Source organism: Catharus ustulatus, chromosome 4, assembly GCF_009819885.2.
Source record: "Catharus ustulatus isolate bCatUst1 chromosome 4, bCatUst1.pri.v2, whole genome shotgun sequence".
Classification (NCBI taxonomy): Eukaryota; Metazoa; Chordata; class Aves; order Passeriformes; family Turdidae; genus Catharus; species Catharus ustulatus.
Window position 1 is genome coordinate 60,810,848 of NC_046224.1, and position 70,876 is coordinate 60,881,723.

At 46.4% G+C, this 70,876-nt stretch overlaps 2 protein-coding genes and 1 long non-coding RNA gene across 6 annotated transcripts; 2 read left to right on the forward strand and 1 right to left on the reverse strand.

Moving 5' to 3' along the window:
• Positions 1–19,621: 19,621 nt before the first annotated feature.
• LOC116995614 (potassium voltage-gated channel subfamily A member 6-like) lies at positions 19,622–25,190 on the forward strand. The gene has a single exon (XM_033058467.2). It carries the CDS (start codon positions 19,622–19,624, stop codon positions 21,176–21,178), a length of 1,557 nt encoding a protein of 518 aa, XP_032914358.2. The 3' UTR covers positions 21,179–25,190.
• Positions 25,191–25,537: 347 nt separating this feature from the next.
• On the forward strand, positions 25,538–43,192 carry LOC116995375. 4 transcript variants are annotated; one of them, XR_004417710.1, is made up of 4 exons: positions 25,538–25,683; positions 25,989–26,075; positions 27,573–27,763; positions 40,808–43,192. It is a non-coding gene; the product is annotated as an uncharacterized LOC116995375 (long non-coding RNA). The 4 variants fall into 4 exon arrangements; XR_004417711.1 differs by lacking the exon at positions 40,808–43,192 and adding an exon at positions 31,927–32,012; XR_004417712.1 differs by lacking the exon at positions 40,808–43,192 and adding an exon at positions 31,887–31,962.
• Positions 43,193–54,669: 11,477 nt separating this feature from the next.
• Positions 54,670–64,103, reverse strand: LOC116995615 (pre-mRNA-splicing factor SLU7-like). The gene is given in 3 exon segments (XM_033058470.1): positions 54,670–54,705; positions 62,896–62,964; positions 62,967–64,103. Coding segments are annotated over 3 exon segments (1,242 nt in total).
• Positions 64,104–70,876: the final 6,773 nt, after the last annotated feature.

Consider the following 70,876-nt stretch of genomic DNA (forward strand, 5'->3'; position numbering starts at 1 on the left):
CCAGGAACATGCAGTGAGATAGGCAGGCAGGGATTTAGCCCCAAATGTGTTTCCCTCGCTTTCCAAAATGTTGACAGAGCACTTAACACAAGTCTCAGCAGGTTTAAAGTGTGGCCACCCTGTAGGAAGAGCCTTTGCTGAATTTCCCAGCCATGGATCAAGATGCAGGCTCTGTGCTGCTCCCTCTCTCAGCAGCCCTTGTGTAACCACTGCAAACCTGGCATTATCCTGAGGAATGAGTGTGCAAACACCCAGGGCAGGCACCAGGAGACACCTGAGCACTGGAGCTGATCACATCTTATTTCCCACACAGGCATTCAGGGATGGATGGCATAAGGATTCTTCTCTGTTAACAACTGTTGAGGCTTTTATTTTTTCCTCTGGAAGCAGAATTTCTAAGCTTTCTCTCCTCTGTGGCAATATGTTATATCAGAGATTTATGTCTTTCTGTTGCATTTAGTTGAAATCAGGCAGTGGTGGCACTGCTGGAGAGACAAGGGCAGCTGCTTGGGCAGAGAGAAATCAGGTGGCACTTGAGTAAAGAGCATTTCTTGGACACTTTTAGTGCAGGTCCTGCTCTGAGGCAATGTTTTATGGTTTAGAAGATGTGCTGGCATGTGAGCTGCCAGGGAATGAGCTAGTGAGGATTTCTAAGGCTGATTTGGTTCAGGTGCTGCTGATGGTGGCTTAGAGGAACCCTTGTGTCCTCTGGGGGAGCATCAGTGCTCCTGGGAAGTCGTTTTCATCTCTCAGACAGGAAAAGTTGTGGGAGCTGTCTGTGGTGGGTGCCTCCAGATTCTTTGACAAGGGGTAACTTCTCACACACTCCTATTCAGTTTGGGAAACTGGTATAAAATTGTTACTATAAACAGGCTCAATTATTGTAAAATACAACTTATACTGAAATAAACCAAGCCTGCCATGGGCAGGGACACCTTCCACTGTCCCAGGTTGCTCTGATCCCCATCCAGCCTGGCCTAGGACATATCCAGTGATGGGACAGCCACAGCTTCTCTGGGAAACCTGTGCCAGGGCCTCCACCATTTCTTCCTGATGTCCCATCTAAATTTCCTTTCAGTGTGAAGACACTCCCTTTTATCCTGTCACTGCATGCTCTTCTAAATAGTCTCTCTCTCCTCAGCAGATTATTATCAAAATAGTGGAAAGTTGAGGAATAGGTACTTGGATAAGAGATAATATATCTGAAGTGAATTATTATTCCCCCACTCCCAGTAATAAATCCATCTCCCTGGATTTAGCTCTTGATGAGGGTATGAGGCTACAACAGTCACTTGTATAGATTTTCCAGGTGAGAAGAGCTGCAGGTCTTGGTGGACAGTAACATTTCATAATGAAGCTCTTATTATAGAATTTTGGTCTTAAAGTTCATTTAAGGTTGGCAACTGGTACAAAAATGCTGGCCTGGCCTCAGGATCAATTTTTTTTTTTTTTTTTTTTTTTTTTTATACAAATGATGGGAGCAAAACTGGTTGCGCACTTCTCATCAGCAAACAAGTTTCAAAAGAAGTGTATGACAGAGCTCAGCTGCATAGGATTTGAATGTGAATGGCTGGGGCAGGAAAAGTCTCTGGCAGAGTTTGTACAGCATAACACAGCTTGGATGCTGCCTTTGGGAAATGTTGTAATGGGGACTTGAGGTATATCTACTCATTTTATATTTGTATAGAATACTCCATCTAATATGTCCAATGATGATGGGTGACAGACTTTATCTGATTTTTCCTGTATTGAACCCAGCAAATAATTCATGTGCTCTCTCTAGTTAGATATAATCATCATATTTAAAAAAAAAATACTGAGGAAAAGTAAAGTCCTCCATATGAAGATCAGGGCATAAATGCAGATTTTTCTTTTGCAGTAAAGCTACTAAATCATGTCTTCCCAGCCTAAAAACTTGGTGTTTGCACATGAAATTGCAGAGGAGAGGATATTTACTTTACCTGATCCCTTTGGTTCCCTACTTAAAGAGTGAAGAGCTTTGATCTGAAGTTAATAAAAGTGAAGCATAATCTGTGTAAAACAGATGCACCCAAGAGACTTTTCAAATAGCTTTTCAAAAAGTTTTTTGGTTTTCATTGAAGTTGGGCCCAAAAGCTGAGATGCACAGCCATTTTTCTGACTCTGACAGAGACTACATGAGGAGGTATCAGTCCTTTGACTCCTGAGCTGATCCTTGGCCATGCAGATTTGATTCTCCACCTTCCTGCTGGAAAATTCACGTGGTAGAGAATAAGGTTTTTATTAGGAGGATCAGTGGAGTGGCTGCAGAGTTTTAAGAGGTCTATTCAGTATTGCTTTTGTATGCACTTCTGTATAACCAGGGAGTTGCTAGAGTTCTGCTGAGGAGCTCCTGAAAAATCATGGAAGTGTTGGTTGGAGGGCACCTCTGGGAATCCTGCAAGGACAAATTGCCACCAGGTCACATCAGTCATGGCTTTGTCTGTCTGGGTCTTGAAGGCTTTTAGCTGTAGAGTCTGTGACACAGGAGCCCTTGAAAATGATACCTTGTCTTCTGTGTTAACTCATCCCCTCCACAAAAGATTTACAGGAATCTGTGGCTAAAGGGGGAAAAAATGTGCCCACAGCTGCAGAAATAAAGATTAATTGGTTTGTTGCTTTTCAAATGAATTGGCGTATTATATTTTAATAGCTTAAGCTGGTTCTATATTTAGCACCTATTCTTCTAGAAAAGCAGTGCAGGGGAGCATGGCAGAAGCAGGAAGGCCGGCGGGTGGGGCTGCCTGGCAGCGGGGGAAGCCCAGCATAATCGGGGCCAGCAGCGTGGGGGAGCCCGGCGGTGCGGGGGCCTGCAGTGCCGGCCAGGGCGAGGAAACGCGGCGGCGGTGCAGACGGGAGGGGGCGGCCGGCGAGCGTGGTGGCGGCGGCGGCAGCCCTGCCGGCGGGGCGAGCGAAAGCGGCGCTCGCGAAAGCGCCGCTCGGCGAGCGAAAGCGCCGCCGCTCGCGAAAGCGCCGCCGCGAACCGCGAGGCCGCGAGCCGCGAACCGCGAGCCGCGAGCCGCGAACCGCGAGCCGCGAAAGCGCCACCGCGAGCCGCGAGCCGCGAACCGCGAAGCCGCGAACCGCGAGCCGCGAAAGCGCCGCCGCGAGCCGCGAGCCGCGAAAGCGCCGCCGCGAGCCGCGAACCGCGAGCCGCGAAAGCGCCGCGGGGCGGGCGCGGCGCTCGCGAGGCCGTAAAGGCTTTTGTTCCACTGATCCTTAGGACAATCAGGCTTCAAGTTGGAGATCAGGACATGCAGAATGGGTATGGGGAGTTAATTATTCAGAAACTGAGTGGCTCTGATTTTTTCCTGGTTTTCAAAAGCTCTAAAGCATAACTTTTTCCCAAAACAGGGGATTTTCATAGAATCAGAGAGTCATGGAATAGTTTGGAAAGTGGCCCAAAGGATCATGGCAGGGACACCTTCCACTATCCCAGGTTGCTCAGAGCCCCATCCAGCCTGGCCTTGGACACTTCCAGGGATGGGGCAGCCACAGCTTCTCTGGGGAACCTGTGCCAGGGTCTCACCACCCTCACAGGGAACAATTCCTTCCCAATATCCAATCTAGCCCTGCCCTCTGTCAGTGTGAAGCCATTGCCCCTTGTCCTGTCACTCCAGGCCCTTGTCAAGAGCCTTTCTTCCACTGTGGATGCATAGCTTCAAGGAACACCCTCATGGCTTTGGTCTCCATCTTCTGTCTTTCCAGGGGATGGTTTGGGGGAGCCTTGGAACACAGGGAGTCACATCCTGTTCTTTATCACTTTCTATGTGTTTGCACAAAACATAAAACAAGCCAGAGCTGCACAGACCTCTGCTACCATTTTATGGCACAACTCAGGGTAGAATGACAGAATTGTTCTAATTAATCAAATACTTCTGAATGTCCATGGTCCAGCCTGCTGCTCAAAGCAGCATTCTAGTTGAAGTGAGGTCAGGTTGTGCAGAAATGTGTCAGCTTGGGTCTTGAAAACCTTTAATGCCATAGACTGCCCATCACCCCAACATCTCTAGGCAATCTGATCCTGTGCTTTGATATTCTGCTGTGCCTTTTTTCCCCACCCTTATGTCCAGTAAGAACCCCTCTTCAGTTCAGGACCATTTCCTATTATTCTGTAGCTGGGCACGTGAGATCCCAGCTCTTTGGCCTTGGCAAAAGCCTGTCAGGGATTGGAAGGTGGCTTTAGCATGTCCCCAAAGTTTTATTCTCAGTCTAATGAAGCTCCACCGCCTCAGTTTCTCCTTACAGGAGCAACTCTCAAGGCTGGACGACTCTGGTGCCACTCCACTGAAGTCATTCCAGTTTACTTTTAAAAGATTCCCTGAAATAGCTGTTCATGCTTTGGGGGAGTGTTTCATGATTCATCCAAAGGAATGGAGAATTGTGGCTAAAACATTTTGTCTGGCTTTCCTATAGGCCTGTGCTCAAATATATGAGCACAGCATCTGTTTTGTGCTCCCTTAACTTCCTGGCTGGGTCATCTTTCTAATTTTGTGTCTCCCCCATAACACCCAGGAAGTCCTATACGCTTACCACAGAGAAAATACAGGCATTTTGCCTTGGAGTTGGATGAAGCAAAAGAAAACAAAAGGGTTCTTTAAGCTTTTGTCTTACTCCTACTGCTTGTGTCATTAATTAGGCAAAACAGCAAGGAAATGCTTCTTAGAAATGTACATCAGTGGTTTTTCAGTAGTAAAAACCCTGGATATCACTGCATGTGTCTTATTATCATGGTAAATGTTTGAAAGTGCAAGCAATATATGTTAACATTGAGTTTTCCTGGCAATTCAGATGAGCACACTATGGATAAAGCCCAGATTCCCAACCCATCATGCCACTACAAAAGAATGTTCCTTCCCTCCTCAGATTTGGTCAAGAAAATGACTTCAGGAATAGAAATGAATTATATAAGGCTGCACCCTGGCTATCTGACAAGCTCACATCTCCCCAGTAGGCACAGTCCTAACTTTATCCCAGCACAGCGCTCGGGATCATATGAGTCATCTGATAACCTCCTCATTGTGCACTGACCTCAACCTTGGACCAAAATAAACAGAAATTCAATTACCACCCTCTCCTTGGTGCTCTCACCCTCCCTCCAGTGTGTCTGAGGAGCGTGGCAGCCTCGGAGGCTTCGCTTTCCTTCCCATCCGGCCGTGCTGAAACGGGACCCGAGCCTGGGGATGGGTTTGTTTGTCCTCTGCAGAGCTCTCACCCTGTGCTCAGTGGGTCCAGCCCTTGCTCTGCTCACTGCAGGTGAGCTGCTCCTGCCTGGTGCTCAGCAGGAATGCTCTGTGATGTGGTAAAAGCCTTGTATCTTCCCCCAAAGGGAGCACCTCGTGTCTAACATCTCATTTCTTCACTTTCCCTGCTTGCATTAACAGATGGGAAAGATTTTTGGGTAGGTTTGTAATTTTATGCTCTTCTCCCTTCTTGACAGCCAGATGCAAGCTGTTGATGTTCAGGAAGAGAATAGGGCACTTGGGGTGGAGAAAGGCATTTTTAGGATAAATTTTCCTCTGAAACAAGCCCACTTTGAAGACACACACCTCTGTCTGTATCCAGGAATGACCAGCTGAGATGTGGTGTGTGACAAGAGAGGGATGGCACACTGCCACACAGGGATGTGGTCCTGTTAAAGCACTGGACTGAGCAGAGAGAACTCCAAGATAACTTCAGCCCTGCCACTGAGGGGTTTTGGTGTCCTTGGGCACCCAGCTTGTGCCTTTTCCCCATCTACAAAACGGGGCCCATCGGTAAGGTTGGCCTGTTCCAAAGCCACACCCTTTTTAGGGAAAGATTTAGGGTTTGTAGTTTGTCTGGAGCAGACTCCATGGGGCTAATTAATGGAGGGTGCTGAGCATCCCTGCACCAAAAATAAAGCTGCTCATTTTCTAAAGCCCTGATTTAAATCTCACCGAGCTGTTCTCAGCTGTGAGTAAATTATAGAACAAGTTTACCTTGGTCTCTGGAGCGATCCAGTCCTGATTTCTCTTGAAATAAATATTTGAAACTTCACAGTGAAAAGCAGCTGTTAAATTCACGTTACTCTGTGGTGCCTCTGAGCTGTTTGTTTGAAGGCAATCCCCCTTTCCTGTCCTTGCTGTGCAATGGTTGTCTTTTCTCCAATATCTGAAACCAGTAAAGCAGGAAAGTTATCCACAGGACAAAAAAAAAAAATTAAAAAGGTAATGCAACAGTTTTTAAGGTGCATTTTCAGATGCATCATGCAAAAACTCCCAAAAAGATTGAATAACATTGTTATGTACGAATTTACAAGGGCACATGTATTTCTACAGCCAGGGGATAGTTCTCTAATTAAGCATAACCCTGCAACCAAACATGCATGCAAACATTCCCAAATATTCCTAAAGACTTGTACAAATTATTTGGCCTTTAAAACTACCCACGTATCTGAGCAGAGTAAAGGTGAATCTGGCAAAAATTCTAAAGGTGACTCAAGAAGTTTGGGTGGAAGGTGCTACTGAAACATGGGATCATTCTGTTTAAGAAGATCCTTAAAAAGTTGGAAATGCAGACACCAAACTTTTCAGCACTGGATGTGACAGGGAAAGAAAAGGTGGTTCTGTTCTGAGAAAGAACCTACTCACTTAATTTGTACCCAAACTACCCTGGAATGAAAGGATTCTTTCATCTGAACCGTTCAGGCTCAATGCACCTTTTGTTTTACATGAATCCTGAGGCATTCACCTCCTGTCACTTTGCTGGTGAAGTGTTTTACCTCCTTCATGATGGAATCAGAAGATCTTTGTATTCCACAGAATGTTTCCTTTCCATGTCAGTTAATCGGGGAAGATCTGTGCACCTCGTTCCTTTGAAAAATGGATTAATGATTCAGAAGTGCATTAACTCTGAATGTCCACACTCAGGCACCTGAGAGAGTGTGGTCTTGACTACTTTGGAAAATTAACTTCCTCTTTCCAACGTGTACCAAACAACAAAATGTAGCAATTTCTCACGGAAATGGAATAACGAGCTCACCCATAAGCTCAAGTTTCTCTGGAAGGGTTATTCGTTGAGTCTGGGGTAAGATTTTTGAACTTAAGATCGAGTGTAGTACCTCTGTAATAAGCACAGAAGGAATAAAAGGAGGTGGAGATACTGGCTTGCTTCCTAAGAAATCAATAGGAGATGATTTGGCATCGTGTAGTGCCTGGCACTCATGATGGAATTCCTTGGTGCAAGTAATGGCAGTGACTTGGGAAAAGCAGAGAGAAATCCATTTTTTGATGATCCCTAATTTTTTGTTCCTCACCCAATTATTGGAATTGCAATGTCAGTCTGTGCCTCTGACTTCATGTGGAGTCCACCCACTGAGAAGATTCTGGAGCACACAGATTCTGTCCCTCAGAAGCATTTAGTTTTTTTTTTCTCTTATCACAAATTCTACCTGTTTTAATGCCCTTCAAAGGAGCAGCTCTGTGGCTTAAATAGCTGTCAAGTTTATATTTTAAATTTAAACCTGTATCTGTTAGAAACATCCTAGTCCTTTCATTTTCTCTTCTGATCCAGGACATGCAAAGTTCTGCATGCATTTGCCATCCTGGAAGTGAGGAGCCATCCCCAGTGTCCTGTGGGTCCCTTGGACCTCAGTTAGCCTGATTGAATCCCGATGGCTGCCAGCAAAGCCTGCATGTTTACCCAGGGATAATCAATAACACTTTGGGCTCAGAAGCAGTGATTGTTTACTAGAAGCTCTTTCAATTGTCTTCCTGTGAATTAAAAATTGGGGATCAGACAAAAACCTCCTTTCCCACAATGAGGGTGGTATTCCTTTTTCACTTGCAAAGATTTGGGAATTACATTTTAACCAAGGCTGTCTGAGAATCTTCTGTGAGGACAGTTCTCTGATGGAAAATGCATATTATTAGGCAGCAGCAGCTGAGATTTAATGCCAAGAAAGCTTTTTATTTCTCCCTCTCTAGGATGAATAGAGGGAGTGATCCTTGTTTCTCTGCTCAGAGGAAACTCAGGAGCAGCTGCCAGGTGGGGATGAACAGCAGCCTGTTCCTGTGCCTGTTCCACTCAGCAGCATCCTTGGAAGCCAGGCTCTGGGAAAGGGCAAAGCAGAAAAACACAGGAGCTGTTGCTCAGCGTTATGGTTCTTATAAACAACCACTGTTGAATCCTTTCTCCTTAGGAGCAGGCAGGGGAAATGGGAAAAGAAAGAAATGCATAGATAAGGCACCAAACCCCTTACTGACAAGCACTTAGAATTGCCACAGGTGTATTTCTGGTGCAGTGAGCCGATTAAAAGTGGAGGGCAAGCACATGGTGTTCCTTTAGGTTATCATTTCCTTGGCTGTCAGAGGTCAGGTGAAATTCATCTGACATGAGGCAGGAGTGGACATAGAATCATGGAATGGTTTGGGTTGGAAGGGACCTTAAAGATCATCCAGTTCCCCCCCTGCCATGGGCAGGGACACCTTCTCCACTATCCCAGGCTCCTCAGAACCCCATCCAACCTGGCCTTGGACACTACCAGGGATGGGGCAGCCACAGCTTCTCTGGACAACATGTGCCAGGGCCTCACACCCTCACAGGGAACAATTCCTCCCCAATATCCAATCTAACCCTGCTCTCTGTTTAAATCCATTCCCTTTAGTCCTGTCACTGCATCTCCTTGTGAAAAGTCTCTGCACACCTTTTTTATAGGCTCCCTGCAGGTGCTGGAGGGCTGAGCAGTTTGATGTTGCCCTGTTGCTACAGTGCTCTGCTCAGCTGCTGGATCCAGCTGCAATCTCCCCTTAAGTCAGAGATAAAGAGCAGATAGACATCTCCTCAGAGCAGGAACAGCACAGAAACCTCTGACTCTGTAACTGCAAGCTGGGCAGGATTACATATAATTGAAGGAATGCTGGAAGCAAATCCATTAAGTGGGTTTTCAGTAGCACTGATGTCCTTCTAATATAGGCAGAGGAATGACTCTCAGTCAGTGTTGCCTCTACAAGGAGGCTGGAGTTCCTTTTTCAGAGCATGTTCTTGCATTGCCTTGGCAGAAACATCTGCCCAAGGGGCCCTCTGGAGTGGAAAGCAGCCTGGTCCTTCCAGAGTTCCTGGGAGATGTGCTTGGGACTGAGCACTTGTTGGCTGCAGAGAAGGAAATCTGTGCAAGAGCCTTCCTCTGGAGGCTTGGCAAATGTTTTTCTTGTACAACCTCCCTCGTGCATTGTTTGGGAGCACACAGGGAGTGTTTTACTGAGCTGCAATGATCTCCACAGCCTGGGCATCAGGTGCTGCAGAGAGCTCAGCGCTTGCAGAATTATCCCAGCATTTGCAGAATTATTGGTCATTTTGGGCTTACAAAAATAGATGTGATCTTTAAGGCTCCATTCCAATAGCTAGCTCTGATGACAGCTGAAAATGTCTCACAAAATGAAGTGCAGTTAATGCTATTTCTGTCCTGAGCTGATCTATGGGGTTTTTAAATTATTATTCTTAAATATTAATAGCAATGTCTCCACAAATGATCCAAAGCTCAGAATTCCACATTTCCTGATCATGTAGTCAATCCATCCTCGAGCTAGGTGCTAGTTTTGCTAAAATGGCTGAAAGAGTACTTCTCAGCAGGGTAAAAAACTGCAGGATTGGGATCACTGTCCTTAGGTGAAATGGTTCCCTGGGGAAAAATCCTAGAGAAGCTGCTCCTGAGAACCTACTGGAAAATAAGAGGGATTTTGTTTGCTTTTTAAACGTCCAGAATACTTTATTTATTTTTAGATGTCTGGCAGTGAATCTGACTGCTTTAGGGATGCTTAAGCTCTTCTTAAATTCAAGTGAAGTTTCTTGTTTTTCCTCCAACACCCAGATGCCAGCAATAATTTTGATTCCACAGACCTGTCAGTTTGGTTATGATTGCTTAATGGACAGTTTGACAAAGCCTTGTTTGCAAATATTTTAGTTCCAGGGGTTTGACTGGCCCATCCCACACAGGCAGGGATCCATAACAGGAAAAGGTTAGGAGATGACATATGTAATAAAGAAAGCTTTTCCTAAAAATCAGGGGCTGCTGAAAGCAGAGTTCTAGAAAGGGTTAGTGTGTGTGATATGTACAAACAGGAACTGAAATTTCTGGGTTTTCAGGGCTGTGGATCTAAGTCATGCTAGTAGCTTTATGGCTCAAATTCAAAAACAGCTTTCACAATAAATTTAAGGCTCCTTTTCATCTTTTAACAAATAATCTAGGTATTTTGCCACAGAGGATTATTGACTTTCAGTGAGAGAGCGATGTCAGAAAAAAATTCCAGTCTGAACTGAAGCAACTGTAGTTTCAAATCTTGCTATGGGGAAGGCATGATGCATTTTTCATAGAAAGCAATAAAATATTAATTCCTTTTAGTGATTTAGATGAGCACTATAAAAAAAGTATTAGAACTGGGGAAAAAGATTTGCATTATTCAGCCACATCCTCTTCATTACATGTTATTAAAGAGATGTTCGATATTTTGAGAGGAAAAAGCCTTTTATAGTTCTGGTTATTAGAGTAAAAAGTTAAAATTTTGTCCATCTTGGGAGAGAGAACTGAGGCTGAGGGAGATGTTCCCACTCCTTTCTTTCTGAAGAAGTGAGCATCAACATTATAATTAAGGAGTTTTGTTTGACTCTTGTGCCAGAACAGCATTTTACAAAAGTGTTCATCAGGAAATCCCTCAGCAGTGCTGGAGCCTGGCTCCTCTGACATTCCAGGCTCCCTCCCAGTGATCCCAGAAGAGATCAGAGGGATTCCACCAGCTGAGGAAAACTGCTCCCATGCCTGTCCCTCCAACAGTACCTAAGTTACTATAAAAGGCTTCTCCTGAGTCCAGGATTGTGTAGTATTTGTTCCTTACAGTCATGGTCCATTGGGTGCTGACATCTTCACAGCAAGCCTTGACTTGGTAATGCTATAAAAAGTTAATTTTATGGATTTCTCATTAAACTCCAAAGAGTGGTTCAGGAAGGTTTGTTTTACAGGCAGCCTGTGCCTGTTCAGGGTGGGTTTAAAACAAAAATAAAAATAAAAATGAAAGTGGTGCTGCAGTTGTTCCTGCTCCCAAGAGCTGAGGGCTGGCTTGGCAGCCATTGGCAAACTGGTGGATATAAGTGGATAAGACAGATCTAATAGGAGAAATGTCATGGAAAGAGTGTGATTCACTGCTCTGGGTTGTGCACAGAGCTCAAATCCTTGGTTTAATCTGGTGTTAGGTGCCAGCTACATGTCTATGGTTTGACACCAGCACTAGGACAGAGTGCTTTTTTCCTTGGCTCTTGGTGATCCTGAAACTCTTCTTCCCCTTCTGAGGAGCCTTTCCACATGCCTCAGGCTGGTCACATCCCAGTGGGATAATCTTATATTGGTGCTGTAGGTATGCTCTGCAAGCAGCAGCTGGAGCTTGGAGAAAACCTTTCCTTGGAAGCCCTTGCTCTCAAAGAGGTTTTACAGCAGAGTTCTCCCAGATCTGCTTTCATGATTAACACAAGGCTTTAAACTGCATCCAGTGCTTAAAACTGTGGCTGACAAACCCCAAATCTTGAAAAAAAACTAAAATTGGAGGTCTCATATCAGACAAATGTGCAGTATAGCTCTCTTCCATTGCAGTTTAACACATTGCTCAGATTCCATTAAGTTGCAGCACAGGGCATAGCCAGGGAAGTCCAATGGCTTTTGTTTCCTAGATAATGGATATTAAGGATGAGGCAACACTGTATTCCTCATAAAACAAGGGAGGCAGCATTACTGGGAAAACTAAAAGAAAAAAAGAAAAAAAACCAAAAAAACCCCCACAGTAGTGAGCACCTTGTCCTTTTTCTCTACCTTCCCTACCTCACTGAGCAATGGGGTCATTTATGTATTAGCTTTCCTTTTTTTTTTTTTTCTTTTTGCCTGTTCACTTTATGGAGCCAGTTCTTCGTTCTCTGAAATCTGATTCAGACTGAAAGAATCAGAACTTGTGGCTCTCCAGTGGTTTCCAGAAAGTCCAGGAGCAGACACAAATGATCTTTGCATGGGCAATTTCTGTCAGATATTTTTCATCCTCACCTTGTCTGTGACTCTTACATTTTTTTTTATTCAGCTTCTCTGCAATGCTCTGATGCTTTCCAGCAATTTTCATGCAGGGGAGGAGATGGCTTTTGTTACAGGGCTGATCTTACATCTGTTTTTTGTTGCTGTGTATTTGAAGATTGACTTCAGGTTCCAATGGTCAAGAAGAGGGGAAGTTATTTCTGCCCTTTATAGCCAAGAAGGTGGGAATGCTGTGTGAATGGATTTAGTCTGGTCCAGGGTTTTGTTCGTCAGGTTGAGCTTTAATTTGGTGTTTATTTGCTTTATATTCAGTAATAATAATCCCAAAATACTGAGTTCAATGATCATACTACTCTTTTACTTGAGGAGTCTGGTAAAACCCTCTCTGCCCCAGCTGGAAGATTTCTTGTTGGTCTTAAGACTGCTCAAGTAAGATTTTTTTTTCATGTTGCCTGTCCTACATCTGAGCTAATTTGCTTGTTTGTTTTTATTTGGAAAGCTTCTGCTAAAACAAACCAGGGGGGAAAAAATATTTGGCTGTCTCTGAAACAAAGTTGGTGGAAAATGTTTTGCTCTGCCTGTCAGAAGTCATTATACTCATTTTCCTACAAAGCTCTCCTACTTTTTGAGCAGAGCCAGAAAATTTGGCAGGGAGGCTATTCTGACGTACTGGTGCTTTCTGCCATCCTTGAAGAAAATTTGCTCAATGCATTTCTGTTTTGGTTTGATTTTTTTTTTTAACATGTATTTCTTTAGAGGCTTGTCAAAGCTTTACTATGGAGATCCCTGAGGATTCCTTTGCTCTGGAAAGAGCTAAGATGGGATGGAAGGAGAGGCAGCTTGAGGTGAGAGATGGAACACAGGTGGGGACACAACCCTTTTTTAGCCAGCTGACCTCTGGAAGTCTCATCACTTGCAGGGGTGAACAGAAATCCCTGTGTAGGGCCATTTGGGGTTACAGGAAGGCCAAATCCTCTTTGTGGCTGAGACTGTGGGCAGGCAGAGGGGACAGGATGGATGCATGACACACAAGGGCTGGGGGCTTCCCTTGCAACAGAGAGTTCACGTCAGAGCAGTACAAATCTCACAGGATCAATCTTTATTGTTTCCTCTCAATAAAATACAGGATAGCATAAAATAAGTGAGTTTTGTTGCAATTCTGGCAACATCTAACAGCCTGTTAGAACTTGTGATGACTAACAAATTTAATGTAACAAATTTTCACAGCTGAGGTGTTCTTTTGCTGCTGTTGCTTGGTTTTCCCCTGGGTTTTGTCAGTTTTGGTTTTGTTTATCTTTTTAATGAAGTTTAAACAGGCTGCAAGTGCATGTGCCTGTAGAGATGCCCTCAGTGGAAGTTTCCTGGGTGACCCTAAGCTCTCAGGGGTGGTTGTTAAGGGATGCTGTAAGTGGCCAGCAGCTCCTAAACTCTCCCCAGGTTTTCCACAGTTCCACAGACCCTCCACTCAATTGTCACAACTTCTCCTGTTCCTCATTGCCCTCATCTTACCCACTGAAATTAGTGACTGAAAAATTTTGATGTTTGTCGTTTCTTGGGTATCCCTTGCTGTCTCTGTGTGCTTTTCTATTTTTCCCTTTATTATCACATTTCATAGAACCACAGATTCACAGAATGGTTTGGGTTGGGAGGGACCTTTAAAGATCATCCAGTTCCACCCCCTGCCATGGGCAGGGACACCTTCCACTATCCCAGGTTGCTCAGAGCCCCATCCAGCCTGGCCTGGAACACTTCCAGGGATGAAGCAGCCACAGCTTCTCTGGGAAACCTGTGCCAGGGCCTCACCACCCTCACAGGAACAATTCCTCCCCAATATCCAATCTAACCATCTCTGTCAGTGTGAAGCCATTGCCCCTTGTCCTGTCACTCCAGGCCCTTGTCAAGAGTCTCTCTTTGCATTTGGTTGCTTGAAAGAAGCAGAAGCTTTCCCCTTCCACATCCCCTCACACAGGATAGAAGGCACTGATCGTTTCCTGGGCCACTTAGCCAACATTGCACCACCAGCTAAAAACATCAGAGGTGCCACTGGCACCACGTACAACCTGCTCTTAACCAGGACTTGCAAGGGCATTCTGGACTTGGGCTAAACTAATTTTCCTCACTGTACATTTGGAAGCACTGGATGGGCACCCAGATGTAGAGGGACCAAATGCTACAGCAGAATTCTCAAGCATCTCTTGTCATTTTGGAAATCATGTCTTTGTCTTGCATGAAAGCAGGGCTTCATTGAAATAGGGGGGTTTTGGTGTGAGTCAAAGTTAAATTAAAGGATTAGGAGCAGAAGGAACTGGGAAAGAGAAAGGATAGATCCGCAAACTGAAAGGCTGGGAGAAGATAGAAGATGGGAAGGAGGATGGGACATGGACAGGAGTTGAGGCACAGGTTGGAGGGATAAACACCTGGGACCACTTCAGAGCCTCTAGGATGGAAAAAAATTAAAGAATGGAAATTGAATGTTGGAGTGAAGGAGCAAAAGGGGTTGAACAGACCACAAGAGGACAAAGTCCAGCTTAATAATGAACGGAGCTGTCAAAGCAGTTGCATCTGATGCTGCAAAACCTGACACAGTGTTTGTACACCTCATTCCTTTTAAGCTGCCTGGCAAAGAGTTGTGAAACCCTCCATGCTTCCCTGGTGAGGGGTCTGCACAATGCTGTCACTGTCTGTCACACTCATTCATTTGCTCACACACCACAGGGCTGTGTTGTGAACCTAAAAACTCTGACAGGCCAGAATATTGTTCTTCCTGTGATAAACAGAAGCATGAAGCCCCTGAAGTACATCCACAGCATCTCTCTGGGAAAGGCATCTGAAAAAATCCGACATCTTACATGGGAAATACTTAAGGGATTTAAAAAGAAAGGTTTAAAAGTTACTCATCTGTAGATAGAACTTTGGGGGAAAACCCAAGACAAACACAGTATTAAAGGTATTTTAGGTTAGCAGAAGCACTTGAAAGCTAGGAAATATTTGTGTGAAAGTTTTTGGTACAACCTGTTTCATCTTCCCCCTTCCATTTATCTCAGTATTGTGACAAAATCTTTAGTTATATCTTTTTATATTTTTGCCAGTAGGAGAACCTGTCCTCCTTCAACACACAGAAAGGACAGGGTTCCAGGGATAGTCCAGGTTGATCCAGAGAATGTGACTGTCACCTTCCCTTCATGGAAGTGCAATTCTTCCTCCATCAGTCAGCAGTGGCACCAGCACTCTTTTCAAAGGGCAGAATAGAAACTGCTCAAGGCCTGGCTGCATGGGGCTCTGAGCAGCCTGGGCTAGGGGAGGATGTCCCCCCTGCCCATGGCAGGGGTTTGGAATAGGATGGTCTTTAAGATCCCTTCCAACCCACCCTGGCCATTCTATGATTCTAGGACTGGGATGGATGGTTTCCCATCAGAGAATAAACAGGGTTATTTCTATTTTGAGATGTTTTTTATCCCTGCTGATTGTGGTGATGCATGAAATTATGATGGATGCATGAATATTGTTAGATACCCCAACCCTCCTTGTTGCTGTCTGGTGCTTTGAGATCTGCAGTTACACAAATTGAGAATTCTTTGTATATTTTCTTCCCTCTTGGAGTGTAAAACACATAGGAAAGCCAAGGTTTCCTTGCCCATATGCAGTGAAATCACTGCTTTTTCCTATCCTAAGTGAGTCTGGCATTCTGTGAGATGCAGAGCAATGTTTCAAACCCAGGCCTTCACTTGGACTCGAATAGAGAGGCTGAAAGCACTCAGGGATCTGACCATGAACATTTGATGCCGCAGCAGCTGATTCTCTAATGCCTGGAAAGATGTTTATAAACATCCTTCAGGTTTCTCCTGCTTTCTGGTGAGAGAACAAACAAGGAGAACTCCTGTTTCCGAGTGGTATGCCTAAAAGCTCCAGGGCTCAAGCTAATTCTGCTTCCCTCCCCTGTTCAGCACTCTCATTTATAGATTTATGGCTCTGAGTAAGAAGGGAAGTATGAAGCTGGCTGTAATTGGTACTGTGCATAAGTGTAAATTACCATTTCAAATAGGGATGCTCTGCCAGCTATTGCATTTTTAAATTTTTTTTCCCTGTCTATTGCTCTTTTTAGACTGTGGGGATTTTTTTGATGTGTGGAATATTTTGGCTCCTGGGAAATGAATCCTACCCCAGGGTCTCCAGCCTGTGGGAGGTTCTGTTGTGCCTCCCAGGCTGTGCATTAAGGTGTTGATGGATGATTTTAGAGGCGCATTGATCACCAAAACACACTGCATGTGTGGAAGGCGGTGTTCTTGTTTCTTCATTGGATGGGGGTCAGTGTTACAAGATGTCACATGAGCAAAGCATGTCAAGCTGAAGGCCCAGTGGTCAGCCAGCATCTCCAGCACTGACTGGGCAGCCTTCAGCCCCAAAAGGAGTTTGGGAAAAGGGATATGAAAAGTATTTTGCTACTGGGCTGCAGTAGCAAGTGAAGAAACTGTAGTAGGGTTATAGGGATGAGAAGCTCCATAACTGGGAAAAGTACCTGAATGTGGGGAGCAGAAGATGGGGTAGCACAGGAGCATTGGGAAGTTCCAGGAGATGGGAAATTCAGGAAGACAAGGAAGTGGCTAAGAAGTTTTGCATGCCCTAGCCTCAAACCTGGATTCCACTTGGGATACCTTAGTTTTGGAGTGAGGGTCTCTGGTTTTGGCTTTCCTAAGAAAATGCTACACAGACACAACTTCTTGGCAGCTGCAGTGCTGATCAGATCAAATCCTGCGAAAGGGAGCTAAAGGAAATCCAAAGGGTGGCAGTGTTACCCAAAATGCTGAGCCATGTTTGGGGGTGCATCCAAGGGAATGGTTGAAACTGAACTCTGTAGTGCAGACTGACAGTGCCTGTAGAGACCAGGCCTGCAAGGACAACGTCCCTCCAGTTTTTGGAGTAGGATGAGAGCCCAGAATTGGGTGTCCTGTGCTAGTCAGAACGATTTTCCCCATGAGTCTGAAGGGATTTTTGTGCACCTTGGCATTAATGACCAGCACAGCCTGTGGGAGGATGCGGTCATCATAAACTCTTGAACCACAGCAAGGTGCCAGACCTGAGCTTGGAGATGTGAGCACAGCCACTCAAAGAGGAGCTTAGAGGCACCTTGAGGTGGCTTCAGAGCCAGCACCCAAACCTCTCCAGGGAGCGTTATGGTGCAGCAGTGTGGCTTTTGGGAATGCTGTTCTTATCCCTCCCGACATCTCCAGCTCTTCCTTGCCTCCAGCTCTGCAAACTGCGTGCCATGGGAGCTGCTGGCCCAGCAGGATCCGCACGGAGGCTGAATTGTGGCAGCTGGCATCGCCTCTTAATATAGAAGTGAGGGGTGTGGCTGCACAGGCACGGCGGTGAGAGCGGCTCGGGAGCAGCCAGGAGCTGTGCTGCACCACCAGGGCTCCTGGCTTTAGTAATACCGAGCTTAGGGGCACTGTGAGCGCTCCAAAACAGGGACAGCAGCTCCTGGAGGGCTGGCAGGAGCAAGGCCAGGTGGTGCAGAGCAGCCCGGGTGCCTGCTTGGGGATGGGGATGGGATGGGATGGGATGGGGAGGGATGCGAGGAGTGCTTCAGCTGCCTGGAGCTGTGGCAGCTTGGAATGTCAGTGTGGGCTGGAAAATGGTCCTGCAAAACGTGCTGGAGCTCCACGCTGCCTCTGCTCTGCTGACTGAAGCTCGCTCCTTCAGAGCCAGCACAGGGTGAGCTCGGTCATGTAGACATGCCCTGTGTGTCCTCTCAGAAACCTCGGGAGCTTTCCCATCCCTCCCGAAAGCTGTTTTGAAAAGACTTCTCAATAGTTATCCCTGCGAATGAATAAATCATAATTATGATTCAAATAATCCCAGGAATGAATAATTCATTGTAATAATTGAAAAAGAAATTTCAGCAAGAAGCGTTTTACTATTACAAAGGCAAACATAGATTTTTCTTAATTTTTTTTAAGAATAGGTATATTCTCCAGGAAAGTCTTTTTCGTCTGGCTGTCATACCCCAATTATGTATAATCCAAAACAAAAATATGCTTCCTCTTGTGACAGCCATCTCCCCATAAATGAAAATATATGCTTTCTTTTGCAACAGCTGTCTTCAGTGCTAATGAGTAAGAAGGGAAAGGGGATTAAGTGACATTGAAATCATGCTCACCTTCTTCCTGAGAACAGAGCCAGAGAGAGCAGCCACAGTCAGCTGGTCAAAACGTTCAGAGCCTGAACCAGGAATTGCCAGCTAGTTAGGAGGAGGGAGGGGTAAAAAGGGGAATGTTTTCCTCTAGATCCGCGCTGCTAAGAGATGGTGTAGGCTAAGCACATGGCTTGCAGCCAGCAAAGGCATCAGATGCTGCGATGATAAAAGCCTGGTTAATAACATTTAGCACCGACAAAGGGCTTTCAAGGGAAAGGCAGACTTTTGTCCTGGGAAGGATGGATGCAGAGTCACCTGTTAGCCCCATTTTCGGGTGGTTTCAGGAGAAAGTACACGGTCGTGAGTTTCTCTCCGCTTTCAAATGCCGAGCGTGACAGGAACGGGGCAAGCCACAGGTTTCTAAAGCCAAAAGAGCTGGTGGTCTGATTGCTTGTAAAATGGAGATACTGATTTTGGGGAGACTTAGTGCTGACTGTGTGGTGGTGGACTAAAAGAAAAGGAAAAAAGGAGCAAGCTCACGAGTTTGAGATGTGGGAGAAGAGGCAAATTTGATCCACCCCAATTGAGAGAGAAACTGCATTTACCTGTGTCTTTCCCCGATTGCACTGTTTACCGTGACAGGTTGTCTCCATCTGTGCATGGTCCGGTGCCACCGCCGCGCTTGCATCACGGCAATGACATTTATAAATGGAGGTCCGCGAGCCACAGGCACGGAGTGACTGCCTCAAGGTCAACTCCAGCCTGCGGCGGGGACGGGAACAGCACCGAGGTCAGCCCGGTCCCACGGCTGGGCTCCGAGCCCTGCCCGGAGCCGGCGGGGTGGGACAGCCCCGGCAGGGCTGTGCCTGAAGGGACAAGGGCAGCATTCCAGGGGGGAGGAGAGGTGGGCGAAAGAAGGGCGGCGGCGGTGCCGCCCTTTGGACCAGCTGTTGCGAATCTCCTGCCGGAGAGCCGCTCGGGGGTCTCACCCCAAACCCCGGCGGGCTGGGGCTGCTGCGTGCTGCGGGCGGGGGGAGAGGTGGGGCGAGCATCCCCCGTCGGCGGGTGCGCGCATCCGTCTGTAGCCGAGCGTGTCGGCGCTGGCGCGGCGTGCGTGTCTGTGTGTCTGTGTCTCCGTGCGGGTGCCTGCGCGTGTCCGTGTGTGACACCGAGCGTGTGTGCTCCCGCACCTCCCTCCCGCCTGTGTGTGTGTGTGTGTGTGAGCGCAGCGCGGAGCCGGGCGCGGCAGCAGCAGCAGGAGCAGCGCGGTGCCCCGAGCCCCGCGGCCGGAGGAGGAGCCGCGCCGGGAGCCCCGCGGAGCCGCCGGGCGAGCGCGGCCGCAGCGAGGCGCAACAGGCGGATGGCGGCGGGCGAAGGGCGCTGAAGGCGAGCGGGGCGAGGCGGTGGGGCAGGAGGGGCAGCAGGGCACGGGCACAGCGGGCAGGATGCGGGCGGAGGAGCCGCTGGCGCTGGCGGCCCCGCGGGCGGGCGGCGAGGCGGAGGCGGAGGCGCCGGGCGAGGAGCGGAGCGGCGGCAGCTGCTGCAGCAGCGAGCGCCTGGTGATCAACATCTCGGGGCTGCGCTTCGAGACGCAGCTGCGGACCCTCTCCATCTTCCCCGACACGCTGCTGGGCGACCCCAGCCGCCGGGTGCGCTACTTCGACCCGCTCCGCAACGAGTACTTCTTCGACCGCAACCGGCCCAGCTTCGACGCCATCCTCTACTACTACCAGTCCGGGGGGCGGCTGCGCCGGCCCGTCCATGTGCCCCTCGACATCTTCCTGGAGGAGATCCGCTTCTATCAGCTGGGCCAGGAGGCTATCGAGACCTTCCGGGAGGACGAGGGCTTCATCCCAGAGGAGGAGAAGCCCCTGCCCCAGCATCACTTCCAGCGCCAGGTCTGGCTGCTCTTTGAGTACCCCGAGAGCTCCGGGCCGGCCCGGGCCATCGCCATCGTCTCCGTGCTGGTCATCCTCATCTCCATCGTTATCTTCTGCCTGGAGACCCTGCCCGAGTTCCGGCAGGAACCCAAGGGCCCCCAGCCCGGCTTCGGGGAGGCTGCGCCGCTCGGGGACGAGGCGCTGCTGCTGCCGCCGCTGCCGCCGCCGAGCGGGACCCCCCCGCCCCTGCGTCCCGCCGCCGGCTCCGGCCCCTTCTTCACAGACCCCTTCTTCCTCATCGAGACCCTGTGCATCATCTGGTTCTCCTTCGAGCTCCTCGTGCGCTTCTTCGCCTGCCCCAGCAAGCCCGAGTTCTCCCGCAACATCATGAACATCATCGACATCGTGGCCATCATCCCCTACTTCATCACCCTGGGCACCGAGCTGGCCCAGCAGCAGCAGCAGAAGCAGCAGCCCGGGAGCAGCAGCAACAATGGGGGCCAGCAACAAGCCATGTCCCTGGCCATCCTCAGAGTCATCCGCCTGGTCAGAGTCTTCAGGATCTTCAAGCTCTCCAGGCACTCCAAGGGGCTGCAGATCTTAGGGAAGACTCTCCAGGCCAGCATGAGGGAGCTGGGCCTCCTCATCTTCTTCCTCTTCATCGGGGTGATCCTCTTCTCCAGCGCTGTCTACTTTGCAGAGACTGATGACCCTGACTCGCTGTTCACCAGCATCCCCGATGCTTTCTGGTGGGCAGTGGTGTCCATGACCACCGTGGGCTATGGGGACATGTATCCCATGACCATTGGTGGCAAGATTGTGGGCTCCTTGTGTGCCATCGCTGGTGTGCTCACCATTGCCCTGCCTGTCCCTGTCATCGTGTCCAACTTCAACTACTTCTACCACCGAGAGACTGACCACGAAGAGCAGTGCCAGTACACCCACGTCACCTGTGGCCAGCAACAGTCACCCTTCTCTGAGCCCAAGAAGGGGGACAGCAATCAGTCCCTCAGCAAATCTGAATTCCTGGAAGCAGAAGACCTGGAGTCCATGAAATATTCCAACTTCATTCCTCCCAATAACCAGGGATATAAAGAGAAGAAAATGCTGACAGAGGTGTGATGGGTGTTGTTGTCCTGGGTCCAGACACGGAGCTGCAAGCTGCTGTTACAGTTGTCTTCCTATGAGCAGCTGGATCTATTCAGCATTTACATGCCAGACTGTGAATTGTGATACCGTAAACAGAATGATTGTGATAATGGGCTCTTCTGGCCTGATTTGCTGTTTCTCATTACTGTGTGCAGCCAGAAATGTTCTTGCTTTATTCCGTGGAGTGCTAGCTGTCATCCCCACTCTCTTGTGCATTTCTTTCTCTGCTTTTGGTGACTGCTTTAATCCAACATTTGCTCCAAAACCAAGTCTTGTTACTCCACCAGCAGAGAAGTCCTTGCCACTACTTCAGCAGAAGCGTTCAGCAGAGTAAACAGTTAAAGGGGCTACAAACATCTGGCTGGAGCCGTGCTCTCAGTCCCCGTGCCAGCGCAGTGCCCTTGGCTGGGATCAGTCACGCCTGCCATGCCATTGCCTTTGAATAATGGAAACGCTGCAGCCAGGATCACAGGGAGCTCTGCAGCTGTAGGGGAAAGCCAGCAAGCAGATGCCTGCCTTCTTTGCAACCCTTGGCATGCCAAAAGATCCTCCTGGTTTGTGTTTCAAAAAATAAAAGGTGCATAGATCTACTAAAAGCTCTTTGCTACTTGTGACCATACATCATGTATCAAAAACAGGCTTTAAGCAGTCAACAGGCTTGGTGAAGATTCTCTGTGTTTTGAGCTTGTCTCAGCCTTATTTATGCCAGTGCCCTGATGTTAATTGGCTTTTATAGTACCAACTTAATCTCCATAGTGGTAAGTGCCTTCTGATGCAAGGCGTGTTTGAGTAAATACATTTGTTATCAGCAGAGTTCATCTTCACACAATAGCGTTTAATGAGATGTACTTTGTGCTTCAGATACCCAGCTCTGTATTGGGGCATGTGAGAGCAGTTGACTCCGCTGCTTTTTTTAATTGGGCTGTGATTGTGTAGCTGAGGGAAGTTTGCATGTTGGCTTTTTCTTGACGTGGCAGAAGAATCCTGACCACAGACAGCTTTGCACCTGTGCTGTGCGAGGATCGTGCTGGTTTAGCAAGTCACAGGCATAAAGTGCCCCAGGGCAAGCGTGTCAACGTTTGAAACTGAGACTGGCACAGATACAAACTTCCCAAAGCTGTCTGCACAAAGCCAGCAGCATCCTCCAGACCCTTTGAATGAGGGGAGAAACAGCGAGCCCTGAAGAGATGCTTTTGTTCTTCCTGGTATTTCACGGATAGGAGGGACAGCAGTGTTTTTGCACTTGGTTTTATGGGAGCAATTTGTGCCAACCATGCAAAATATGCATAGCTTGGCCTGCAGCACCGGGTTTGCCAAGGGACCAGAGATTTCTATCTTCAAATGCACGTTTTGCTTCCCAGATCATTTCATTAGTTTCAGTCAGCTCTGCCTTACACCTAACTTTAAAAATGTTTCTGCCAGCAGGAGAGAAAGGGAAATGGATGCTTCAGATTTCCACTGGCAGATTTTCCTGCAAGGAAAAGTCCTTCTTGTTTTAATTCTAAGTGTTTATTCTGCATTCACACGTCTGCATGTGTATGAAAGCAAAGGCAGCCATTAATGCCTTGCACCATACTGTATGAGATGCATATTGGAATGTACTACATATTGCATGGGACATGTGTAATACATAAACCAGACACAATGCCAAGGTGCAAAAATACAGAGAATAGATTTTGTATATATATATATATAGTGCTTTTCAGCCATAAGACTCGGAATGCTAGAGGCATGTCATAGAATCATAGAATGACCTGGGTTGGAAGGGACCTTAAAGATCATCTCTTTCCTCCACTGGACCAGGTTGCTCAGAGCCCCATCTGTTAATATAGTCAAAATTGGCTGTAGAAATGATTGTGAGGTGGGATCTGTTTGTGTCTTCATTACCCTGCCTGCTTTCAATTGTCTTGAGATACGGTTCCGTACCTAGAGTGCTTTTATTGTGGCCTCTCTCCATCCTGGCCCTGCTCATGTGGTAGAATTTGTTTGTGCAAATCCTGACTACTCCATTTCTCTGGAGTCCTGTTGCCTTCTCAGATGTTTTCAGTGTGCAGGGATCTCCCTTGGGGTCAGCACACAATCATTATATTCAAACCTCTGCTCTCTTTCTCTTGCTGAAATCAGTAGGAAAATGCCACTTGTCTCAGACTGGGAGACACAAGTTTGATGTGGTGAGGGCTCATTACTCAGAGGGGTTTGCCTGAATAAAGCCCTAATTTCTCTTTGCTTCATGGGACTGAGGCAAAGGTTTGTGAAGGTCTGAGCCTTGGGAGCCATTCTGAATCCCTTGACGTATGTAATCAGCTGTAAATTGTCCTGGTGAATAAGTGGGACTGAGGGGCATGGTGGCATCTCTGTTGATTTTGTGTAAAAGCTGTCCAGTTCTTGGTGTGTCTTAGTTTTGGTGGCGTTCTTAGTTGTGTTTTGGAGTCACCTTAATGAAATCTTTACTGTGAGGCCAAGAGAAGGACTGTTCTTCAAATTTTGTGTTGCTAGAAACTAGCAAAAGAAGCTGCTATTTAAGAGGGATGTTTTGAGGCTGCTGCCCTCTCCCAGCAGAATGCCCATGTTTGGGGATATTTTATGCCTGAGTCTATCAGCTGATAAAAGCTCCCCCAAAGTAAGATATAAAAAACTCAGGTTGAACACGAGTTCAGGAGGAGTCACGAGACACGCTGAGCCTACGTCAGAAAATTCCTGTGCTTGTGTCTCCCCCTGGGCCTGGCCCCCTTGGCCCTGCCCTCCCTGCCCAGAACAGGTTGTTCTCCTGACCAGCACGACAGACAGCTGGGCAGGGAGACTCCAGCAAGAGAAAGAGATGTGAGGCACATCACTGGTAGCACAACCCCAGCGTGTCTTACACAGATCCTCTTGGGTGGGATCCAGCAGTGCAAGTTCTCAGGTGGGATCCAGCAGTGAGTTTCTAGTGGGTTTTGGAATCTCCTGCCTGCAGATCATACCCAAGGTGCAAAAGAATTCTGTGGTGAGCAAGGCAGCTCTGTGCAGTTCTTGTGAGCCACGTTTGTCAGCTCTGAAAAGTGCACATGAAAATAGCAGGAATGGTGTTTGCTCCCAGGGTTTTCTGTGTTGGGTCTAAGAGAAATACAGAACGCCAACAGAAGCGTGGAAATTGTAGCCTTGGGACTCATTTGGGGCATGTAAATCCTTCTCTAAGCATCTCCTGAAAAGCAGTGAAGTCCCAGAGTCATCACAAATTGTGGAATGTGTCATTTTTCAAGGTTGCTTTCAGATTTTTTTTTCACGTGGCTGAGATGACACGGTGGCACCCGGGCCATTGACTTTACCCGAGGTCTCGTGCCACCGAATCACAGAGATGCTTTCAAAAACCTTACCTCGAGTTCTCAGCCCTTAGCGCTCCCCTGGCTGCTGGAAATGCAAACCTGCTTCCTTTGGAAGGTAGAGCACATCCCTGTGAAGCCACGGAGGCACCTCCAGGGACTGGTTTCCATAACAACCTCCCGGACTGTTTCCTCTCCGTGCTCTGACTGTGGCTACAAGTGAAAGCACTCGGATATTCTGTGTTCAGACAGCAGCACCTTATCTCTACAGATGTTTGCTCGCTGGAGCTAACCCCATCACCTTATATTGTGCACAGCTGCCCTGTCCAACTGCAGGTGGGCAGCCTCCAGCCTTTGGAAGCGGGGAGTGCACACCTGGGGATGGGAAGAGGTTTTATTTCTCCATCCTCGCACACAGAGAGCTGGAGAGCGTGTGAAGGACAATCTGAGCACTCAGCCAGAGAGCTGAGGGGCAACCAGCCTGGGAATGTGGAGTCATCTAGGTGCCTGGTGACAAGGAATACGAGCTAAAGCATTGCATTAAAGACCCAGAAATTCCCCTTGCAGCAATCTCACTAGGAAATTGTTTTGCAGTGGAAGACACTATTGATCCTTCCAGATCCTATGGCTGGTTTGTGATGGTTTGTCCCCCTGATAATTTTCCCACAGGATGTTTTGCACCAAAGCAGGACAGGGCAGAAATCATCTCCTTGGAGGTGGGGAAGGAAGGAAGGAAGGAAAGGAAGAATTTCACCGAGAACACCAACACAGAAAGAACTGGAAGCATGAAAGATGTGAAGACCTGTTCTGTGGTGTTTTACTGGTGGACTCCTGCTCTTCCCTCCAAGATTAAATTCCTGTTCTGCTCCTTCTTGGAAAATGTTGGAATTTGGATTTTTGAGTAATTTTCTGTTTGGGCCTTTTGATCCAGCTTTCATGGATAAAAATTCTCTGCCACAGCAGCTGTAGGGGTGAAGGTGACTGGACTTGGTTTCTCTCCTGGGTCTTGTCATTCAGAGGTCCCTATTGGGATAAAGAAGAGTGAGTGTAAAGAAAATTCAGGGCAGCAAGAGACAGGGTAAGGACTGAAGTGTCTTCCACATGGTGATGGAAAGAACAGCATCAACCTAAAAGCAAAGGGACAAACAGCTCCAGCATCTGCTGCTGTTGCAGAAATAGGTAAGGTTTCTTTTTGTTCTGGGAAATTAACGACCAAGAGTTTCTTGAAATTAATAAGGAAGGATTTCCTAATTAAGTTTTGCAGCCTGAAGGGAGAATCTGGTTCTAGGTGAAGAAAGAAAGATAATTATAAACTACAGAAATGTAGTATGAGCCAGATCCTCACCATCTGCTGATTCAAGCTGGCAGAATTCCTTTTAGTACAACTACCTTGGATTGTACTGGGCTCCAGCTTCAATCTTCTGCCTCAAATCCAAGCATGTGTACTTGTTAAACTGCTTCTTTTTGTTTGTTCTTTTCTTGAGGTCCTGTTTACATCAGGGAAAGATCTGCAGACTGCAGCAGGAGTCAACCACAGCTTTCCCAAAAGCTCTCATCTGACTCAAGTCCAAGTAAGTCCTATCAAACTCGGCAGAGCTAAGCTTAACTTTAAGTTTGTATCAACAGAAATTAAGAGCAGCAGCATTTTATTTCTTAGTGGTGGGAAAGATGTGGACAGATTCACTGGGGAATTGGAAGATAGTGCCCTCCATGGCAGCCCTGTGAACACAAGATAGCTCTGTTTGTCAAAAGCACAGCCCTGAGCCCTTCATCCCTGCTCTTTGAAGCTTGCCCTAGAGACAGGTCCCCTTCTGAAGACAGTTGCAGCCCTGTTATCAGCAGGTTTGCAGGAGAATGCCTGAATTGCAGGCACCTGCTTTAGGCATAAGGAGGGGAGCAGGTGTTGGCAGGATGGAAAGACTTAATCCCTGATGAAAGGAACCCGGGGATGCTGCGTGTCCTTAGCTGCCACCAAAGACAGTGGCTGAGGAAATTCCTGCCAGGTTCAAGGAGCTCTTCTTGTTCAGGCTGGGGTCCTACATAACACAAGACCCTACCCAGGGAGACAAATCTGGAAAAATGTTTTTGGGGAAAGCACAGGGACTGTGCTGGTTAACAGTTATATGTAATATAATATAATAATGTAATATGCTGTTAGTAGGTGTTAATTCCATGTGCTTTCCCCTCTTTGGGTGGGTTTTCCCTTTGCTCCAGGAGAAGTCTGTCTGGGGCTTGTTGGCTGGCACAAAGAGTTTGAATATCATCACATACTCATAGCTGGGGTCAGTGTGGGTTTTACAGTTCTACAACATTCACTGATGAACCCTCACCACTGGAAATATCCGGTTGTCTGTAGTCCCAATCAATAAGAGGGAGCCCAAGAAATAATTGAGCTTTGCTGTGTAAAACTTCTTAGTCAAAGGGAAAGAAAGGATTTGTAGGAGGGAAAGTGCTCATCAATTTCTGTGGTCACTATAAATACTGAAGCTGTGTTGACTATTCACTGGAGATAAGAATTAGGAGAAACTTTTGTCTTCATAAAAATAAATCATTGAAAATTCAGCAAGTCCAGCTTTGGCTTAATTTTCACTAAATTAATATAAAGATATTTATTCAGTGGTATAAAATTTTGGAACACCCTTAGTCCAAAAGTGGCATAAGTCACAAACTTATCGATTTAATTACCAAATCTAGCCAGCTGTTTGTTTAACAAAATGAGGGGCCTTGATTCTGCTGTCTACCCAAGGTTAGGTAAAATGTTTCTTTAGGAATGGTGGATGGTATGACTCCTGATTTAAATGAGTGTGAGAGAAGAATCAGGCCCAGAGAAGAGGGCTGTAAGTGCACACAACCAGGCTGGATCTCTTTAGGGTTTTGTAGGTGCACATTGGTCCATTCACCTAAAGGTTGTATACAATTTTACAGCAACAAAAGGTTTAGCTTTTAGAGTACATATTGGTTTATTCTCTTACATTCTCTGGAGGAAAATTACATGGTATTTTACAAGAAAACTGGAACATTACCATCGCTTCTTCCTGCTCCTTGATGCATCTGTTGTTTTCAATTAGCTTGATGGCATCCATTTTCAGAAAGCAGATGCTGCCCTCTTTTACACTGGTGCAATTCTGGAATAACTCCACTGACGTCAGTGAAGTGACTCCAAATTTATCCCCGGTGAAAGCAGAATTGGACCACAGTCTCTTTGTCTGCCTCTCTGCTCCGGAGCTCTGGGGAAGGTGTGCCACTGCCACACCATAAGGTGAGGGTGAGTGCCTGTCTGCTGTGCTGTGCTCAGCATTTTTGTGTCCTTGACACCCCCACTCACGTGCCTGGCTGGAGCAGGAGCCAGGCTGGCCTGGGGCGTGCATGGCCACCAAATTCCTCATGCTGGATGCAGCACTTGCTGGCTCTGGATTCCTGACCACTCTTCATCTTAGCTTCCCCTTGCCTGGATATGTTTCCCAAGGAGACAAGAGTTTTTCAAGCTGAAGAAATGTAGTTCTCATGGAATAGAACAACAGAAGGGTGGCAGAGGTAGACTGTGGAGACAAGCTCTGTGCCTCCTACATTTTTTTGCTGATAGGGCTATGTGAAAATCATTGCAGTCCTGGTAGGTTGGCTCTACATCTGCTGGTTTCAAAGCCTCCATTTACAGGGAGTACTATGTTGGAAAAAATGAGGCTTTCCTGCTCTAAGTCTTCTGATCTCTGTCCTGCCTCCCATGAAACTGGGCAGAAAGCTTTGTGTAAAATCATCAGTTTGCTGTAAGGGAAAATACCACTGGAGATGGGATAGATGAGGGTAAATAGGAGGAAGAGTTGTGGAATCACGGAATGGCCAGAGCTTAGAAGGGACCTTAAGGACCATCTCATTCCAATCCCCTGCCATGGGTTTATTGAAGAGACCTTGATTGCTCACAGCCCCATCCAGTCTTGTCTTGAATATCTCCAGGGATGGGCACCTTGGACACTTCCAGGGATGGGGCAGCCACAGCTTCTCTGGAAACCTGTGCCAGGGCATCCCCACCCTCACAGGGAACAATTTCCTGCTGATATCCAACCTAAATCTGCTCTGTATCAGTGTGAAGCCATTGCCCCTTGTCCTGTCACTCCAGGCCCTTGTCCAGAGTCTCTCTCCATCTTTCCTGTGGCTCCCTTCAGGCACTGCAAGGCCACAATGAGGTCACCCCAAAGCCTTCTCCTCTCCAGGCTGAACAATCCCAATTCCTTCAGCCTTTGCTCCCAGCAGAGCTGCTCCATCCCTCTGATCCCTTGGTGTCCCTGCTCTGCTCCAGCAGCTCCCTGTCCTTTACTCAGCCAGAGTGCCAGTGCCACTGACTGAGCCACCAGAGTGATGCAGCCTAAAAATCAAGGTGGAAGTTTTGGAAAATCTCAAGACAAGCACGTTCATTAACACCTGGGAAATATTCATTCTGCAAGGCCTCGTCTGGAATGCTGTGTGCATTGTTGGTGACCTCAGATTGGTCAGGCAGGATGCACAGAAGAAGGTCAAGAAGAATGATCAAGAATGGTGATGGAAAATGCTTTGCCAGTGAAAGCTGGAAGAACCTGACTTTTCTAGACCAGAAAAAAGACTGACAAGACCTGTAGTTAGGAAAGTATTGGGGGCAAAATAACCAAAAGAGAGGAAAAATATGAGAAACTGTAGGACTTTCCCACATTTCTTGTGTCTCTAGATAGTTTGCCGTACTGCACGTTTGCCTACAAAACACCAAATCCTGGTGATTTTACTCTTAAACATTTGGGGTTTGTGGGTAGGAAGGAGAGCTAGGGGAGGAACTGCGAGTCTTGAGAGGCTTTTTTCTCTGTGGGACTGAGAAGAGAAAAGAAAGTCCTAGGAGTGGAGTAGAATGATTCAGGAGATACTCTATTCCTCCAGGAGCTGGTCAGGAGGCAGAGAGCAAATTCACACCCTTTAAAAAACCCACCAAATTCTGTTCACTGCACTTTCCCTTAACCTGGAATGGCTGCTTATCTTGTCCAGCCCTTTCTCCCTCTCTAGCTCTTTGCTGACGTCCCTCCTCCTTGGAATCTCTGGTCATTCCTCACTGCCAGGAGCTCCCTGGAATTATTGGAAACGTGCTTTGCATCTGGTGTTGGGGAAAGCCTTGAACCAGCTCTGCTGCAGCTCAGTTAGATTATCTGATTGAGCAACCTGCTCTGGTGGAAGGTGTTCCTGCCCCTCTGGCAGGAGGGTTTCAATGAGGTGATCTTTAAGATCCTTTCCAACCCAAACCAGTCTGTGATTCCGTGGTTTGTTGCAGGAATAGGCAGTGATGTGTGGTCTTCAACAACTGCTGCTCACAGAATCACTAATCACTTGGAAAATACCTCCAAGATAATCAGGTCCAGCCTTCAGTGGAATATCACAATGCCCAGTAACCATATCATGATGTCCACTATGTCCACTCATTCTTTGAATAGTTCCAGGGCTGATGACTCCAGCACTTCCTCGGGCAGTCTGTTCTAATGATTAACTGCTCTTGTGGGAACTTTTATTTTTCCCCAAATATCCAACCTGAACCTTCCCTGATGTGACTCCAGGCCCTTTCCTGTTGTCCTGTGCCTTGTTCCCTTGGAGAAGGAGAGCTGTGGGGAGCAGCACTGCTGGGTACAGGTCAGAGCAGCTGAGCCTGGTGACCAGTCTGGCCTGAAGAGATGAGCAGAATGGTTTCCTACTGCACACTCTGTTCTGACAGACAGAACAAAACTTCACATCTCCTCTCCTACCTCTCTCAAATCGTTTCCACTTGTGGAGGTGAAGATCCCCTTAAGCTCAGGGGGCAGAAGAAATATTGACTGAGGTGGGAGCTTCATCCATTCAGCCGGTGTGTCACTAAAGTGCCAGGAAGGAGCTGTGCTTAGGCTTTGCCCTTGAGCTTTCCTGCTCATTGGTACTCTTTGTTCACTTCAGTCAGGAAAACATTGTCTTGCCATTTCCATCTCTATTTTGGCCAACCAGTTCTGCTCTTTAGCTTTTCTCCTGTGAGTAGAAAGATGGTGAAGGGCCTGGAGGTGAGGCCACACGAGGAGTGGCTGATGTCACTTGGTGTGTTCAGCTGGAGAAGAGCAGACTGAGGTCAGAGCTCACAGCAGTTCTGCAGCTTCCTCACGAAGGGAGGAGGGGCAGGCTCTGATCTCTGCTCTGTGTGACCAGGGAAGGGCTGGAGCTGGGTCAGGGGAGGGTCAGGGTGGATATCAGGGAAAGGTTCTTCCCCCAGAGGGTGTCAGGCACTGCCAGGCTCCCCAGGGAATGGTCACAGCCCCAAGGCTGCCAGAGCTCCAGGAGTGTTTGGAGAACTCTCTCAGGGATGCACAGGGTGGGATGGTTGGGGTGTCTGTGCAGGCCCAGGAGTTGGGATGGATGATCCTTGTGGGTCCCTTCCAACTCAGGATATTCTGTGATTCAGTGAGGAAAAAAACAAAAGCCAGGCAATGGAAATGTTATGAATATCCATGCACATCACAAAAGCCTGTGAATGTGGACACCACTTGTGCTCTATCAGTGGCATTGGCACAAATCTGGTGGCCCCTAAGATGTCTTAAGGACCATGTCCCAAGCACCATGGCAACAAGCTACATGGGAAAGGAGGAAATAAGAAATAGAGTAAGCCAAGGAGTTTGATTTGAACCGTGAACACAGTGTTGCATTTATTTCTGATCTCAGTTTACTCACAGAATTATGGAGCAGCCCAAGCTGGAAGGGACCCTTAGCAGTGTGTAGTTCTCAGGCTCTGAATTATTCTCATATTTTAGCGTGTCAGAAATAGCACTGTCTGGCACATTCCTCTGAGAACTGTAGACTATGGCCTTTCATGCTTATGACAAAGCAATTGATCTTTGTAGTCTGTCCTTGGAAGTGACTTTCCAAAATATTTGGGAGAGTATTCGCTGCCACATTAGTCTGGTGTTTCGATGATCTGCTCCAGTTTTCAGCAGTGGACTGCAAATATTTCTCTAGGACATATTTCCCTCAAAAGGTGCCCCTTCCTCAAAATCAGCAATATTTGTGAGAGAAGTTTAATTTCTATTCATTTTGGTACTCTTTACGAAAGGTATGTTTGGAAAATTTTTGTAATGTACACGATCCCTTTCTTAATTTTTTACCTTTTTTTTTTTATTTAAGAAAATGCATGTAAACAAGGTAAAATACAAATTTTTGCCCTTTTTTGTTTGTTTGTTTTTTGTTTGGTTGGCTTTTTTTTTGTCTGTTTGTTTGGGGTTTTTTCTTTGTTTTTACTAATTTTGATCTGGAGTGAGATATATAACATGGATTTAGGGTTTGTGTTTTCTTTTCTTTTGGAAGGGTTTTTTTTTAAAGCAATGTAGTGGTAGGCATTGGTTGTTCCTGTTCATTACCAGTGTGGCTCCAGTGTCAGCTCCAATACTTCCTTGAATTCAGTTAGGTGACACTCAGATGCTCCAGAAGAGATGGAATGACAGCCCAAACCTCATGGATACTACAGCATCTATTCCCAGTGACAGAAGGAATGTTCAGTGCTTTGGCTATGGCTGAGCCAAGCCAGTTGCTCTTTTCTGCAGCTGCAACACCTGCCCAGGTGAGAAAGGTGTTTTTTGATGAGACCAAGCTGCTTTTCTAGTGCTGTCTGACTTGTGAGCTCCTCCTGTTCCCACTCAGCTGGTCAGCTTTTAGGATCTTTTTACTGCGAGATTATGTAATAAGAAAAAAATAAATTAAAAACTACAAAAAAACTTGTTATTAAAATTTTCTGGATGAGTTGAGAATGGAAGGAAAAGGTGCTATCTGCAGAGGACTGTAGCTCCCCCCTTACTTACTCTTTTCCTGGCTCTTCAGAAACCAAACCTGTGCAGATCTGTGAGCTGCCACTAACGCTTGGCTAAGGGGATTTCAGAGGAGATGAGCTGGGAGTTCCTTGCACAGTTACCACTCATCAGCATCCCCATAGAAGATGTCTGAATACATATTGATCAAGCCAGCTGCAGCTGGGAGGGGTTCTGGAGGCTGATGCAGCTTTCCTCTCCATCCCCAATCATGAAAGCTGTGTAGAAAAGCCACCCCCTGGTACTTCTGGCCCTGGTATTTCCGCTTGTTGTAATTGCATCAAAAGGTTGTGTTGGTTTTTGGGGGTTTTTTTGATAGTTAAGAGACTACTTAGGAAGGAAGGTGATTAAATGCTGGGCTTGGAGTCAAGGGGACACTCCCTGTGGTCTTTGGATGTTCCTCATATCTCAGTGCTTCAGCAATCAGATGGGACAGTATAAAGCCATTGGTTTCCTTCTTTTCCCTAAACCTTTTAGACAGGGAGATCTTTCAGAGTATTCCTCACCTCCTTCTGACCCCTGGGTAATGTCAGGCACAGCTGGGGACCTCTCCTCCCTCGGGACATGGTAACAAACAGATGGGCAGTGAGGATGGAAAAATACACAGGAAGATGTTTGTCCCTGTGCACAGGGCTCATGGAGCACCCAAATGCTGACAGGTCCTGCTGTTACCTGGCTCTGTGTTGGCCTTGGCTGATCTGATCCCTATTTTCCAGGATCAGACACAAAACACTCAGAGCAGGCCCCTTGTTTGTGACTCTCCTTTCCTTGCAGACTGACTGATAATTAAAAATGTGCAAAAATATTTCTGTCTGACAAAGACCAGAGCTGACTTTAATGCAAGGTGAATTGAAAATTCCTGGAATGCTCACTCCATGGAGATAAGAGGGTGACATCACTTTTCACAGCTAGTTCAGAAGAAGGGAATTGAAGCAAGTTCTCTTCTACCCCCTGAGTTCCCCTCAGGCACCAAGGTGTTAAAACAGCAGAAGAAAAATGTGCTGGAGGTGGAAGGAGTTCACCATCTCTTTCAGAGGTTTGTGTCAACTCCCCAAGCATGAAGGACTGGTACTGAGCAGTCAAACCTGCATTTTGAATCTGGCAAGATTGGGGGTTTTTGTGCAGATTTTCACTGGCATTGTTAGGAGCTAATCCTCCTAAATGATTTGGTAGTTTTTCTTCCTTTATGGTATTTCAGAGGGATATGAGGATACATAGAATAGCAATTACAGCTCTTCATGGTTTATATTTAGTCATATATTGGTGATTCAGAAGCAAGCATATGTAAAAAGGCCAGATGAATCCTCTTGCAAATTCCTTCCTGCCCTACAGAACATTTAGGTGCTGAAGTCTTGCAAGCAATGCATGAGTCTTACAAAAACCTCATGTTTTTGGAGAGGGAAACTTGCCAGGTCTTTATCCATCATGATGCATGAAGCACTTTATTTTTTTTTATGGCTGAAATGTTTCAACAGCCCTGCTGATACAGAGACTTGGTTTCAGGCAAAAGGAGCCAAATTCTCAGCTGGTGTTCATACATCAGCACATTTTTCTTCTGATGCCAACTAGGCAGCATGATACAGGGTGCTTTAGAAGCCTTTTTTATAATTTAGGGATTTTTTGGGTCCATTTACCATATCATTGGGAAGCAAGACCTGTTCGTCTTGAAAATTCAACATTTTGAAGTGTAACTAGAATTCCCATTTGAATGTTTTTTGGGTTCTGACTGTTGGATGTGCCACAGCACCATGCTGGTCTGTGGGCAGACTGATGCTCACAGGCACAGCCTGGGCTGGGATCTGGGATGGATCAAACATTTCGTTTTTCCTGTACCTCAATTCCCCTGACTGTGGAAGCAAAATAACATTTTTCTCTCCTCAGCATGCAGTTAGTTTATCAGTGGTAAAGTTCTAGGTACACTAATTTATCTTCAGATAATGCAAATGGCCATTTTTTTCCTGCAGGGAATCCCAAGCAGATGGTGTGAGGCCAGCCTGGGGAATTAGAATCATAGAGTTACAGAATGGTTTGGGTTGGAAGGGACCTTAAGGATCATCTCATTCCAGTGCCCCTGCCATGGGCAGGGATACCTTTCACTAGACCTGGATATTCAGAGCCCCATCCAGCCTGGCCTTGGACACTTCCAGGAATGGGGATTGAACCTAGATGTATAGCTGGGGCAGCTGCTCACTCTGATGTCCTCAAGGAGCTTCTCTGATCTGCTCCTGATTTCACACGGTTGTAACTCCTGTAAAGGGTGTCATTATTTTCATAGCTGGAAACAGGATAAATGGGATGTTGTCCCTCTTTACTTGCTGCAGTAATGTTGCTACCATTAATATTTTTTTTGGAAGGAATTGTTCCCTGTGAGGGTGCTGAGGCCCTGGCACAGGTTTCCCAGAGAAGCTGTGGCTGCCCCATCCCTGGAAGTGTCCAAGGCCAGGCTGGATGGGGCTCTGAGCAACCTGGGATAGTGGAAGGTGTCCCTGCCCATGGCAGGGGTTGGAACCAAATGATCTTTAGGATCTCTTCCAACCCAAGTGATTCTCTGAATATTTCCCTGTGCTCCTACATCCCTTTCCATGCTTTCTGTCAATAATTGGAAACCTCATTACTGTGTCTTCAGATGACTATAGTGGGAGTATAAATACTTAACTAAGCAGGCAGGCACTCAGGAGACACCATAAATTCCCACTTACAGAACTTTGATAGAAGGTGGCATTTAAGAAAATGCCTAAACACGCCATGACCATTGGGAATATTTTCTAGTGACTTCAGTGAAACAGAGTTGGAGCAATAGCAAGTGCATTTGAAAATCCTGCCTCTTGATCCCAGAGGAACCCCAGAGACCCTTGGGACGAGGGGAGAGGTAAGGAGTGGAGATGGCTGTGGCCACTGCCATAATCATGGCAGGAATCTCCTTGTCCCTTCCCCACATTTCTCAGCAGCAGCTGCCATCCTGGCTTCCCAGGGCTGGCTGGAGGCAGAGCAGGCAGCAGGACCGTGCCTCTTGTGCTGTTGTCCTTAGCAACTGCTGTCCTTGCCTCTGCTGCAGGGGGATGTTCCAGACACTGTGGCTCACTATACAAAGTGGGGAAAGAAGAAGGAAGAGAAAGGCATGTTCAGGGTTTGTTTTGATGGGATTTTGTTCTCTGGTTCCTTTGGGATATTTCAAAAAAGCACTTAAAACAGCAGTGAAGAGATGATGATTTAATGAGGTTAAAGTTGATAAGGAAGGTTGGATTCAAGCTGAGTAGAACTCTGGTTGCTTCATCTTCTCAGCCACTCTAAGCTGAAAACATTGACCTTTGTGGTCCTTTCTAAAAAAATTTTAATAAGGACAAACATACCTTGTTGAATTTTAATGTAAAGTCATCAACTCTGCAGCTCTCCCAAAATATTGCTCTTGAAGGGATACTTTGTCAGCCAAGGGTGTGTAGCTTCCAATGGACCCTTTTCTGGTGGGGGGAGATCACTGATGTTTATTCCAGCAAAATGCCCAAGGAAAGAGAAGTGATCTTTCTGGGCAAAGACATGCACGGGCATGGGAGGGTCTGTGGAATCCTACTGAATTCTGAAAAGCCTGAAAATGCAAAGGAAATTTGAATTGCAGTGGGGAAAACGTCTGACTTTGGGAGAAATCCTGGCTGTTGCTGTCAGGAAGCATCCCCGAGAGCCCAGGAGGAGTTTGTGGGATGTCACAGTGCCATCCTGTGGGCCAGCAAGGAATGAGACAAGGGTAAAACCTGGGTTGGGATAAAGGCAGTTTTATAGGGAAAGGAAGAGCAGTGCACGCTAGCAAAGCAAAACAAGGAATTAATTCCCTGCTTGCCAGGGCTTGGCTATCCCCAGGAAAGCAGGACCCCATCACACTTAAAGGTGATGTGGGAAGACAAACACCATCCCCCTGAACATCCATCCCTTTCCATCTTCTTCCCCCCATCTATACAGTGAAGGTGATGCTGTAAGGTCTGGAATGTCACTTTGGTCACAGTTGTCCCAGCTGTGTCTCCTGCCAGCGTGGCAGTAAGAAAACCAGTTGTGTCTGTGTCAGCACAACCAAAACCATCCCTGAATTATCAGCCCTGTGTTCAGCACAAACCCCAAACACAGCCCCCGTGAAGGAATTTAACTCTGCCCCAGCCAAACCCAGCCCAGCCTCGAGGTTCTCCACTCTCTTGAGCAGCACTATCTGCCTCAGCATTTATTAATCCATTTCCTTTCAAGATTTTCTGTGGTTTTTTGTCTGCAGAGTTAGCTTTGAAGGAGCTGCTTTGGTGGTTGCTGAGGACAAGCACTTGGCCTTGGGCTGGATTTAGGGGATGGATGTGGGACTTGCCACATGGTGCATTTTCTGGAGCAGGTCAGCGCAGTCTTTGCGCGATGTCATGAAATCCAACAATGCCCTTTTCATGTCAGAATGAAACACAGCATGTGCTGGAAAGTCAGGATTCCTCAAGGGAGTCCCAGATGGCTCCCAGAGAGGGAAGTGTGAGCTGCATATGGCCAGCACTGTGTGGGGTTAAACTGGGGTTCAGTTTCCGGAAGGATGCTGCAGTGTTGGGAATTTCCTTCAATATTTTGATTTGCTCAGTCAAACTAAAACAATCAATGTTACATGAGGCTGTGCTGGAGCTTTTCACTTAGTTTTGCCAGCTGATTTGATGTGTCCTTTGCTGCAGAGAATCACTGGAAGGAGTTCATTCTCCTGTTAGGAGCAGAGCTGCTCACTTCATGATCCTGCTGCTCTTTTCTGCTTCTCTGCTCTGAGATGGGCACTGTAAATACCTTGGAACTGGTCTGTTTGATCACCTCTCCCTTTCCTCTGCAGGGTGGGATAGCCTGGCTGCCACAGGGGTCTGTCCTAATGAAAGCAAGTAAAATTTGCTTCAGTGGAGTTACATCCACTTGAAGTAACTTTCCCTACATTTTTGCCATACCCAGGGACATTCAAAGTCTGAAATTATTCTCAGTTAACTTGCTAGGAGTTGCTTCTCTGTAGATCCTCTTACTTGCATGCATAGTCTGAATGAGATTGCATCTCTCACACTGAGGGGGATTCCAAAACGCTGCATGGGAGCAGGAGGCAGCAGTTTGGTTTTAAACATGAATGTTATTCCGTGTTTTCAATTCATAAATGTAGAAGGTGTCTGAAATGGGGCTGAAAAATTGCCCAGGCGAGTTTAGATCTCATTCCAGAGCATACTCAAATTTTTCATGTTTCTGGTCCCAGAAAACTTCACTGAGTGTTGAGCTATTTAGTATGAATTGAGGCTTCAGTATCAGGCTCTCAAAATTAAGGACAATAAAGGTTATGGAAGTGGGTGCCCAAAATTAACGCCCTGCAACCCTCTACACATAAAGGAGGTCCACCTTGTAGAAAATGACAGCAGTGTAGTGGGGTTTTGTTTCTGTACAAGACCTGCATGCTGCTTTCTGGAACTCAGCCCCTTCAGACTTCAAGCTGAGCATCCAGTGTCATTCACCACATGGGAAATGCTTGGTTTAGCTTTGTACTTTAAATAGTATTTAAAATAACTAAGTAAAAACTGAGTAATGAGTAAGTCATAGGCAGTGAGTACTTTGGTATTTTATTTCTATTATGCTTCACGTTTGCCTTCATGCCCATTCCTTTTAGGTGCTTTATTGCTTTTTGTGTTTATAGAGTTATAGAGATAGAAAAATCCTCTTTGGTCCACCTGCCACTCTTCTGACCCAGTCCAAACCTTTCCTGTTGCTTTCTCTGTGTGAGTGGAAGTAATCATTATTTTGATGGTGCCTTCCAGCACTGTCATAAATTTGGATATAGGATGGTTTCATGCCAGTGTCTCTCTGCTGTGCTGTGCTGGCTCAACCCTGGCTTAGTGGACAGATTTAGAATGTGAGGTTTGCTGGCCACCACTGATTGGGCTTTTCCCAATATTTGCAGTGTTGAATGATTGTTTGTTCTGCTGTAACTGAATAAAACAGCTCAGTTAGACTTTCTAAGCTGTTTGCAGAGATCTGTTTAAGGCTGCAGTGTTTGATCCCTGCAGATGCTTTGTTTCTAGAACACCTGATGAAAGGCTGTCCAGAGAAATTTGGGCTTTTCGATTTGCAGGTAATTCAAGAAAATTTTTCATGCTAAACTCAAAACCCTGTTTATAAAATTCATTACCTTTTTATTTACTGGGACCATTTCTTTTGCACAACCCTTGCTCTGAACAGGGAAGTAACATTACACATCTTAAACATGCAGCACTTCAAGAGGAGTCATGTTTGCTGCCAGAGAGTTTTCCTAAATGAATTTATAAACCATAAAGGAGCAGGAATCTTCCCCCTGCTGGTCAGAAACAAGCTCTAAGAGAGTATATTTTACAATTTCTAAGAATTTTTTTTTTATTTTTAATACACATTATGGATAAAAGGAGATCCTAGACATCAAACTTTCCCAGTGGAACATCTCTACTATCTTTGGGGAAGATCCATGTCTTATTCCTAAGTGTAAAACTAAAACTAGAATCAGACCAAACCACCGCTGTGATTGCTCACTCTGCTGGGAAATTGAGGGATTTGGACAGGTTCAATTCATGCAGCTGCTGCAGATATGTTTTTCTGCCTCTGAATTGTCTGATGGGGTCTCTGCCTTGCCAAGTTACAATCTCTGGGATTCAGTTATTGCTGCTCTGAATCTCTTGAAAACTGTGAGCTGGCCTCAGCATCTCAGTTTGTTCATCCTCTGTAATCCCTGAAATGGAAACTCTCTTCTCCAACATATAAATCCACAGCAAAAAGCTTGACATGAAAGAAAATTCACTGAGGGAATTTTGCTTTGAAGATCAGCACATATTTAGCCTGGAGAGCAGAGATTGCTCGCTCTTGTGGTGAACTCCAAGCTACCAAGTTGTGCATTTTGTTGGTAGACCCGGCTTTTATTTGTCTTAGAAAACTTTTTGAAGAGCAGATGCAAATGTGATGGTGCTTTATATTTATATTTATATTTATATTTATATTTATATTTATATTTATATTTATTTATATTTATATTTATATTTATACTTATGTAAGGATTCGTATTCATATTTTCCTTTCAGAACCTAGGCAGAGAACTTGACAAATCTTGTTCACTTTGTAGGCTTCTCCCATCTCTGATGTTTCTCCCACTTCTTTCTCCTCCTTTGGGCTTTGGCAATGTGACAAACAACCTTCTGGCCCAGGGCTCTCTCACTGCCACACTTTTTACAGCCTGTTCTTTTTCTTTTTCTGGCTACTTGAGTCATTGCCAAGCAGTAGCAGGAGCTGTGGGAGCTCAGGGAACGTGAAGTGTATGGTTTTCATGGTGGAAAAGGGAACTGTGGCAGAAAATGCTGTGTAAAAACATAAATGGTGCAAACTCCTTGCAGTGCAAGGCTTGAGCTGCTCAGCATTTTGGCAGGCACAAGCTGAACTTCCCTGCTCCCACAATTAAGTCTGGAGCAGGGAGTTTTGTTTAGCACTCAGGAGTCCTGAAATGATGGGTTTAAGATCATATCCTACCCATGTACCTGTGGTGGGTTAACCCTGGCTGGATGCTGGGTGCCACTCAGTCACTCTCCATCCTCAGCTCCACAGGGGACAGAAAATATCTTTAAAGACTCCTCACACTCTTCCTCTGGTCCAGTGTGGGGTTCCTCCCATGGGAGTCAGTCCTCCAGGAACTTCTCCAGTGCGAGCCCTTCCCATGGGCTGCAATTCTTCATTTGTTCCAGCCATTTTTAATTTTTCCTTCTTTTGTTGTGGAAGACTGCTGATACTTTGAATAACTTATTAATAGCTCTTTAGTTTTTATGAGTCACCAACACAGATGCAGCTGGAATGGACTGCATAAAAGTGTGACAATGGAGAAGTCCCTAAAGGAAAAAAAGTTCTTGCGGGCACAACTTTTTTTTTGTTCTGCTGTCTCATAAATTGTTTCAGATCTAATTTAAAAATAAAATTAAATTAAAATTTTCAATTCCCTTATTTGGTTTCATAGACTTTCCTGCCCCTGGCACAGAGGGAGGGGCTATAAGCCAAATTGTCATTGCAGATCTGTCTTTAAAGGACCTAAAATTAGATGCCATGAAAATGGCTCTGGGAATTCCCAAAGTCCCAGTTACACTAAGAATCAGACCTTGTGTCTCTGTCCTTGAAGAGCAATGCATCCTAACAAAGCTTGCAACTTTCTAATAAACATATTTCATCTCATGCAAGAAGACAGGTGTGTAATTCCCAGGAGCTGCAAAGAAAAATTGGCCCCAAAGCCCAACCCAGTAGGCATCAAGGTAAGCAAAGAAATGCAGCACTTTCCATTTTAGCCAGCTGCAGTTGACAACAGATTTCAAATTCAGCCCCTTCAAATATTCTCATGAAGTAATGAACCCTTAGGTTTTTGTGGCTTTGCTGTGATCTGTGTAGAATGACACCTTTTTATTGTGCATGTTTTTAAAGACAACACTTTTTTTTTTTTTTTCCCTTGCTAGGCTGGATTGTGGATGCTGCAAGGCTGCTGCGTCAGGATGCTGCAAAAGAGGTTTTTTGAATCTTCTTCCTGTAAACTTGGTGGAGTTTCTCTCTATGCAGAGGGTACAACCTTTTTGGTCAGGAAACTTTTCCTTGCTCTGTGGTTCTCATGTTGCTGTTGCTTTTGAAGGGGTCAACACTCTTAGTTTGAGGAAACTGAAACTAGACGTGAACAGGGACTGGAGGAAGGAAGCAGGGAGAATCCCCTACAAGATTCCAATGCCTTTTATTCTGGGAAAACTAAATAAAGCAAGATTCCACTGCCAGTGGCTAAATAGCAGCGATTTATGAGCTGTTCCTCAAAAGCCCCAGACAAGCACTGAGTCCTGTGGGAAGCTGGAGATTGACACAGGACACCTCCATAAGAGCCTGCTGTTGAAACTTCCTTTTAAGCCTTTTTTTCAAGTGGAGAATCCAGACCTGGCAAATGCATAAGGTCAGCCCTTAAAAGAGCAAAGAGTTCTCTCGAAGAAAATCAAAGAAGTGGCTGAAGTCTGTCCATTTGTCTGCCTGTCTTCTTGGCCTTGGATTACTTTGCTTTTCAAAGCTGTGCTTTCATAGCTGGGATTAAAAGGTAGATATTTCATATAGCTCTACAAGCAGCAATCATCCTGTTCATGCAAAATATCTGCTACCTGAGGGATGGGCACAAACCAGAGGTGTTTCTCATTTACCTACCAAGCATCTGGCTTTAGCATCTGTACAGTCCGTTGTGAACACGTGAGTCCATTGCCCGCTCTAACGGAGTTAGTGACTTATTTTCAGTGGTTGTAGAGAATTTCACTGCAATAGCACAGTTTGTAGTCTATTGTGGGACTCAGGAGACACAATAGCCAGACAATTCTGCAATTGTAATATAATTGTATGCGTTACTCCCAGAAAATGCTCTGAAGTCTTCTCCCGTTGCACCGGTGTGATAAAAACCTCTGCTGCTTTTCAAGCTCCACAAGTCCATGCTGTGCCGTGCTGAAAGTGATAGAAAACCCAATTAGCTCTGAAAAGTGAAGGGCAGAAAGGGGTGCTCTGGCCTGGAATTCCCTCCCTTTGGCAGCAGCAAAGGTCAGCCATGGAGCCAAATTTCCATGACCACGTGTGGATCCACCTAGTGTGTGTTTCCAGCTCTCTGCACAGGACTGTGGGAGGGAGGGTAGGAAGAATTGATTCTGGAAGGGGAAAGCCTGAGAGGAAGAGTGGAGTTAAATGTGACAGCTGGGATTTTCAGAAGGTAGTTTGATGGATGCTGGGCATCCAACTTCCCCAGAACTCTTTATCAGTAACACCCTCTAGATCTTCCTGAGAGACTTTTAGCCTGTCTGGAAGTTTTCAGTGTGTGTGAGGCAAAAGAGGTTGATTTGGTAGCTCTGGGACTGCAATACCTCCTTGTGGCTGCTGGCTGAGGGTCTGGCTCTCTGAGGAGCTTCCTGACTCCCTGTGGCTCCCAGGCTTGTAGGACTGGGCTTAGAGAAACCCTGAGCTGCCAGAGGGAGGCTGCTCCTGGTGCAGCTCTTCTGAATAGTCCTGGGCATAGATGTGAGCCTGCAGTCTTTGGGAGGCAAAATCCACTCCACAATCCCCAGGGACCTGCTCTGTCTCTCAGTGCAGGCCAGCAGTGGGAGTCCTCTGAGACCCTTTATCCTGATCTGTGTGTCAAGGCCATGTGGCTTGTGACCATGTGTGACCAGAGCTGCCTTCTTGGAGGGGCAATTATCCTCAGAGTCAGTGTAGGTACCTTTGGAAAAGTGTGAATATCCTGGGGAAATCCATAGGGCAGAAACCCTGGACCATGCTGCGTGCCCACACCATCAGCAGGGAAGATATTGGCAGGGGTGCTTTGCTTTTGGTGTGAAACCTTGCTCTGATGTATCATTCCAAGGAAAACAGCTGGAATTTGCTGGCCAGGTCATGTGGTGAGATCAGTAATTCCAGCTCCCTTACTGGAGCTGATTTATACAGGTCAGGTCCAGCATTTCTGAGAAATTGTTGATGGTGGGGGCTTCTTTTGTTGGTTTGTTTCACTGAAAATGTGAAGCCTTTCAAACAAAGAAAGTGAGGTGTCGGGAATTATGTGCTCCAGGATGTTTGCTGCCCTCAACACAAATTCTTTGCAGACAGTGGGAGAGGAGGTTATTTGGCTTGGGGGTGTACCAGGGAGATGGGTCTCAAGTGAACTTCGAACAGCAATCATTGTCATTAGTGCTGGTGCCACAATATGTGCTTGACTCAAACCCAGCGTTGCACAGATGAGAACCTGGTGAAACCTTGTAACTCAATATTTGTGGTTGTTCCTACCAGTGTGATTCGCTGTTGAATAGGCTAGAACATGAATAAAATCAGTATTTTTTAAAGTGTTGTGTGGGGGTTCTTTATGCCAAAAAGGCTGGTTGCCCTCTTGGACTTTTCTTTATGTCATCTTTATGTGAAGATAATTTGGCATGTCCCCCTGCTGGTCCTGCAGGGATGCTCCCTCTGTGCTGTGACAGCTCTGCCTGCCACCAGGCTGAAGTGATGTCCTGGCTGGAAATCAGTGTAGTGCTGCTGAGGGATGTGTCTAACTCCATTCCAGCCCTTGCTGAAGGAAAGGTGTTTGTGAAGGTGTTTTTCCATCTCCCAGATTCCGTGTCTGGTTGGATACCAGGACAAAATGGAGCCAACCTGGGCGCTCCCCAGAGTGTTACCACCTCCAGGACTCCTGTCCTGCTCCATCCTGGGCACTGCATGTGGGAATCCTCACTGGCAATCTCCAAGTTACTCCTCACTTAGCTTTTACCTGCTTCTGCACTCAGGAGCCACAAAGTTAAGCCCATGCACATGGCATTTATCCATGTCTGCTTCATGGCCGTGCTGGAAGAGGGCAAGAAGACAACAGTCAAGGAAAAAGCCTTGTTTTCCCACTGGATGCAGGAATCTGTGTCTTGCTGAAGGACAATGGTTCCCACACAGATTTGTTTTCTTTTTTCTTCTCCCCTGCCACTGTGGCAGCGTTGTTACTGGTGAGTACATGTGCTTGTCTGCTCCTGCCACTCCCCCAAAGCCCTCACTATCTCAGTCCTTGAGCCCTGGACACATTTGCACATTTGAGTTAATCCACATCTTTTGTTTGTTTTACAAAGTATTTTGTTCTCTCAGCTGCCACGTTTCAAACCACACTTGCTTACTTTACTTCACCAGCCGAGATGACTCTTGGCTCTCCTGGAGGGAAGTTGCTGTCCCAAACCATGTTGCATTAAGGTGAGTGGCACAAATGCCACCGAGGAGCTGTGTTTTGGATCCCATCATTACAGACCCCATCACTGCAAGCCTGCAGCAATGTGTGTAGAACTGGGATTGCTCACAGCTGCCAAAACATTTAACAGGTGGATGTATAATGTCCAGGCAATACCACATAAATAATCTTTTCACCCCCAAAAATTAATCAGGTTTGGGTTACAATGATGTAAACTCGCTTATCTCCCTATCACCACCACCTCTCTCCCTTTTGTATTTAGTAAGTAAAACTCAAAATACTTCTATTAAAAAAAAATCTTATGGAAATGTCTTTTTTTATCTAGCAGATAGCAAAGATCTGAAGGGGGAGGAGTGGTCATCTCACCTGCCTCAGGCTGTTGCAGGTGGTCACTCATCAGAACTGTAAATGGGTGATGGAGATAAAGGCATTTCTGGTCAGGCTGCAAGCACAGCCCTGACCTCCACCCTTGTAAATACTCTCCATGCCTTCCTTCTGAAATCTGGCATTTAGGGAGCCCCAGCAAAAGGTGAGACCACTCCAGGGCTGTGTCTGTGAGCCCCAGGAATCTGAGTCATTTGCATGCTGTTAAATTCTGTGACACCCTTTTCAGTCTGACTTACTTCAGATAAGATGAAGAGGGATTTTTTAACCAATGAGGCTTAGGGTAAGTTTGGGAGAAAGTCTTTAGAGGGTGAATGATGAAGGCATAAGCTGTGCAAGGCTGACCAGTCGAGCTGCATCTGCCATAAGGGCCACAGAGTATTAAACTGCATTCATGGCAATACAGGTATAAAAGAGATGTCAGGAAGAAGGAGCAGCAGGGAGGAATATAAATGTATTAATTTTGAGTACAGCATTTGTATTTGCTATCGTAATTGGTCTGTTAAAATGATTTTCCTAGAAGCGAATTAACAATCCCAGTAGAGAATACAATTTGGAGAGTCATTGAATTAGAAGAAATGAAATCAAAGACAGACTAGCATCTCTTCTATTAAATAGCTGTGGCAGAAACTACGTTGCAGACAGATTGAATGCTGACAGATCATCAGAACTGAGTGATATTCGCTCATGACTTTCAAAGGGAAATAGTGGAATTACTTAAAGCACTTCATTCACTTAATCCTCCACTGTTGCCTGAAGTCTGCAGAGTAACAAAGGTGGTGACTTCCTTTAAAACAGTTTAACAGGTTCCACAGGTGTATCTAAGGTACTGCAGTCTGGTAAATTTAACTTCTGTAGGACAGCAATTAATTGTATAATAAGGAATTGAGTCAATGCCTGATAAATACAAAAAATGTCCTTCATAAAAGTCACCATAATTTCTGTAATGAAAGGTTTTGCTTTAGGACACTGATTTCTTTGGAGGGATAAACAAGCACAGTGGTAATAGTGAGTCTCTTTGGTTAGGTCAGAAGGTTTTAGAGGGAAATGTTCAGTCATGGGATCAAAAGAGAAGATCCTGAATGGGAAACAGTAAGCTTCAGCTTGTGGTCATTCTTCAGACTTTAATATTCATTCAGAAGATTGGCAGAAACAGGAAACTTATGTCTAGACCCAAAGCAGTTCAGCTTCTACAGTAAATGGTATAAACTGCTGTTAAATAGCTTTGACCCTTTGGAGAGATCTATATCTGACCTTTCCCAAGCTCTGATGGAGTAAAATAACTGCTTCCCCGTCTTTTATTTGCAGATACTCTAAATATTGTTGCTAGGGATGAGAATAGCAATACAGTAAATACCAGCTTGCTGACAACCAATTATTTTTTTCTTAGTGACCTTTATGGGCCCCTTAAAACTTGTCCACAGACCTTAAAGAGTCTTGAGACATAGCTTGATGGACATTGGCTGCTCTGTGTAGAGTTTATCCCTAATTTTCAAATTTCTTGCAGGCAGCAGACATCTACTCCTGGAAAAGGAGCAAGTAATTACAAGAGTGAGAGTCTGAAGCTCATGAATTAAGAAGAGGTGAAGTTCTCACCAGAGATATGTGACAACCCTGTGTCTATTTCTCTTTGTGACCTGGCCAAATTTGTGTGAAGTATTGAGGTTCTTGGTGACACCATCAGGTCTGCGCAGCACACTCTCTTTGCCAAGGGGAAAATGATATTCCATACCCCAGACCAATCCAAGCCAGTGTGGCTGCTGTTTTTGTCTCTTAGTGGAGCAGACAAACTGCCTGGATATCGATTTTGTGCTCATTAACAGTTCCCATAGCCCAGGCCATTTCCTGAGCAGTGATTTGCATAGCCATAGGGGAATCGTTTCCTTGCTTATTGTTGGAAAAATTCACCCTTTCCAGTATGTTCTGATACTGTGTTTCAGGAGGTCACTTCCTATCCTAAACTTGTTATATAGGGATGTGTAGCTGTAGCTTCTTCCAAATCAACCAGGTGCTGTTTGCCTCCTGCAGCTGCTCACTTTGTGTCTTCTGGTGGCTCTGCACACCCAATACAGTCCTGACTTTGCTCTATATGTCCACACAGGAATCAAATCTGGCATCACAGAAAGAGGGAAGAGAGATTTCTGATGAAGTTTTTAGTCAACCAGACATTTCAAATTCCCCTCTGCTGTACTGTCCAAATTTTGGGGTCTGGCCTTTGCTGTGAAGTGAGCTGAGACAGCCCCAAATCCCTCTGTCCATCCATCCCATTCTGGCACTCTGTAGGGAGCAAGATCCCCCCATCCCCTATTGTGTAGTGCTTCCTTTTCCCCTCATGAATGGCCTTGACATTGATTACATCCCTTGAGCTTTCTCCCTCCTAACTGGCCCCTGCTGTTCCCAGCTCTGAGCTTCCCATGCACCTGTATCCCTGGCAGGGCTGGGATGAGCACAGCGCTCCAGCAGAGGGCGTGGGATCCATTCAGGAATCAATTGGAACAGGCTGTTCCAATCCCTGATTATCTATTTGTTTTTTCCTTTCCCTCTGCAGTGCTGTTTCAGGTGTGTGAATACTTGTCCCTACAGATTCTGCCTCTAGGACAGTCTCTAGATTTTCGAGTAGTGGGGTGTTTGCCTGCTGAGGTTATTCCATTAGGGTACCTTAAAATCATAGAATCATTGAATAAAAGGATCATTCAGGTTGGAAAAAACCTTTAGGATCATAAAGTCCAACCTGTGGCCAAATACCACCTTGTCACCAGCCCAGAGCACTGAGTGCCACATCCAGTCATTTCTTGAACACCTCCAGGGATGGGATCCCACCCCTCCCTGAGCAGCCCTTTCCAGTGCCTGAGCACCTTTTCCATGACAAAATTCCTCCTGATGTCCAACTGACCCTCCCCTGGCACAGCTGGAGGCTGTTTGCTCTCATCCTGTCCCTGTTCCCTGGGAGCAGGACCTTGGGTGTGCCCTCAACCCCCTTGTCCAGGTTAGCATTTAAGGAGAAATAGCCCCAACACTGAGCCCTGGAGAGCACCTCTGGGTGTACTGGCCATCACCTCATCACCTGGATGTAACTCCATCCACCACCACTTCCTGGGCCTGGCCATCCAGCCAGTTTGAACAGAGAGAAGAGTGTATTTTAACTTGTGGATTTTAATCTGTGGATTTTAACCTGCACGTTTAGAGGACAGGGAAGGGGCGAGGCTGACTGTGGAAGAAGTGCTACCTGTGTTACAGGGCTGCTCTTCCAGCAGGCTGAGATTCCACTGTTCCCTTTTCTAAGTACAATACATGATCATAGCAATCTTTCCTGGCTTTAAAATTGATGGCAGATATACTCCCCAGATAATGAGGCTCATAAAAAACCGGTATGAAATCTCCTGTTGAATTTGATAGCAGAGGTGCTGTTCCAATTTAAAGGTTACAGGATGACGCAAAAAAAAGAGCTAAGGAAAGGTTATCCTTTTCTATTCATCCTCTGGAGCTGGGTTATTACAGAGCTGGCTTTGCCAACACTAAAGCAATGCTTTTGGGTGACTGAAAGCTCTCTGTGGACAAGGAAATGCAGGAATGTTCCCTGTGTGTGAAGTGCACAGAACTGCAGAGGGCCAAGAGCTGTGCCACCGTGATTTGTCACCAAGCTTCTCATGGCAGAGCACTGCCACTTAAAGTTTCTCTGAAAGAAAACTAAAATATCCTCTCTTTTTTTTTTTCCAAACTGAAAGTATTCTATCACATGGCATCATAGAATTTTTAAATTACTGTTAATCTTAGTGGTATGTATTAAAATAAAACAATGACAGTACTGTTATACTGTCAGTTCTTTTTCATGATTACATATGATGCCATCCTATAGACAAGCCTGTAGCTTAGAGATTTGGCAGCAAGTGCTCTTCTGCTTCTTCTACACCAAAGTCTTTACTCCTTTTATCAGTGAAGGATGGGATGGCTCCATGGACCAGGTATTTTAAAAAAAGGCTGGATGTGGCACTTGCTTTAGTTGTTTAGATGGTGTTAGGTCATAGGTTGGAGCTGATGTTCTCCAAGGTGTTTTCCACCTTACCTGATTCTGTGATTCTCTCAGTCTGTGACCAAAGCCCTCCTCTGACATTGGTGCCGTGGGGGAGCTGCCTCTTTTCCCTGGTGCAGTGGCAGCAGCAGCAGATGCCTTTGTTATGGTGTGTGACAAGTGGTCCCATGCTCACACAGCTGTTTGAGCACAAACATTCTTGTTAAAAGTCTCAAACACGAGTGTGGCTGAGGCTTGTATACAGCAAAAGAGCACAGAGCCTTTGTGTCTTAACATACCTGCTGCCAAAAGGCTATTTTTTTTTCCTTTTTTTTGTGGCTACCACAGCTGAAATTATCCCGAATTTGGGATTGTGGGGGATGCTAAGGAGAACAGCAAAGCAGATTCAGGGGAGGGAGGATATTTGCTGGCATGGGAAGGGTGGGAGATGTTACAGACATCCAGGTTTTAGTGACTGAAATCCCATTTTCTGCCACTAGAGGATACTCAAACCGTTGCCAGCTTGTAAGAAACAGCTCCTTAATCTCTGCTCTTCTGGAAATCAATTGCTGGGAGATGTCTTTGAGAGGAATAAAGGGAATAGATGTTTAGGCACATCTAAAATCTTTCTTTTAGGTTTCAGTGGGAGTTCAGTGAATAGAATCACGTGCCCAAAAATTGAAGCAGTGAGTGACAGCAAATGGAGCTGATGAGCTGCCTGTATGTAAAAGCTGCAGCTTTCTCTGCATCAGAAAGTGCCTGGTTCCTGGGAGGTGGAACTATGGAGCAGCCACATCCTGTTGTGAGAGAGGCTGGAAAAGCTGGTATGGGAGAGAGAAGGACATTTAGAGAGGTTAGAGAAGGTGCTGGTGGGACATGTCTCAATTCTGTTCTGGTGCAAGCCATAGATGTGGTCTTGACTGCAGTTAACATTGCAGAGTCAGAGGGAGCAGAGCAAAGGCACAGCACTCACTGCAGGACTCACTTCTGAGGTGAATTGCAATGGAGGCTTAGGTGGGGATCCAGGTGTGGTTTAATTCCTCCAGAAAAATCAAACCATTTCAGACAGGGCAGAGACCAATGCTGTGATGAGCTTCTCAAGTAACTAACAAGAAACCACTACTATCTGACTCCAAAAGTCAAGCCAAGCAGGGCTTAAAGCATTTTATTATCTTGGCCAAGCTTGGCTGCATCAAACATACCAGCAGTGCTGCTGCTGAGTCTGACAGTGTCACCACAAATCCTCCTGTTGGGGTGGATGCAGGGAAAAAATTCCTCTCTGACCTCTAGTAACATTCCCTGCTCAGCAGGGTCTCAGTTCTAGAGGACTGTGATGGGGATGGTTATCCTGTTACAGTCTGATTTGCATCTTTTGGGGATGGTTAAGCTGACAAAGGTGCTTAATTTGGCAATTAGAGCAACACAGAGCTCCTTGCTGCTAATCAAAGAATTTGTACTCCTCTTAAGAACCATGGCAGAGCTCTGTCTTAGTAAAGTCACCCTCCAGCATTCCCATCCAACACATAAAGGACTAATGTCCAGGATTCATTCTGGGCTGGTCCTTCCAGTCTGTGTCTTCCCTTTAAAGACTGCAGTAGTGAGAATGGAATACATGCCAGGAAAAAATGTCTCCAAACAATTCCCTCCAGGGACTGGAGATAACTTTTTTCACGTGGGGTGGTCAGGAATGCAGCAGAAGGATCCCAAGCCAAAAGGCTGTGCTCTGGGATGGAGCTGCTGGAGCCAGAGCAGGGACACCAAGGGATCAGAGGGATGGAGCAGCTCTGCTGGGAGCAAAGGCTGAGGGAATTGGGATTGTGCAGCCTGGAGAGGAGAAGGCTTTGGGGTGACCTCATTGTGGCCTTGCAGTGCCTGCAGGGAGCCACAGGAAAGATGGAGAGAGACTCTTGACAAGGGCCTGGAGTGACAGGACAAGGGGCAATGGCTTCACACTGACAGAGGGCAGGGTTAGATTGGATATTGGGGAGGAATTGTTCCCTGTGAGGGTGGTGAGGCCCTGGCACAGGTTGCCCAGAGAAGCTGTGGCTGCCCCATCCCTGGCAGTGTCCCAGGCCAGGTTGGATGGGGCTCTGACAACCTGATAGTGGAGAAGGTGTCCCTGCTCATGGCAGGGGGTGGAACTGGATGATCTTTAAAGTCCCTTCCAACCCAAACCATTCCATGATACTGTGATTATGAATTAATGTGCCCTTCCTTGCTAACCAGTGTCAGACAGACACTCTTTCCCTAGGTCCTGGTGACAAGGATTTCCTGACTGTGTATTGTTGTACCTGCCTATGGACAAGTGTCAAAGGCCTAGGAAAAATCCAGCCTGGATTTTTTCCCCAGGCTGCTATCAGTTCTGACTCTTTTCCCAAGAGAAAGTTTCTTCAGAGAAACTTTAGCTCTCTTTCCCAGGAGAAAGGTTTCAGAGAATTCAGTAACATAGATAAATACCTGCTAGAGGATGTGTTGTTTTTCACAGAGTGTGTTTCTAAACGGGTGTTCCTTGTCTGCCCAATGAATTGTCTCTGATTTTGTTTTGCACGATGTATATTATTTAAACCCATGACTTCCTTGAATAAAATTGCTCTTTCCTGCTCCTGCAAGAAAGTTCCCCTGTTCCTGCCTTTATCACCGCTCGGGAGCCACGCACAGTAACACCTGCCCACCTGGATATCATCTGTATGCTGCTGGCATGAGGACCTGGTTCTGCTCTTCTGAGGGCTGTATATCAGTGTTGAATAACGCAGCCAGGAGTCTCTAGAGCTCGTGTCCTGCAAGTCATTAAGCTGGATTGACTCGCTCCATGCATGGTGAGCAAGCTGTTCTTTTTAAAATACTGATTTATTGTCTCAGATTGCAGTAAATTCTGCCATGTAAAACCAGAGTATCTCCAGTTTGCATGGAGACAGTTTGTTTTAAGGTATCTAAAGACACTTTAATTGCTCTCTTGGTAAATTGTGGTCATTTCTTCTCCCTGTCCTCTTGATCTCAAAGCAGTATATAACACACCTGAACATTTTTTTTCCAGGCCATTGAGGTGCTTTTTCCCCAATAGGAAGTTTCTCCAGCTGCACCTTTGTAATCTTTCAAAATTTATTCCTCCATTCCTTCTTCTTTCTCAACTGTTTGATCTTCTCCTTTTCTCTTATGAACTGTGCCAAATGCTTCCTTGAGTTCTTCCAAATGCAGACACCCCTTTCATTCTGCTGATGGATTTTGGTAGAGTGAAAGATATTTATTTTCCTTTTGTGGTAGCCCTCCCAGAATATAAATGATCATTTTAATGCCATTTGTGGATAGGGCTGTTGTGGGAAAAAATCCTTACTTTTGCCCACTGATGTCTGAAGATTGAGATACCTGTGGTGGAAAAGAAGAAAAAACATGGAAATGGAGAAGTGAATTTTCTTACTAACCTTCCTCTGCCTCTTGGGTTTTCATCTGCAGAAAGCCATGCCAGGCTCATAACTCTGCAAAACTGCATTTCTAGAAGTTTTCCCATTATCTTCCATTTTTTCCCACATTTTAAATACACTGGGGCTTCTGGGGGACTAATTCAGCTCATACTTCTTATGTCCTGGGTTGTTGTTGGTTGTTGTTTTTTGGGGGGTTTGGGTGGTTTTTGGGTTTTTTTTTTTGTTTTGGTTTGTGTTTGGGTTTTTTTGTTTGTTTGTTTGTTTTTGTTTTTTTGTTTTGTTTTTTTTTGGTGTGGGGGTTGTGTGTGTGGTTTTGTTGGGTTTTTTTTTATGGCATCCCTGCATTCAGCTTGATTTTGAAGGTCCATGAGTGAATATCTAACATGGGCTGAAAAGGTTAATCTCCTCCCTGACATCAAAAAGTGCCAGCCTGGAATACCACCCTGGTGTCTGGAAGCTCTGTGAAATGCAGCACTCCCTCACTGTCAGCACCTGTGAGTGGGCAGGGACATGGGACTGGAATTTTGTAGGGAAAAACTGCTCCATGCTTGGTGAAGTTTCCTGTTCCTCTGGAGGGTTTCTCCCAGGAGCAAAGAGAGCGGGATCAAGGTTTATGCAGCCTGTGAGAGAGGACTCTGCCATGGCATTCCTCAGCTGGAGAAACCCAGAGCAGCCTGGATCTACTGCTCAGAGTGTACCCACCCTGTGAGGAGGGCACTGACAATCAGGAGTCTGCGTGGCACTTCCATGGCTCCAGAGGTAATTCCATTTCCTTGTGGTTTTGGGGGGAAAAAATCAAAACTAGGCTGATCAAAGTTAAAGGAAAACCCTAGATTAGAAAACTTGCTTTCTTTTGCAACAGAGAGCACCTGGAAAGGAGGGTCACAGGAATAGGATAATCCCAAAAGGAAAGTCACACCTTCAGGGTCCACCATAAGGAGACCCCGAGATGTGGAATGACACACATACACAAGGCTCAGCTTCTGCTGAATCCACTCCTTGGTAAATAACACAGAACTGGAGGAAGAAGTGCAGTTAGGCAACTGACCAAGCAAATAAAACATCTCCACCGAGCAGTTCTTTGTAAGGCAGCTGCCTATAGCACAGGCACAACTTCCTTTGGCTGAATTTGGTGCCTACCTTGCAGGAAGAGAATTCCTTGGAGGTTCACAGCTGTCATCTAAGGTGGCAGAGTGGCAATTCTGGGGTGCCTGCCCCATGGCTGTGCCAGTGGTTTGCCTTCCCATTGCACTCCTGTCAAAACCTCAGGCTGGTCACTTCCTCCCCTGCCACTCTCTAAGGGAAATCAGGTTATTCCCAACAGTGACCATGGCCATTTTAACTGGCTCCCTGTTTCCATTGGTGTTCTCCACTAGTGATGCCAGGATTTTAACCCATGGGATCCCACACTCCTCACTGTGTCTGTCCCAGCACATCCCACTGACTGCAGCTCTCCAGCTCTTCCCAAACTGGTTGTTGGCTAGTGCCAAGTTAAAGTAGGGCAGCTAACTTGGAGTCCATCTCTGGTTAGCCTCCAGCAAGGTTACTGGTGTGCTTTTGGCCGCTGGAGGGCTCTGGTTTTATTTCCATAACTATGAGAGAATGATACTAAAATTTACCAGTGCTGTGGGCCAAAAGGAGGGTCTAAACTCCTACAGAAGCCTTATGCCTTATCCTGATACTTGGGCATGAAAATTGAAAATGGGATGTCCAGCTTGCTGCATCAGGGATAACCAAGAATCTGGAAATCTGGGACACCTGGTTGAAATTATTTGGGTTATTACAATGATTTTCTCAGCCTCCTGAGGTCTGTCTCTGTGCCAGTGCAGCAAAGATGTGCTCACAAAATCTGATTTTTTTTTTTGTGAGAAGGAACACTGGCACTGGAGAACAGGGGGCTGGTGTGTGGAGGGAGAAGCAAAGGCAAATCCACATCACTTCTGAGAGATGCTTTTATCAAGAGCTGGTCAGGGGTAGGAAGGAGGGGAAACCCTAGATTGTATGTACTTGAATTTGCTAAAATCCTGCCTTTTCCCTCTTCCCCCTTCATTGAGAGACCGGTGCAGCACAGGAAAAACTGAGAGAGGGAGCTTTCATTCATTGCAGAGCACTGCAATGCATTCACTGTGTGTCCTTGAAGGAACCCCACATTTTGCAGCTGACCCTGAGCTTTAGCATCAGGAAAGGTTTTTTTTTTTTTCTCTTTTTTTTTTTTTGGCCTTCCTCAGCTCTAGTCCTATTTTTAGAGCCTGTCGTTTTCTCAGGGGCTTCACAGTCTATTTTTAAAAAGACTTTGCAGGCTGCCAAACCATTGTTATTTTCTCTAGGGTGATGTCAACACAGTGCCTATAGTAAATGTGCCCGGCATTTACCGTGGGTGATGCTTTGGAACAGATAAACATTAATGTTGAGGGTGAAAAATAGTTTTGCAAGCAGAGCCCCATTGTGAAATGTTTGATTTTCACAGAGCATCCTTTTGCTTGCCTCGTGGCTTTCCCCTTTTCTGAAACACTGTTGGTCTGACCGTCAAATTGCTCACTGCTGCATGAACCTGATCTGTACATTATTAGATCATCTAGAGTGACTGTAAACCAGGTTTGGCCCAAGTCTTGCAGCATGTTTAATGTTTCTACAAAGCTTTTTTTCCCCCTTGCCTTTTATATTGGGAATGAATTTAACAGCCCAGCTCTGAAAGAAACATGGGGGAGAGTTTAAAGGGCTTAAAATATGAACAGCAGCAAATATTGGTAATAATCATCATGGTATAATCAATTTTGGTGGAATTTCTCAAGTGAATCCAGCACAATCACAGTTTCTTTTTACCTGTGGGGAGGGGAAAAAAAGGGGGGGGGGGAAATGCAGGAACAGTTATGTAAAGATGTGGGAGCAGATGTACTGCTGGTGTAAGCTGGCACTGCTCCACTCATGTCAGTCAAAGTAGTTGATGTGGGGGAACATTTGTCTGCAAGGGAAGCAAGATTTATCCCTGAGCTCTGGTGGCTCCATAGAAATCACAGAATGGCCTGGCTTGGAAGGGACATCAAGAATCATGTTCTCCACCCCCTGCCATGGGCAGGGACACCTTCCACTAGCCCAGGTTTCTCAGAGCCCCATCCAGCCTGGCCTTGGACACTGCCAGGGATGTGGCAGCCACAGCTTTTCTGGGCACCCTGTGCCAGGGCCTCAGCACCCTCAGAGGATGATCACACATCAGTACAATGTAGTATTTGTGAGGGATGATATCTGAATTTCATCTTTTCATGGATGCTTAAGCCAATGTGTCTTCTATACTTCCTGCTGTAGATAACACTGCCCAGGAGGACAATTCCTGCCCTTCAACCACATGGATTTGTTCCTTGGGCTGTACTAGCTCAGCTGTGCCTTTGAACATTGATTTTACAGACCACGGACACATGTGGAGCACCTCCTCCATCAGCCACTTGTGTGAATGTCATGGGAAGACTGAGCAAAAGTCTCCGTGGGAGGTGGTGAGCCACCCTTCTGCAGAATCACAAAGGCATAGAAACTTCAACTCCCTTCTTTCAGTAAAAATTGAGATTGTAAATACAGTAATTTCTCGATTATAAGCCGCACCATTTTGACTAAAATTTTGGTCCGAACCCAAAGTGCGGCTTATAATCAGGTGCGGCTTATATATGGACAAAGAACGAAAAGTTGCTGTTTTAGTTTGGAGAACAGGTGTCTGCTGAGAAAGGCAGGAGCTTCTCTTTAAAATGGAGAATGTAAACCCCCTCCCTCCAAATTATTATAATTTTGAAATCAAGGGGCTTTCAGGCAAAGATATGGGAATTAGGAATAACAGTTCTAGGGAAATTAAAATAGAAATACAGTACTACAAAGAAACAAACCCCAAACCCTGACAAAGTCAGAGTACAACCTGACACCCCGTCAGGCAGGGTGTTGGCAGCAGTCCCATTCCATGGTGGCTGCATCCTCCTGCAGCGACAGATGTGGCTCAGTTGGAGCAGTGCTCCTGTACAAGGTGCAGTTTCCCTCCGGAGCTCCAGTGGTGATGTGGAGAAATCCAGTTTTCCTCTGGAGTCCAGTGGAGAAAGGGGCTCCCTTAGTGTCCCAAAACCTCTGTTTTTATCTTGGTAAGAAATGTTGGGCTCTTCCCCCTGGCTGGAGCAACTTCCAATGGGATGCAGTAATTTTATCAGTCCCACAGTGGGACTCAACGGCCATTAGCAGAAAATGACTGGCTGGAGGAAGGATGGGTTGTGAAAAGATAAAGAACAATGCCCTGCCTGGTTTCAATGGATGGCCCATTAGCAGAATATCTGCCGTTGAGATAAGGATCACTGCCCCCACCCTCAACAGATGGTGATAGAACAGATACCTTTTATCACACTCTGTATTGTAATGTGTGGCTTATAATCAGGTGCGGCTTATGTATGGACTAAGAATGAAAAGTTGCTGGCACCTGGAAGTGCAGCTTATACTCAGTGCGGCTTATAATCGTGAAATTACTGTACTTTTGCACCTTTGAACCTTGAGTGCTGATCAAGGAAATAATGCAGTGGACAGGAATGACTCTTTGTGCTGTTCTTGCTCTGAGTCCATTCTCTCAACCCAGAAAATGTCCAGAAGCTTCACAAGTTGGTGGAATTTTTCAAATATAAACCTTTAAAGGATTTTGCTTACATGAGTTTGACCAGCTGAACCCTTGTAAACAGCTACCATCCACAGCATCCTGCAGCAAGGTGTCCAAGGCCAGGTTGGATGGAGCTCTGAGCAACCTGGGATAGTGGAAGGTGTCCCTGCCTATGGCAGGGGATTCAGAAATGGATGATCTTTTAGGTCCCTTCCAACCCAGCTATTCTGTGATTTAATTATTCATATCCCTCCTGTCCCAGCCCTTCAGCTCCCATCAGATTTTCAGATTCCTCCTACAAGCCACTCCTTTGGGACAGCAGTGCTCCAAACTGCTGATACCCAGTTTGCAGTGGAAGTGCAGCAGTGACCTGGGGCTGCTGACTGGGCACTCAGCCCTCCCAAACAGAGAACTGCCTCTTGCACAAACCTGTCCCTTTGTTGCCTCCTCATTCATATCTTGATCTCAAAGGGTCGCTCAGGGCTCTAAATTTCCCAGCAACCAGTTCTGGTTCTCAAAAGCCCATCTCATGTTCACCAGGAGAGACCTTTGAACTTTTGTGAACCTAACCTGAGACTCACATTTGTAACCAAACCAGGGGGGTTTTACCTAGGTTTTCATTTCATCGTAGGTGTCTCACGCTCTTCTTACATTTCATGCCACTGGACAAAGAACAACCATTTGGAAGCCCCCAGGAAAACTGCCTGACTTCAAGCTCTGCTGGCAGCAGCCCCCATGCTCTGAGAAGGCACCAGCTCTGCTTCATGCTGCTGGCAGCTGAGCTGGTTGGCTGCCTCTGAAGGTACAACTGCCACAGCAGATGGCTGGGAGGTTAGCAGGGAATTTATTCAGAGCTCCAGATAAACGAGGCTGCCTTTCCTCGGAGGGAATGGCAGCCGGGAGCACGCTCACATCCCCACCCACATCTGCACGGTGGCATCCAGGAGCCCCGTGGTGACCCAGGAGCAGAGCTGCCAGCCTGTCAGCCACACACCAACTCCTCTGACTGCTCTAGCCCACAGTCTGTGCCAGCTCAGCAGGGCTGTGGGCTCTGTCTGCACTGCTGAGCAGGAGGGCTGTTCCAGCAAGAGCTGAACCCACTCAGGTCATGGGGGAATGGAGCAGAGCCTCCATCCCAGGGATATCCTTTCGGACTCCCTTTGGGACCCCTGCCCAGTCAGCTGCCCCAAGTCACTGCTGCACTTCCACTGGGTATCAGCAGTTTGGAGCACTGCTGTCCCAAAGGAATGGCTTGTAGGAATCTGAAAACCTGATGGGATTTGAAGGCTGGGACATAGGAATCATAAAATCATAGAATGGCTGGGTTGGAAGGGACCTCAAAGATCATCCATTACTGGATCCCCTGCCTTGGGCAGGGACCCCTTCCATTAGACCAGAGCCCCATCCAGCCTGGCCTCGGACACTGCCAGGGATGGGGCAGCCACAGCTTCTCTGGGAAACCTGTGCCAGAGCCTCCCCACCCTCACAGGAACAATTCCTCCCCAATATCCAATCTAACCCTGCCCTCTGTCAGTGTGAAGCCATTGCCCCTTGTCCTGTCACTCCAGGCCCTTGTCAAGAGTCTCTCCATCTTTCCTGTGGCTCCCTTCAGGCACTGCAAGGCCACAATGAGGTCACCCCAAAGCCTTCTCCTCTCCAGGCTGCACAATCCCAATTCCCTCAGCCTTTGCTCCCAGCAGAGCTGCTCCATCCCTCTGATCCCTTGGTGTCCCTGCTCTGGCTCCAGCAGCTCCCAGTCCTTGCTGTGCTGGGATCCCAGGGCTGGAGGAGCTCTGCAGGGCAGGGGGATCTCACCTGAGCAGGGAAGAGAGGCAGAATCCCCCCCTCCCCTCTCCTGCTGCCTGCTCTGGGGGCTCAGCCCAGCACAGAGGGGTTCTGGATCCCAGCACACGCAACCAGGGCAGGGTCAGCTCTCACCCAGCAGCACCCCCAGGTTCTTTCTGGCAAAAATTCCCTCTATTTTCCTAGGGAATAATGTGGTGTTAGACGCTGGTGTTGCAGTGAAGATGGCTGAACCCTCAAAGAAAGCTGCAAACCCTCAAGAAGTTTCCCCTTTGCCTGTTTGTAAGGTTTAAGCATCTCCACCATGAGCTGAAGCAGATATGAAAAGCCCTTGGTCAGAGGCTGTGACTGCTTGCAAAGGTACCCACAGGTAATGGGATTTGAGCTGCCAGTTCCTTGACTTATCTCTCTGCCCCTAGAGTAGCTGCATTAATTCTTATCTTTAAACATTCCTGCTATTCAAAAAAAATCCCCGCTGATGTTACCACCTCTGAGTCATGCCAGCATATTTGTGTGCTGGTATATTTAGGAGCAAAGCTGCTGGAGTTCAATAAGTATAAAGCAGGACTTGATAGGTGAGGTAGTGATAGTAGCAGGCTATTTAGATAAGGGAAAGGAGGTGTGGTGTGCTGTCAGTAAGTACTTGGCACCCTGCAATATTGATCCCAAATGAGTTTGGCCCAGGCTATCTCTCAGTCCCTGGATTTTCTGCAAGTTAAATTCCTTTCCTCATGCTTGGAGAACATATCAGTGTTATCAGCCTGATAGATCACAGAATATAAAATTGTAGAACCTCCTGAGCTGGACAAGACCCACAAGGATCACCAAGCCCTGCACAGCACAGCCCCAAGAAGGTATGCTGTCCTTGGCTTCAGATCTGTTCTTACCCCTACAGGCACTTGAAGACCTTATCTGCTAAGTAATAAGACTCATGTATTACATCCTCTCCTCTCCTCTCCTCTCCTCTCCTCTCCTCTCCTCTCCTCTCCTCTCCTCTCCTCTCCTCTCCTCTCCTCTCCTCTCCTCTCCTCTCCTCTCCTCTCCTCTCCCACAACTAATGACCACTGATACAGGATTAAAGAAGTATTGGATCATCCAGCAAGGCCACTGGAAACAAGGTATGGATGTTTCTCACGTTTCTGCTGCACTAGATAGCACACAGAGGAGCTGCCCACCACAGCTGCAGGAAGAGCAGCACCTGCTCTGACATTAGGTCTGGTGGGACAGACTTATTCTTGTACATTCTGGGCTGTGTTTGGAAGGACACTTTATGTGCTTTTGCTCTGTGGCTGCACCATATTTGCTTTAGCAACAGAAGTCCTCAAAGGAATTTGCAGTGTCCCTTCAAGGGGTGTAGACTTACTGTGTCCTGTTCCTGTACCCCAGTGGGTGTGGAACCAAGATCTGAAGTGTGGGTGGAAATATGTGAGGCACCCCTGGATCTGTAGTGCTCTGGAGCTGTGCTGGACCATGCAAACATGGCTCCCCAACTCCCTGACTGCTTTATTCCAAAGAAATGGTCATGACAAAATCATAGAATGGACTGGGCAGGGAAGGCATTGAAGTTCATCATGTTCCACCCCTCTCCATGGGCAGGGACACCTCCCGCTAGCCCAGGTTTCTCAGAGCCCAATCCACCCTGACCTTGATCACAGTGATCAGATCAGTGCTCTGCCTTTTCAGTGCTATCCCAGAAACTCACCCGCTCCCCTGAAATACAGGAGAGGAGCCCTTCATTCAGTCTCTATCCCTGAAATACAGGAGAGGAGCTCCTCATTCAGTCTCTATCCCTGAAATACAGTAGTGAAGCCCTTCATTCAGTCTCTATCCCTGAAATACAGGAGAGGAGCTCCTCATTCAGTCTCTATCCCTGAAATACAGGAGAGAAGCCCTTCATTCAGTCTCTATCCCTGAAATACAGGAGAGGAGCTCTTCATTCAGTCTCTATCCCTGAAATACAGGAGAGGAGCCCTTCATTCAGTCTCTATCCCTGAAATACAGTAGTGAAGCCCTTCATTCAGTCTCTATCCCTGAAATACAGTAGTGAAGCCCTTCATTCAGTCTCTATCCCTGAAATACAGGAGAGGAGCCCTTCATTCAGTCTCTATCCCTGAAATACAGTAGTGAAGCCCTTCATTCAGTCTCTATCCCTGAAATACAGTAGTGAAGCCCTTCATTCAGTCTCTATCCCTGAAATACAGGAGAGGAGCCCTTCATTCAGTCTCTATCCCTGAAATACAGGAGAGAAGCCTTTCATTCAGTCTCTATCCCTGAAATACAGTAGAGAAGCCCTTCATTCAGTCTCTATCCCTGAAATACAGGAGAGGAGCCCTTCATTCAGTCTCTATCCCTGAAATACAGGAGAGGAGCCCTTCATTCAGTCTCTATCCCTGAAATACAGGAGAGAAGCCCTTCATTCAGTCTCTATCCCTGAAATACAGGAGAGAAGCCCTTCATTCAGTCTCTATCCCTGAAATACAGGAGAGGAGCCCTTCATTCAGTCTCTATCCCTGAAATACAGGCGCGCACCCTTCATTCAGTCTGTAACCAAGCTCCTTGCTCAGATCCCTGTGCAGACAAGCCCTGCTTGTCAGGCAGTGGTTTCTGGGTTGCTGCTCTGCAGAGCCCTTGCTGCTGTTCCAGGGGAATTGGCTGGTTTCAAGGTGATGGGTTACCTCTGCTCCCAGCTGCTAAGCACGGCAAGAAGCTAAAAATACCTCTAAGCCAACACCTAATGTCACTTCTCCTCATGAGGGGTTTCTGCAGTTGCCACGGGGATCTTAAGCAATTGCACAGGGAGGGGATAATTCTCTTTATTTTTGTGAATAGAGGGGGAGGCGCCCAGGAGAAAAATCCCTCTATGAAAAAGCTGTGCAGCCGCGTGCTTTGATGCCTGGGTTGAAAAAGCTAAATGTCCATGGATTTATACCAGCCAATGGTGTGTGAGTGCTATTTTTGGAAAGCACAGTGCAGAATTATGGCACATGCATCACACGTGAATTGGGAAAGTGCAAGCTATTTTTGGAGCTTGTTTGCATATGTGCTGAGTCAAGGTTTGCACACAGAGCAAGGCTGCACCTAGCATCTCTTAAATCTGCTTTAGCAAGGTTATCAGCTTTCAAGCAAGCTCTGGCTCCAAAAAAAAAAACAAAAAACAAAAAAAAACAACAAAAAAAAACCAACTCAAATCCCTTCTCCCTCTGATTTTATTAGCATTTCAGTATTGCAAGGAGCTTAATCAGAAGAGACAAAAAATTAAATGCAAAAAGGGAGGCAAAAGGAAAGGAAAAGCAATTTAGAGTTGAAGGGGGATGGGTTCTGAAAAGGTGTTACCTAGGTAAGTACAGAAAGACCAGAACAGCATAAAAAAATATGGAAAGGCAGGAGGGGCTCATAAAGAAGGTGAGGAATTTACACTTTGTGCTATCATTGCGGAAGGAAGCCTATTTACAGGGAGCAACCCATGGGGAAAACAGGAATTAGTAAAAGAAATTGGAGCAGCATTGCACAAATTATAGCCAGTCCTTGTGCTAGTTTGCAAACAAAGCAGTGGGAGATCCCAAGTCAGAACTGGCACCCTGTTTGGCAGCAGTCTGATTAAATGGTGGCTGCAGTCCTCTCGAAGTGATGGCTGTGGTTCTGTTGAAGTGGTGATCCTGTAGAAGGGTCTGGTCTTCCTCTGAAGGTCGAGTGGTGCTTATGGAGCTCCTGTCCTCTGGAAATGCGGTGGATAAGGCTGCCCACGGTGTCCCAAGCCTCAGGTTATATCCAGGTAGGAAGGCTTGGCTCCTCCCCCTGGGCAGAGCATCTCACAATGGGATGATGAAATTTTATCAGTCATGCAGTGAGGCTTGATGGCCCATTAGCAGAAGATATACCCCTGGACTGGGCAGGACCAACTTGACTGATGGACCCTCCAGTGTTGACCATCCAGGTGGCCTTTGCTAAATTCACTTCCCAATTTTTGAAGGTCCCCCTGCCAAGGGCCTTTAAGGTGGTCTTAAGTAGTTTATTGCATCGTTCAACTTTCCTGGCAGCTGGGGCATGATAGGGAGGATGATATATCCATTCAATGCCATGTTCCCTGGACCAGGTGTTTATAAGATTATTCTTGAAATGAGCCCCTGTGGCTTTTCTCTTTTGGTCCCTGGTGGTATTTACCAGGACCAGAGAGTGCTAACATGTAGCAGTCTCTCAGAAAAGCTCACATTTAGCCAGCAGAGAAAAACTGGAGGCCTTACTTGACGATTTCCACAAGAGTCTTTATTTCATGCAAAGGGTGGTCAAGCAGGGATTATCTCAGAACAAAGGGCAGACATATTTATAGGTTCAGGGAGGATTCAAACTACAACCAATAAAAGTTTATACAAAGAACAGCATCCAATCTAAGTGAGAAGTTCTAAAGGTAAACTGACCAATTACACAGACTAATTTCTAACCAATTACTTTCCAAAGTGTTAAGAGAGTGACCAAATTCTTAAGGAATTTGGCTCAACCTTGGTATATAGGTTACCTTATCTATTATAGCAAGTTCCAGGGGCCAGGGGAAGATGGCTTTGGAGGAATTGCATCATCCACAAGTCCCATTGTCCAACTCTATTCTCGCAGGGGTGCCCTGTCTCCACATAATCTTCTGTTTGAACTAAAATCAGTTCAGCTGGGGGGGAGCATCTAAATATTCTTGTCCTCCATACTTCTCTAGGATGCTTTCTTTCTGCTGTGCCTTGAAATGTTCTTTTTTCACTTTGAATGATTTATAAAGGAGCTCTAATTTTGTAGGGTCTGCTTGAAGATGAACATCACAGTCTTTGTCACAAGCCTCCCAGGCAAACAACTGAGTCTGTGCCATTGAAATGGTATCGCCTGTGTAGCGAATGAAGTTGTCACCTGCATAACTAACTTCATCTAGATCCTTGCCTGTGTTGGCATAAGGGTTCTCCCTCATTGCTCTTGTTTTGGGATCATAATAAGCAGAGTTTGGATCTAGATTCCTCAAGTATTTTGCAATATCTTCCCGAATACGTAAATTTCGGACTGTGATGCGTCTTTTAGAGTCAAAGTTCTGCCCAGGCATATCAATGTCCTCTGCATTTTTGTCTTCATCTTCACTGTAACTATCTCTTTCTGTCTGTGAATTTGATTCCTTCTCTCCCCACTGGTGTCTTGGGGAGTTAACTTGCTCCAGATTCCCTGATGCCAGCTCCTCCTGAAGCTTCTGAGATTTCAGTGTACGTTTGGCCAAATCAACCTTGGAATATTCCTCGACAGTTTTCACGTGCTCCTCTGGGTTATAGCCATTCCACCGGTCTCGCTTCCCATCGTAATCGAACATCAGCTGAGGCTGCACATGTTCATCTGGGGCAATATCCATGCCTGTGTACTTTGCTCCAACTTTCCTGGGTCTCTCCATGCAGTTTTTCCTTTTGTGTGTCAGTGCTCCACAGTTCTCACAGGCTCCTTTGCGGTACCTCGTGGCCACGCTGTGCTCCTGCAGTCCTCGTTTGTACCAGTCTCCAGAGGAGCTATACTGTTTCTGCTTCTCTGGCTGAGGTCTCTGATGCTTTAGTGTGGGTCTTTTAGAAGGATCTATGTACCATGGCACTGAGGAGATGTACTGAGGAATATGAGGGTTGATATCTTTTCCTTCTTCATCCACTTCAGCGGGTGCATTTCCTAGTTTTCTCTGTTCTTCCAACTCTTTCTTTTTCCTCCAGTTTTCCCTCATCATCTTCTTTGGGTCCTCCAGGCTCACATCATTTGCCCCTTCTGCAAGAGAGGACTTCGCTAGCACACCTTGGCTCATTTTGGCTTTTTCCCTGCTGGGCTGCAGCACTGCCCTACACTGGGTGCCAAAATATGTGCTGGTTTGAAAACAAAGCAGTGGGAGATCCCAAGTCAGGACTGGCACCCTGTTTGGCAGCAGTCTGACTAAATGGTGGCTGCAGTCCTCTTGAAGTGATGGCTGTGGTTCTGTTGAAGTGGTGATCCTGTAGAAGGGTCTGGTCTTCCTCTGAAGGTCCAGTGGTGGTTATGGAGCTCTTGTCCTCTGGGAATGCAGTGGATAAGGCTGCCCATTGTGTTCCACGCCTCAGGTTATATCCAGGCAGGAATGCTTGGCTCCTCCCCCTGGGCGGAGGATCTCACAATGGGATGATGGAATTTTATCAGTCATGCAGTGAGGCTTGATGGCCCATTAGCGGAACATATCCTGTGGAGACTGTTATCAGGGAGGAGTCAGGAAGGAGATAAGGAACATTGCCCCACCTGCTTTAACAGTTTGTGAAGATGGTGATAGAATTTTGGTTACATCTTACACTGCAACCTAAGACAACCCTAGATTTGGGGGCAGGGAAGAAAAGCCTCCAGCTTGCATGGCAAAGGGATGCCAGGTGAGGATAACACAAGGCTGTCTGGCTGGGAATTGTCTCAGTGGGTGGACTCTGTTCCCAGAGCACACAGCCCTTTGCAGGCTGCCTTCCAGAGCAGTGCTGGCTGTGCTCACAGATGATGGACACCCAGACAGTTTCCTGTATGGCCAGAAGCATTGCTTTAGCAAGGGACCTTCTTTATCCACTGTTTCCAGGAGGCAAAGGCCTCAAAGATAGGAGACAATTAGACTGCTATGGTCATTAGGGATGGGGGACTTGAGGTTCAACCAGGCTAAGTTCTGGGTCCTACACTTTGGCTCCAACAGATTCCTGCAGTGCTCCAGTCTGGGGCAGAATGGCTGGAAGGGTGATTAAATATTGGAAGGGGCTATCCAGGTTAGTGGTGGTGTCCCCATCCCCAGAAGTGTTTAAGGAAAGTCTGGACATGGCACTGGGTGCCATGGTCTGGTGTTTGGTCACAGGTTGGAGTTGATGACCTCAGAGGTCTTTTACAACCTGAATGATTCTGTGATTCAGGTGTTCTCCTGTGCCACAGTTTGCCTTCTGCTGGTGGGAAGCACCACCCCAAATCTGCAGAGTGGGTGGGAATGGGGTGGATGAGAGGTTCTGTCCATTCAGTTTGGCCCTGGAGAGCCTTCTTGGTCTGGTGTGCACAGAAACAGGCTTGCAGGCACAGAGCACACAGTGCTGGCACAGCAGCAGGCCCACCAAGCAGACGGGAAGGGAGCAGGAAGGTGCCTGGGAGCTCTGGGGGAACAGGAAAGTGTTTCTAAACTACACAAGATGAGAAGCAGAGCAAGAGCAGACTGAGCACTGACTTTGTGGAGGTCCAGATGAGGTCCACAGCAGAAACATTCTGTATTGTTCACACCAAGTACAGTCCTACAGAGTCTGTAGGGATGTTTTAAAGCCCTTGAAGTCCTGGTGAGGTTGGCTGTAGAGACTGACCTCAGGCGAAAGAGGAAAAGGGAGCAACAGTACCTGGACACACATAAACATCCTGTTCTGCTGATAACACCATGTCATGCAGCAGGACACAGAGAAGAGATAGGAGTCATGCTGATCTCTCTAGGGGGACACTCTTGACTCAATTTATTATTTCATTTCTTAGACACAGATATCAACATTAGACCTGACACACACCTATAAAAAAGGTAAGACACAGCATGAGCACCCCTGTCATGCTACCTTCTATGTTTGCCCTTCTGGAGGCTTTAATCCTGATAGAACCAGACCTAGATGGTCCTTTCTGAGCCCTTATCTGCCTAAGTACATGTGATTCAGAAGAGTTTGATAAAATGACAGCTGTTCTGTTCTTCCATTTTCAATCAGAGAAAATAAAAAGTAAAATCAACTCCAGTAAAGAAAAAAAAATACATCTAGGGGTCCCAAGTCCTTATCTTGAAGATGAGCCTGAGCATGAGTTAAAACCAGAGTAAAAAGTGCAAATGTTGATGTAATTTCCCGATCTGGAAAGCAGACACAAGCCAAAAAAATCCCAACACAACAATGCCCAAACAACAAACCAAATCAGAATTCCCCTCCAGTTTCCAGCTTGAACAAGAATCCAAAATCTGAGGAGAGGCATGTGATATATGTTATAATTCGTGTTTATATAAAAGGATTGTATGAAATAAAATAAAGTAAAAAGAACCTTAAAACACCAAGCACCCGGGGCCATAGACAACGGCCGTAATTAGCATATCAACAGACCCAGCCCGGTGATCTCCACAACGGACTGGAAAAGGACCTGTTAAGTACCACATATCAGACAGCTGATCACCTCCGCTGGTTCCCGTAAGCACTCCCAAGGAAAATTACACATCAATGCAGAGCAGAAACAGCCTTCATCAACATGCAGGAAAGACCTTTGTCCAGGGCAGCACCAGAAAAAAAGATTTAATCTAAATATGAGAATCTGCAGCAGAAACAAAGGAAATTCTCGCCTCAGGCCAGGAAAAACTGTATAAAGCTGGACTCTCTGCGATGGCAGGGTGTGAACACAGGGGGATCTGATGCGGTAGAGATCAGATCAGCATGTGTGTCCACCCAGCGCCGACCCCGGGCTCGGCGCTGTCGTGTTTTCGCTTGTGGCTTCCCAGGACCGTATTTTCAGTCGCAAAAATAAAAATTGCTGTTTTGCTATTTAATTCGACTTGATTTGGTTATTTTCTATAACAGGCAGAAGAAAATTGTGCAGGATTCCCCTTTTAAGCAGTACTATTAGAAGTTGGTGGGGTTTCTTTTTATTTTTGTTTGGTTTTAATTTGTTTTTTTTTTATTTTGCTTTGAGACCATTTTAGTCTTCATATAACCAGATAATATAAAACAGCAGTTCTCTGAATCTTAGTTTGCAGTGGTTTCTAGTCAAAACCACTTAGGTTCATCACCTTCCTTTCTCAGCCTGAGAGCTGAGCTTGAGTCTAAATATAACTTGGATCTGTGTCTCAGGTTGCAATACAGGATGTGACCAAAAGTATGTATTTTATCACCATCTGTTAAAACCAGGTGGGGCAGTGATCCTTATCTCTGGGGGAGATATCATCTGCTAATGAGCCATCCATTGAAACCAGGCAGGGCATTGTTCTTTATCTTTTCACAACCCATCCTTCCTCCAGCGAGTCATTTTCTGCTAATGGCCACTGAGTCCCACTGTGGGACTGATAAAATTACTGCATCCCATGGGGAGTTGCTCCAGCCAGGGGCAGGAGCCAAACATTTCCTACCTAGATAAAAATCTGAGATTTGGAACATCAAAGCAACCTTTTTCCACTGGATTCCAGAGGAAAACCAGACCTTTCCACATCATCACTGGACCTTTGCAGTGAAATTGCACCCTTCTACAGGAGCACTGCTTCAACAGAACCACATCTGTCACTGCAGGAGGATGCAGCCACCATTTAATGGGACTGCTACCAACTGACTGATGGGGTGTCAGGTTGTATCCTGACTCTGTCAGTGTCTTGCTGTTTTGTATTACTGTATTTTTATTTTTCAATTTTTCCTAGTATAGAACTGTTATTCCTATTCTCATATCTTTTCCTAAGAGCTCCTTAATTTCAAATTTGTAATAATTTGGAGGGACAGGGTTTACATTTTTCCATTTCAAGAGAGGCTCTTGCCTTCCTTATCAGACACCTGTCTTTCAAACCAAGACAACCTACTAGAAATCTGAGCGCTCATTTCACTCAATACTCAACTCCTGTCCTGGAACTTTGATGAACCCAACCTGAGATTCATGCTTGTAATCAGACTAATCGGACCTAAGCAGAGATCAGTTTTGCCTGGGTTTTAGTTTCAAGTAAGAAGGTGCCCACCTTCCTACCTTTCTTCACCTTGATCAGGCAGTGGGATGTCTGGCTATCTCCTTGAGTATCATCATTAGCTTTTCAAGATATAGGATCAGCCTCCTTGTCCTGCACTTTGTAACCCACTCCTTTGTGTTTCATTGTCATAAAATCAGCTTATTCTGATTAGTGCTCCCTGCAGTTGGCATAGCCACAGAAACACAGAATATCCTGAGTTGGAAGGGACCCACAAGGCTCATCCATCCCAGCTCCTGGCTCTGCACAAACACCCCAACAATCCCACTCTGTGCATCCCTGAGAGAGTTCTCCAAACACTCCTGGAGCTCTGGCAGCCTTGGGGCTGTGACCATTCCCTGGGGAGCCTGGGCAGTGCCTGACACCCTCTGGGGGAAGAACCTTTCCCTGATATCCAGCCTGACCCTCCCCTGACACAGCTCCAGCCGTTCCCAGGTCACACAGAGCAGAGATCAGAGCCTGCCCCTCTTCCCCTCCTGAGGAAGCTGCAGAACTGCTGTGAGCTCTGACCTCAGTCTGCTCTTCTCCAGGTGAACAAGTGACATCATCTGCTTCTCATGTGGGTTTCCCTCCAGGCCCTTCCCCACCCTGGTAGCCCTCCCTTGGACACTCTCTAACATCCCTAGGTCTTTCTTATGTTGTGGGACCCAAAACTGCCCCCAGGACTGGAGGTGAGGCCGCCCCAGCCCAGCACAGAGCGGGACAATCCCTCCCTGGCCTGGCCGGCCATGCTGGGCCTGGTGCCCCAGGACAGGGATGTCCCTCCTGGCTCCAGGGCACTGCTGGCTCATGTCCAGCTGGCCATCAACCAAGGCCCCCAGGTCCCTTTCCCAGGCACTGCTCCCCAATATCTCCTCCTGCAGTCTGTTCACCCAGGCTGGGCCTGCTCAGGAAATGACTCTGCCCAGATGGTAACGAGCCTGCCTGATGAGGGCTCTTCAGAGCTGTGTACAAACGATGCCATCATGGACAGATCAGAGTCAACAGCACCACAACTGCCAGCCCACGCTGCCACCTCTGCGCACCAGCATTCCAGCACTGTGGAGAACAGAATGCCTGCCTGACCCACACAAGTCTGCCGTGCCAACAACCCTCACCAGTTGTAAACACAGAGACAACACATCAGCAGCTTAATTCATACAGCACTTCTTGTTTGTGGCAGCAGAGTGGCCATTTTGCACTGGAGAAACTGAGCTATAGCAAATCAAAAAGTCTTTGCAGAGATCAATCCTAAACCCAGGAATGGTGACTGTACGGTTGCACAAAAGCGATGATCTTGTTATTTTGGTGTTTTCTATATTGCTTTGCAAAAATCACATGAAAAAATCGTTGTGTTTGCATCCTCTCTGCTCTCTGATTGTCTTAACTGTCTGACCCCTTGTGTCTGAAGAAATATGCCACAATCTCAGGGGATTATATAGTGCTCACAAATAGGTGGCTATCAATAAATTATTACTTAAAACCCCAGTTATGCTAGCCTGCATAGATCAGGTAAATAAATTGCAGTCTATTCTGTTTCTGGATATCTGAATGTCTCAGATGCTTGGTAGTTTGGGAGAAATAGTCTTGGGAGAAATAGTCTCATCAATACCTTTAAAATTGACTTCCCTTGGATGTTTTGATAACTGACTTTGAATATTCTGCTTCTTTCACCTGTCTGACCACTAGACTTTATTTTTTATACTAGATTTACTTAATTCACAAGTTTAAAACTGTAGCTTGACTAATAACTGTCATAAGCAATGGGGGTCTTGGTACAGGATTTTTGGTTTCAAAGCAAACACCACTCTTAATTGTGTCAATGTCAGTTGTAAATATGTCCCTCTAGGCCCCTCTCGAGAGGACAGAGCAAAAACCTCTGGTCCTTGATTCAACCAACTCTTCTAGAGTAACAGGGTCTGAAATGAATAAGCAGTGAGCTTCCTAGGGTATCCCAGAGTGCTTGGGGAATTATAGCATGGAGAGTGGCACTCTCCTGCAGCAGGAGCTGAAAGTCAGAGCAGGGACATCCTCATCAGCCTGAGATGGCATCAGATGTCCATGATTAAGCAACTGCTCTGAGCCATGGAGATCCCAATGATGGCTAAAGGAGCCAAGAGAGAGCTCCTGCTTGTCTGAAGCAGTGTTGGCTGGGGATCAGTTGTGTCACTGGGCTGCAGGAGCCAGCACTGCCTGGATTTCCTGCATCTGCAGACCCAGCCTAAACAACCAGCCTGCAATATAGGCACTGCCACCAGCCTGGTTGGCACCTCCAACTCAGTCTCTGCCCAGCTGAGATGGCAAATGAGGTGGGGTAAATATAATGGTGTCCATGTTTTCACTGGTTAGAGATGGAAGAATGAATAGAAAGAAGAGTGGGCTATACAGGCAGTCTGAGGAAGATGTTTTGGAACATCACTAGAAGGCATTCCTCGGAGATTGAAAATACTCATTGGTACTTTGGTCAGATGTGCATCTGGAATTTCACATATATAAATAATGCCAGCTGTAGCAGACCCCTTCCAAAACTAGGGTTAAAATAGACTCTGCACTATGAATTTCTCTTGGCTGAATAAGTGAATAATACATCAGCAGTAACTAAGCTTTCGGGAGGAGGCACAACTCTGTGATGCTGGTCTTAATATTTGGAGTGGAAGTAGCCCTGCTGAAACTGATGGAAAAGCAGTACTATTTGAACCTGGCCTAAAACATGCCTTCGTCTCCCTCTGGGTGACAGGAATGGTGACCACTTCCACTGTCTGGCACCTGGGCCATTAACCACCTCCACAATTAAGGGCATCAGAGTTGTTTTATGGGCATGGATCCAGCAAAGAGTGCTTGAAACACATCAGGAGCATTGCTGACTTCATTAAGACTGCATGTTT

Coding starts and splice junctions, on each gene's coding strand:
- LOC116995614 (XM_033058467.2), top strand. CDS start 19,622: ATGCGGGCGGAGGAGCCGCTGGCGCTGGCGGCCCCGCGGGCGGGCGGC.